Raw genomic sequence first — 71,455 nt, 5'->3', positions numbered from 1 at the left:
AAGCTGACAGTGCCAGGATCCTGTTGCATTGACAGGGATTGCTGGAGGAAGCTCACAGTGCCAGAGTCCTGTTGCTTTGACAGGGATTGCTGGAGGAAGCTCACAGTGCCAGAGTCCTGTCGCTTTGACAGAGATTGCTGGAGGAAGCACACAGTGCCAGAGTCCTGTTGCTTTGACAGGGATTGCTGGAGGAAGCTGACAGTGCCAGGGTCCTGTTGCATTGACAGGGATTGTTGGACGAAGCTCACAGTGTCAGAGTCCTGATGCATTGACAGGGATTGCTGGAGGAAGCTCACAGTGCCAGAGTCCTGTTGCTTTGACAGGGATTGCTGGAGGAAGCTCACAGTGCCAGAGTCCTGTTGCTTTGACAGGGATTGCTGGAGGAAGCTCACAGTGCCAGAGTCCGGATGCTTTGACAGGGATTGTTGGACGAAGCTCACAGTGCCAGAATCCTTTGGCATTGACTGGCACTGCAGGGGGAAGCTCACAGTGCCAGAGTCCTGTCGCTTTGACAGAGATTGCTGGAGGAAGCACACAGGGCCAGAGTCCTGTTGCTTTGAGAGGGATTGCTGGAGGAAGCTGACAGTGCAAGGGTCCTGGAGCATTGGCAGGGATTGCTGGAGGAAGCTCACAGTGCCAGAGTCCTGTTGCTTTGACAGGGAATGCTGGAGGAAGCTCACAGTGCCAGAGTCCTGTCGCTTTGACAGAGATTGCTGGAGGAAGCACACAGGGCCAGAGTCCTGATGCATTGACAGGGATTGCTGGAGGAAGCTCACAGTGCCAGAGTCCTGTTGCTTTGACAGGGATTGCTGGAGGAAGCTCACAGTGCCAGAGTCCTGTTGCTTTGACAGGGATTGCTGGAGGAAGCTCACAGTGCCAGAGTCCGGATGCTTTGACAGGGATTGTTGGACGAAGCTCACAGTGCCAGAATCCTTTGGCATTGACTGGCACTGCAGGGGGAAGCTCACAGTGCCAGAGTCCTGTCGCTTTGACAGATATTGCTGGAGGAAGCACACAGTGCCAGAGTCCTGTTGCTTTGACAGGGATTGTTGGACGAAGCTCACAGTGTCAGAGTCCTGATGCATTGACAGGGATTGCTGAGGGAAGCTGGCAATGCCAGGGGTCATGTTGCGTTGATGGCAGCTACTAGAGGAAGCACACACTTACGGGTTTCTATTGCACTGATAGGCCCTACTGAGGAAGCTGACAGTGCCAGGGTCCTGGTGCATTGACAGGGATTGCTGGAGGAAGCTCACAGTGCCAGAGTCCTGTTGCTTTGACAGGGATTGCTGGAGGAAGCTCACAGTGCCAGGGTCCTGTTGCATTGACAGGGATTGTTGGACGAAGCTCACAGTGTCAGAGTCCTGATGCATTGACAGGGATTGCTGGAGGAAGCTCACAGTGCCAGAGTCCTGTTGCTTTGACAGGGATTGCTGGAGGATGCTCACAGTGCCAGAGTCCGGATGCTTTGACAGGGATTGTTGGACGAAGCTCACAGTGCCAGAATCCTTTGGCATTGACTTGTGGAAATATGGATTTTTCTGGTCAGTTATGTCCCCTATCTTGGACCCCAACGGTTCTATGTGCATGTCACAAGTACATGTATGTTCCCTCCAGTTCCAGTTATGAAGACGCAAATACATGTGCGTCCACCGTCAACATGTCCTCTGTCAGATCCGCCATGAATAGGCTGGATATTCCATTCCTAAATACAAAAGGCCACCGGCTTTATATGGTTCACTTATGCCATGTTACAATCCAGGCAAGTAGGCCCTGATTCTGTCATTAAAACTTTTCTTGCCTTCTGCCTCTGAAAGCTCCAGTCTGAGCCTGCATCTGTGACCATGAACTTTGTCTCATTCTCTGCGCGGCTCACGAAGCCTGACATCAGCCTATTCTCTGCCAAGAACTGTATTTCACCTTCGAATTATCTGCTTCCCCCTCAGCCGATGCATTCCTGCCTAGTAGTTTAAGTAAACATTCTTCCAGCTACCGAGCAAAAAGCCCGACTTCTCTGTCTTAATACAAGTAATTCATAGCCCTGTTACTATGGAAGATTCCTGCCCTCGCATTTAGTGTAGACACTTAGACGCTTGTACACGCACGCACAGTCAGTATAGAATAGATTCTGTTCGAGAGTCCTTCTTTATGGATAACATAGTTCTTTAAACATAGGATGTTAGATATGATTTGGGATTAGGTTGACTTGACCCCTCAGACTTCTTGTCTCCACATGTAGAGCTAAATGTCAAGTCCCCTTCACCCCCTAGTTACACATCAATTACACGTCATGCTGCTGCGCGCGCATCTATGCCAAGTATTATCTTATGGATCCACCTATAGGTGACATCATATCCAATTACGTTCCTTTTTACTCCTTATTACACCCATTTTCGGTTACGCAGACAACTCGTCATTTTCCTTATCAATTGTTACGCCTATTGTACTCGCTTCATTGAAATGTATGTACTATAAAAGTCATTTCATATCAATAATGTATGTACTTCACTTCCTGAACCTCCGTGGTGATGGAACTTGGAGCATCCGATTATAATCGAGTATTGGAATAAAGCCCATTCCGAACCTCTAATACCACGGATTATGCCTCTCATTTTTACTGAGCTATTTTATTATGTTTCTGTATCAAATTCAGTCCCGGTAAAGGAAAATTATTTACCACATGATGGCGCCCGAACAGGGACACTTTCTCATCTCACGCGCCGACGGTGCGTTGCAGGCCCGGTCTCCTGCCACAGCTGGACGGACAATAACGCGTACCAGCAGGATTTCCTGTATCTCCCTCCGGTCAAGCGGGGGTGACTGAGACTGCGATCAACACCCAGACGAGGCGGTGAGAAGTGCGAAGTATCCCGACCAGAGCCTAGCTGAGAGAGCAAGATCCGAGGTACACAGAGACCCACCAGTCCGAAGTCAAGCCCAGTGTCCGACGAGTCGAGTTGAGTCCAGTCCGGTTCAAGTTCAAGTTACTGAGGCCTTCCGTTTCCGAAGCTACCCGGTGAGTACCATTGCTGGGGAGGCATTTCTGACGTGCACATAGGTTGTGCCGGTCAAGACGGGTTTGGGTACACAAATCCGGTCTGCACTGTTTTAGCAGTGTATCTGTACTGTTTAGCAGTATATCAAGTATTCCGAAGTGTCTAGTTATTGTCGAGAATTAAGCTTGGTGATTAGTTATGCAGACGACCATCATTGTTGTTTCAGTTAAAGGTTTAATGTTTAATGTTTAATATGTTTAAATACGTTCTGTATATTGTGGTATGAATGACTGTTCATTATCGTGTTTATTGTATTAAGTCTGTTCAAAATCAAGTATCAGGTCAGTTGGTCAAAATCAAGTATAAGGTCAGTTCTCAATATGCCGTTCTTTTCGAAATTAAGACAGATCACTACAAGAAAAGGGGTTCTCGAAGAAGCCGTTCCTATTCCTCCTAGGGACACTCCAGGGTACTTCATGTATCATAAACATGGCTTAGATGCCATATTATTTCTTGATTTATGGGTAGACTATACCAAGGGATTACCAGAAAGTCAGAGGTGGCCCACAGCGGGAACCTGGGATGCAGAGTGCATCATGAAAGTAGAAGAAGAGTTATGGAAAAGGAAGGTCAGACAGTCACAGAAAGACGCCGTTGAATTATGGCGTAAAGAATCGCATAGACGAACAGAAAAAGCACGTAGACAGGAAGAGAAGAGTAAAGAGAATTCCAATAAAGTTCGAGAAAATCTATTAATTGAGGAAGGTATCCGAGTGAAATCAGAACAAGTAGACAGACAAAGAAATGCCCTTATGAATGGTATGTATCCCCTTCTGGCCGAAGGATTACCTAAGGCTACCCCAGAAATACCGAAAGACTTGCCACCCCCATTGTTCCCAATAAAGGTACATCCTAAGGGGCATCCCAGAACAGCAGAAGACGTTTTTCTTTCCTCATATTTAGATGACGCGGCTCCCGAGTATGCTAATTCCGCCCCACATAGGCCGCATACCAGGGAGGTCTCACGCCAAGATCCAGCACCCGTATCCCTACAGCAACAAATCGAGTCACAAGTTCCGGCAAGCACATCTGTTTCTGTATCTGTTCCTACAGCTACTTCTATAGCTGTGTCCACACCTATAGTTGCTGTGTCACGTTCGACGAATCCTTTCACACCCGACACCCCAGATGGGGCTACGGGAGGTGCTACCAATATTTTTTCTACGCCACCCAGAATAAATAAACTTACTTTTCAAGAGTCAGCACATTCACGTACACCCAAACTCATAAGTGCCCGTACGCTGAAGGAACTTCTTATAGATTGCAGATATGATCCGGTGCCCGGTAAAGAGGACGAAATGACCCTGGCGTCATTGCGTATCAGACGAGCCGCAGTGTATTTAGGGAAGTTACCAGGAATGACTGCGCATCTAGACGAAATATATCATTTTGTCCAAACAGGGCGAGATCCAGAATGTATTTACAGAGCTATGGAATACCAGAAAGTAGAGATACAGGGGGAACTGTTACGTTTCCTCATAAACTGTGTGATCAGAAATCAAGACCGACCGGGGGTAGACCCGGAAGCAATGCAAATCCTTACCAGATGGAGCCAGAATATATCAGAAGGGAGACACGATAAGCAAAATTGTATAATAGCCATGTGCCGAAAGATCCGTAAAGAAATAGAACGCCTACACGAAGAGAGATTAGAGGTAGACGGTTTCGAACAAAGCGAGGAAGAAGGGTCAGGACCGCCCACAGGACAGTCAGAAACTATAGCCTATGTAGGTAAAAGAAGATCTTGTATTAGTACGAGATGTCTTATTGACCCGATACGCCCGATATGTCCAGACAATAACAGGGGTTTCCCAACACCCATAGTCCATATAAGGTCTAACGAACATTCGTTCCAAACAGCCGACAAACTACTCCGAGAACGAAGGGGTTATCATTTTCTCGATTCTATGGATGAACAAGATTTAGCCAGGGCAGCTGTCCATTGGGTGGACAGTCCCGGAAAATATAGTGATGATACAGTAGTACGCACATTCTTGAATCTTACCCCAGATGAACAGAGGTTAGCTGGGATTTATATGATTCAACAACTCATTATACTATATCGGAGTCAACATTCAGATCCTGGCCCCTTACCTGACATACTGACTGAATTACTTATGAATAAATGGAGGGGTGCAGGTACTAAATTAATTAAAGAAATTCTAGAATCAAGAAAGCAGTATATTCTTTTTGTATGTTCAGAACATGTCTCATTGCCCGTCAAGGAGAGAACCACGTATCACATGGATAGACAGAATCCCTTACGAGAAGTGCACCCAATAAAGGGCGAGGACAACGAGTTCAAACGCGTATTTGTATATACGCCCATATCGAAAATAGAATTGTTACAAATGAAGAAAGTGGTACCCAGTCATGACAAAGATCCAGCGGGTTTTCACCGAGAAATTAAAGACATGTTACTCATGGGAGAGTATACCTATCCCGACATTATGACAATATTAAAGGTGTTGATGCCTGCTGGCATTTATGAGAAACTCAAGGAAAAAGAGTGGGAGGTAGGAGACCAAAAGATAGAATGGTCAGTGCTAGAAACGGAAGAAAAAGCCCGAACTGCAGGAGCAGGACTTGGGGATAAAACTAAAGCATTACCAGGTTTACTAGTACAGGTACTGCCACGTTTATTAACTACGAAAAAGGAAGATTGGGGAACGATTTCAGCCTGTAAGCAGAAGCAAGACGAAGACACTAGTGATTACTATGCCCGATTTGAAAAATGTTTTGGTATAAATAGTGGCATAAAAGCAAGTAGCGAATCATACCCACATCTGTTTGTAACAAAGTTAGTGGAAAACGCCCTGCCCCCAGTAAAGAATAGAGTGTTAAAATTCGAGAGTACCTGGCAAGGTAACACTCCATCACAAATGTTACAAATGTTCCATAGGTAAAACACAAGAAAGATCACGGCCACTCAGACAAGATCAGAATGAACCAGGAGCTATGCAGCATGCCCAGGCCATGCCAGCCGCACAACAGCCAATACAGTTTGTGCCAGCTGCACCACCGTTGCCTGCTGCTGCCACACAGACAACAACACGACAAATGTATCAGACCGCACAGTATGAATATCCTGAGTATCAGCGTTACGCATGAACTAGCCTAGAGAGGGAAGTTGACTTACCCCTTATCGAGATTCCTGTAGATCAAGAAGGACCTTATGTACATAGTGAATTATTAGGTCAAAATAGAAAATTTTTACTCGATACAGGGGCAAGTCGAACAACTATAAAACGTAGTGAAGTTCCAGGGGCACCCCTCTCAGGCTCTCAGAATATTTCCCTTGGTTTTTCAGGAAAACCTATTGTTAATGAAGTGTCACAACCTCTGCCACTTACGATAGGACCTCTGACCCGAACTACAGATTTATTGCTTACTAAATCATGTCCAGAAAATCTGTTAGGGATTAAAACCTTGAAAGCTCTAGGAGCCATAATATGTTGTTCTCCGGAAGGTGTAAGGTTGTTTTTACGTGATTTTAAAGGTCACTATGTGTCTAGAGACATGGATCCCCGACTGCAGACTTTACCTACACGTCTATGGGCACAAGGCCCTACTGATGTTGGTTGCATGAATATTACACCATATCGAGTCACATTAAAGGCAGGAGTGGTGCTACCACGAATGCGACAATACAAGTTACCACCAGATGCTGTAGTGGCTTTACTACAAATCATTGACGAGCTCATTGCCCAAGGAGTAGTTGTGGAAACAGACTCCAATGTATGTAATTCACCGATAATTCCGATTCTTAAACGAACAGATCCAAAGGCCCCGCCAGTATATCGATTGGTTATTGATCTGCGCGAATTAAACAAGTGCATTGTGCCACAATTTCCTGTGGTCCCAGATATCTCATCATTACTGACAGCTATTGATTCCGAAGCAACATTCTTTACTGTAATCGATCTCAAGAATGCCTTTTTCAGCGTCCCAATAGATCCGGAAAGCCAATATTTATTCAGATTTAGTTTAAATGGACGTAGCTTTAAATTCTCACGCGCACCTCAAGGATTTACAGAAAGCCCCAGCATCTATAGCCAAGCACTGAAACGAGAACTTGACAGTATACACATGCCAGTTAACACTGCTCTGCTTCAATACGTCGATGATCTGCTGATCACCGCGAGAAGCGAACCGGAATGTGAAAAAGCATCACTGACAGTTTTACAATTTCTAGCCGAAAAGGGGCACAAGGTGTCCCCTTCTAAGCTGCAATTCTGTGTCCAGCGAGTTGTTTATCTTGGACACTCGCTGTCCAAGGAGGGAAGGCAGCTTACACCCGACCGCATTCAGTTAATAGCTAACATGCCAATACCCAAGACACAAAAGGAAGTACGAGTTTCATAGGCCTCACTTCATATTGTAGGCAGTGGATCCCTCAGTACGCATTTCTAGCAAAACCACTCATTCAGTTAACCACACAGGAGGCAGCCACATCGACTGTTCTCCCGTGGACTCAGGAACATACACAAGCTTTTGAAAGCCTAAAGAAAGCTTTATGTCAAGCACCTGTTTTAGCAACGCCATGTTACAGAAAACAGTTTACACTCTTTGTTACAGAACGCGAAGGTACTGCCTTGTCAGTACTCACACAGGATCAAGCAGGAGCACACAAACCATGTGCTTATTTTTCTAGTACATTAGATCCCGTAGCTCAGGCTTTGCCTGCATGCCTGAAATCAGTAGCAGCGACAGCTTTAGCAATCAGACAAAGCGATGCCATAGTGTTAGGACACCCATTGACAGTTCAAGTACCACACGCAGTGGAGGTTCTTGTAAATAGAACACAAACACAACACTTGACTATAGCACGACTTACAGGGTATGAACTTACATTGTTTCAGCCACATATAGAAATCAGACGCTGTAACACATTGAATCCTGCCACACTTTTGCCAGTAACCGGAACAGACCCACTAGCCCATGACTGTATTGAAGTTATTACTGTAACGACAAAACCCAGACAAGACCTGACAGATGTTCCATTGTCCGATCCAGACCTGACGTTGTATGTAGATGGTTCATGTATGAGAACAAGTGCAGGAGAATTAGTGGCTGCTTACGCAGTCACCACAGATACTGAAGTCATTGAAACTAATCGTATAAATACTTTGTCAGCTCAAGCCGCAGAGCTCATCGCTCTGACACAAGCCTGTATTCAAGCCACGAATAAAAAAGTCAACATATACACTGATTCACGTTATGCATTCGGAGTTGTACATGACTTCGGCGTGCTGTGGCGAGAGAGAGGTTATTTAACTTCCCACGGTGCCCACATTCAGCACGGACCCCTCATTCATGCCTTATTAGATGCAATACATCTACCTACTGCAATATCAATTATGAAATGTAAGGCTCATACGAAGGTTACTGATATCATTTCCCAAGGCAATGATCTAGCCGACAGAACAGCTAAACAGACTGCTCAAAGTCAAACCCCCGACATGACAAAGACAATAGTCCCGATACCGACACATTGTATGACAGTTAAAGATCCTACCCTTGACGTGATTGACATACAGACACATGCTACACCAGACGAAATAAAGAAATGGACTGAATTAGGAGGGATTCAAACGGACCAAGGATGGATGATGAAGGAAAAGTCTGTATGGTTCCTTCCTGATTCAATGGTCCAAGTTATAATTAATACAATACATAGTCCAGCACATCTAGGAGAAAAAGCTATGCTAGACAGCATTCAACACATTTGGTTTAATAAACATTTACGAGCAGCAGCCAAACAAAAGGTCCGTACCTGTATGATCTGTTGCCAGTTTAACCCAGGAAAAAGCGTTCCCGTAGAACAGGGTGGATTTCATCCTCCTAATAATCCTTTTGAAGTACTCCAGATGGACTATATCCAGATGGAACGATGTCGAGGATTCAAATATGTTCTCGTAGTTGTCTGCGCTCTGTCCCGTTGGACAGAGGCGTACCCGGTTTCAGATTACACTGCCCCGACTACTGCCAAACAGTTGGTTCGAGAATTTTTCCCACGATACGGTTTACCACGTGTTGTTCACTCAGATAACGGCCAGCCGTTCTCATCCGAATTAATGAAACACGTTTCACTTCTGTTAGGTTATCAGTGGAAATTCCACTGTGTCCGACACCCCGAAGCAGCAGGTCTCGTAGAAAGACATAACCAGATACTGAAAATCAGAATGTCCAAAATATGCAGAGAAAAAGGTGTCGACTGGGTAGTAGCGTTACCCGTTGCACTCTTTTACATGAGAATGGTAGCACACTCACGAACAGGGCTATCCCCGTATGAGGTGATCTTCGGTAGGCCACCAAATATGTGGGGGACGCCCGTACCACGCAAAATAACTGATATTGACTGCAATATGCTGACAGATTACTTGGCTTCCTTGATGTCTGCACTACAATCTTGTCGTTCACAGGTAGCTGCAGCCTTTCCCGACAACACCGAGGTGAAACCCCATGACGTGGTTCCGGGGGACCTGGTCTTTGTGAGGAATTTCGACCGAAAGACTCAGCTGGAGCCCAGGTGGAAAGCACCCAAGTTGGTCCTGCTGACCACAAGGACAGCCGTGAAGATCGAGGGCCGCAAGGGCTGGATTCATTCAAGTCATATCAAGAAATTTCATGGACTATCCTCGGATATAGACATTATGCCCTGCACTCCCTCACAGACTGATTCAAAACTTCCTTTGGTTGAAAGGACTGAAACCGAACTTTACAAACTAAAGCTTAGGCCCAACAAGTCGAGCAATTTGATTGTTTAAGTCCTCTCCAAGGTGAAGCGGTTGAATTGTCTCTGACATGTATCCCTTGGACCTGAGTAGAGAAAATACCCGGAAAATGTTGAAACGACAGGCGTATTGTAAATCACTGCGTAGCCACTGCATAGTGACATTATTAATTTTGTTTTTATTGAGTCTTTTAATAATTATTACAAGTATGTTGTTGCACATATATTACCCTATTTCTAGACATGTTTATAATGTTGCTGCTGAACATTCTTTTAGTGACTTACCTCCGCATGAATTGTCTTATAGACTTGCGCTGCGCAATAACACTTTCATTAGTATGTTACATCATTCCCATCAGACTAGTAATGCCACCAATTGTTGGGTGTGTGGCCGACTCCCTCCCTATCAGAATTATGAAGGAGTCCTGCCTTTCTTTCCACATCCATTTACACGTAATGGCTCCTGTGGAGCATGGTTCAGTTTAATCAATTCCATAGACTCAGACACAGCAGTTTACCAAGATCATTGGGTATGGGGAAACCTGAACCTAGTTTTACTCAAGGTCTGCTACCCTGACAAGGAGGGTCGCCCCAAAAGAACAGGAACTGATCTAGAAAATGAAGTATATGGATTAGGTAATTTTACACCTAATCTCATGATTCTAAATGTCGTATCCGAAGTTGAACTAGTCTTACCCACCATGTCAGTATTCCCAGCAAAGGGTGAATTGTGTATAAGAAAGGTTGGTTCCATACATATGGGCCATAGTAAATGCACTACTACAGTAGAATTCAGTGATCAAGGCAAATCTTCATTCAGAGCTTATCGCCACTCCTACTTTATATGTGGTCAGACTGCATATATGCGTCTACCTCTAGATTGGGATGGTACCTGTTATATTGCATTCCTTTTGCCACCTGTTTTCCTAGCTCCTCCTGATTATTATAGAAATATTCATTTAGTACACAATAGAGAGCGGAGAGATCTCCCAATTGTCGATTATACTGAGACGGCATGGGACAAGTATGTAGATTTCAATAAAGGCATCTTTCCCTATATAGGTACAGTTACCAATAGTAAGCTGATACGTAGATTAACTAGAACCCTTGAAGCAGTAGTGAATGAAACTATTTCCGCCTTAGGCAATTTAACAGAAGAGCAGTCTGCTATGCGGATTGTTGTGCTTCAAAATCGTCTTGTCCTTGACGTCATCCTGGCTGATAGAGGCGGAGCTTGTAGGGTCATCGGATCAAGCTGCTGCGTATTCATACCAGAGAATTCGCCATCTGTATATAAAGCTATAACTCGCCTTCACAAGATTGTAAGCCAGATACACCAGAATCCAGGCACCTGGACTTGGTCCAGTTGGTTTTGGAGTGTGATATCAGCCTGGGGATGGAGAGTTCTATCCTTCCTAGGTATTGGCCTTCTCATACTATTCAGTTGCTGTCTATGTCTACAATGTGGACCAGCGATTTGTGGTCTGTGTGCCACATCGTGTATTCCACCACCAAGATTTCATTCAAGATCCCGGAAGAAGAAAGAAGAACAAATGATGCTATATGAACAGATCAATGGATTAATGAAGATTGATATCTCTTAACGGGCAAGTAGGGGACAAGGAGGGAATGTGGAAATATGGATTTTTCTGGTCAGTTATGTCCCCTATCTTGGACCCCAACGGTTCTATGTGCATGTCACAAGTACATGTATGTTCCCTCCAGTTCCAGTTATGAAGACGCAAATACATGTGCGTCCACCGTCAACATGTCCTCTGTCAGATCCGCCATGAATAGGCTGGATATTCCATTCCTAAATACAAAAGGCCACCGGCTTTATATGGTTCACTTATGCCATGTTACAATCCAGGCAAGTAGGCCCTGATTCTGTCATCAAAACTCTTCTTGCCTTCTGCCTCTGAAAGCTCCAGTCTGAGCCTGCATCTGTGACCATGAACTTTGTCTCATTCTCTGCGCGGCTCACGAAGCCTGACATCAGCCTATTCTCTGCCAAGAACTGTATTTCACCTTCGAATTATCTGCTTCCCCCTCAGCCGATGCATTCCTGCCTAGTAGTTTAAGTAAACATTCTTCCAGCTACCGAGCAAAAAGCCCGACTTCTCTGTCTTAATACAAGTAATTCATAGCCCTGTTACTATGGAAGATTCCTGCCCTCGCATTTAGTGTAGACACTTAGACGCTTGTACACGCACGCACAGTCAGTATAGAATAGATTCTGTTCGAGAGTCCTTCTTTATGGATAACATAGTTCTTTAAACATAGGATGTTAGATATGATTTGGGATTAGGTTGACTTGACCCCTCAGACTTCTTGTCTCCACATGTAGAGCTAAATGTCAAGTCCCCTTCACCCCCTAGTTACACATCAATTACACGTCATGCTGCTGCGCGCGCATCTATGCCAAGTATTATCTTATGGATCCACCTATAGGTGACATCATATCCAATTACGTTCCTTTTTACTCCTTATTACACCCATTTTCGGTTACGCAGACAACTCGTCATTTTCCTTATCAATTGTTACGCCTATTGTACTCGCTTCATTGAAATGTATGTACTATAAAAGTCATTTCATATCAATAATGTATGTACTTCACTTCCTGAACCTCCGTGGTGATGGAACTTGGAGCATCCGATTATAATCGAGTATTGGAATAAAGCCCATTCCGAACCTCTAATACCACGGATTATGCCTCTCATTTTTACTGAGCTATTTTATTATGTTTCTGTATCAAATTCAGTCCCGGTAAAGGAAAATTATTTACCACAGACTGGCACTGCAGGGGGAAGCTCACAGTGCCAGAGTCCTGTCGCTTTGACAGAGATTGCTGGAGGAAGCACACAGTGCCAGAGTCCTGTTGCTTTGACAGGGATTGCTGGAGGAAGCTGACAGTGCCAGGATCCTGTTGCATTGACAGGGATTGCTGGAGGAAGCTCACAGTGCCAGAGTCCTGTTGCTTTGACAGGGATTGCTGGAGGAAGCTCACAGTGCCAGAGTCCTGTCGCTTTGACAGAGATTGCTGGAGGAAGCACACAGTGCCAGAGTCCTGTTGCTTTGACAGGGATTGCTGGAGGAAGCTGACAGTGCCAGGGTCCTGTTGCATTGACAGGGATTGTTGGACGAAGCTCACAGTGTCAGAGTCCTGATGCATTGACAGGGATTGCTGGAGGAAGCTCACAGTGCCAGAGTCCTGTTGCTTTGACAGGGATTGCTGGAGGAAGCTCACAGTGCCAGAGTCCTGTTGTTTTGACAGGGATTGCTGGAGGAAGCTCACAGTGCCAGAGTCCGGATGCTTTGACAGGGATTGTTGGACGAAGCTCACAGTGCCAGAATCCTTTGGCATTGACTGGCACTGCAGGGGGAAGCTCACAGTGCCAGAGTCCTGTCGCTTTGACAGAGATTGCTGGAGGAAGCACACAGGGCCAGAGTCCTGTTGCTTTGAGAGGGATTGCTGGAGGAAGCTGACAGTGCAAGGGTCCTGGTGCATTGGCAGGGATTGCTGGAGGAAGCTCACAGTGCCAGAGTCCTGTTGCTTTGACAGGGAATGCTGGAGGAAGCTCACAGTGCCAGAGTCCTGTCGCTTTGACAGAGATTGCTGGAGGAAGCACACAGGGCCAGAGTCCTGATGCATTGACAGGGATTGCTGGAGGAAGCTCACAGTGCCAGAGTCCTGTTGCTTTGACAGGGATTGCTGGAGGAAGCTCACAGTGCCAGAGTACTGTTGCTTTGACAGGGATTGCTGGAGGAAGCTCACAGTGCCAGAGTCCGGATGCTTTGACAGGGATTGTTGGACGAAGCTCACAGTGCCAGAATCCTTTGGCATTGACTGGCACTGCAGGGGGAAGCTCACAGTGCCAGAGTCCTGTCGCTTTGACAGAGATTGCTGGAGGAAGCATACACGGCCAGAGTCCTGTTGCTTTGACAGGGATTGCTGGAGGAAGATGACAGTGCCAGGATTCTGTTGCATTGACAGGGATTGTTGGACGAAGCTCACAGTGCCAGAGTCCTCTGGCATTGACTGGCACTGCAGGGGAAGCTCACAGTGCCAGAGTCCTGTCCCTTTGACAGAGATTGCTGGAGGAAGCACACAGTGCCAGAGTCCTGTTGCTTTGACAGGGATTGCTGGAGGAAGCTGACAGTGCCAGGGTCCTGTTGCTTTGACAGGGATTGCTGGAGGAAGCTCACAGTGCCAGAGTCCTGTCGCTTTGACAGAGATTGCTGGAGGAAGCTCACAGTGCCAGAGTCCTGTTGGTTTGACAGAGATTGCTGGAGGAAGCACACAGTGCCAGAGTCCTGTTGCTTTGACAGGGATTGCTGGAGGAAGCTGACAGTGCCAGGGTCCTGTTGCATTGACAGGGATTGTTGGACGAAGCTCACAGTGTCAGAGTCCTGATGCATTGACAGGGATTGCTGGAGGAAGCTCACAGTGCCAGAGTCCTGTTGCTTTGACAGGGATTGCTGGAGGAAGCTCACAGTGCCAGAGTCCTGTTGCTTTGACAGGGATTGCTGGAGGAAGCTCACAGTGCCAGAGTCCTGTCGCTTTGACAGAGTTTGCTGGAGGAAGCTCACAGTGCCAGAGTCCAGTTGCTTTGACAGGGATTGTTGGACGAAGCTCACAGTACCAGAGTCCTTTGGCATTGACTGGCACTGCAGGGGGAAGCTCACAGTGCCATCGTCCTGTTGCTTTGACAGGGATTGCTGGAGGAAGATCACAGTGCCAGAGTCCTGTTGCTTTGACAGGGATTGCTGGAGGAAGCTCACAGCGCCAGAGTCTGGATGCTTTGACAGGGATTGTTGGATGAAGCTCACAGTGCCAGAATCCTTTGGCATTGACTGGCACTGCAGGGGGAAGCTCACAGTGCCAGAGTCCTGTCGCTTTGACAGAGATTGCTGGAGGAAGCACACAGGGCCAGAGTCCTGTTGCTTTGACAGGGATTGCTGGAGGAAGCTGACAGTGCCAGGATCCTGTTGCATTGACAGGGATTGCTGGACGAAGCTCACAGTGCCAGAGTCCTCTGGCATTGACTGGCACCGCAGGGGAAGCTCACAGTGCCAGAGTCCTGTCCCTTTGACAGAGATTGCTGGAGGAAGCACACAGTGCCAGAGTCCCGTTGCTTTGACAGGGATTGCTGGAGGAAGCTGACAGTGCCAGGGTCCTGGTGCATTGACAGGGATTGCTGGAGGAAGCTCACAGTGCCAGAGTCCTGTTGCTTTGACAGGGATTGCTGGAGGAAGCTCACAGTGCCAGAGTCATGTCGCTCTGACAGAGATTGCTGGAGTAAGCACACAGTGCCAGAGTCCTGTTGCTTTGACAGGGATTGCTGGAGGAAGCTGACAGTGCCAGGGTCCTGTTGCATTGACAGGGATTATTGGACGAAGCTCACAGTGTCAGAGTCCTGATGCATTGACAGGGATTGCTGAGGGAAGCTGGCAATGCCAGGGGTCATGTTGCGTTGATGGCAGCTACTAGAGGAAGCTCACACTTACGGGTTTTTATTGCATTGATAGGCCCTACTGAGGAAGCTGACAGTGCCAGGGTCCTGGTGCATTGACAGGGATTGCTGGAGGAAGCTCACAGTGCCAGAGTCCTGTTGCTTTGACTGGGATTGCTGGAGGAAGCTCACAGTGCCAGAGTCCTGTTGCTTTGACAGGGATTGTTGGACGAAGCTCACAGTACCAGAGTCCTTTGGCATTGACTGGCACTGCAGGGGGAAGCTCACAGTGCCAGGGTCCTGTTGCTTTGACAGGGATTGCTGGATGAATCTGACAGTGCCAGGGTCCTGGTGAATTGACAGGGATTGCTGGAGGAAGCTCACAGTGCCAGAGTCCTGTAGCTTTCTGACAGGGATTGCTGGAGGAAGCTCACAGTGCCAGAGTCCTGTCGCTTTGACAGATATTTCTGGAGGAAGCACACAGTGCCAGAGTCCTGTTGCTTTGACAGGGATTGCTGGAGGAAGCTGACAGTGCCAGGGTCCTGTTGCATTGACAGGGATTGTTGGACGAAGCTCACAGTGTCAGAGTCCTGATGCATTGACAGGGATTGCTGAGGGAAGCTGACAGTGCCAGGATCCTGGTGCATTGACAGGGATTGCTGGAGGAAGCTCACAGTGCCAGAGTCCTGTTGCTTTGACAGGGATTGCTGGAGGAAGCTCACAGTGCCAGAGTCCGGATGCTTTGACAGGGATTGTTGGACGAAGCTCACAGTGCCAGAATCCTTTGGCATTGACAGGCACTGCAGGGGGAAGCTCACACTGCCAGAGTCCTGTCGCTTTGACAGAGATTGCTGGAGGAAGCACACAGTGCCAGAGTCCTGTTGCTTTGACAGGGATTGCTGGAGGAAGCTGACAGTGCCAGGATCCTGTTGCATTGACAGGGATTGTTGGACGAAGCTCACAGTGCCAGAGTCCGTTGGCATTGACTGGCACTGCAGGGGAAGCTCACAGTGCCAGAGTCCTGTCCCTTTGACAAAGATTGCTGGAGGAAGCACACTGTGCCAGGGTCCTGGTGCATTGACAGGGATTGCTGGAGGAAGCTCACAGTGCCAGAGTCATGTTGCTTTGACAGGGATTGCTGGAGGAAGATCACAGTGCCAGAGTCCTGTCGCTTTGACAGAGATTGCTGGAGGAAGCACTCAGTGCCAGAGTCCTGTTGCTTTGACAGGGATTGCTGGAGGAAGCTGACAGTGCCAGGGTCCTGTTGCATTGACAGGGATTGTTGGACGAAGCTCACAGTGTCAGAGTCCTGATGCATTGACAGGGATTGCTGAGGGAAGCTGGCAATGCCAGGGGTCATGTTGCGTTGATGGCAGCTACTAGAGGAAGCTCACACTTACGTGTTTCTATTGCATTGATAGGCCCTACTGAGGAAATTGACAGTGGCAGGGTCCTGGTGCATTGACAGGGATTGCTGGAGGAAGCTCACAGTGCCAGAGTCCTGTTGCTTTGACAGGGATTGCTGGAGGAAGCTCACAGTGCCAGAGTCCAGTTGCTTTGACAGGGATTGTTGGACGAAGCTCACAGTACCAGAGTCCTTTGGCATTGACTGGCACTGCAGGGGGAAGCTCACAGTGCCAGAGTCCTGTTGCTTTGACAGGGATTGCTGGAGGAAGCTCACAGTGCCAGAGTCCGGATGCTTTGACAGGGATTGTTGGACGAAGCTCACAGTGCCAGAATCCTTTGGCATTGACTGGCACTACAGGGGAAAGCTCACAGTGCCAGAGTCCTGTCGCTTTGACAGAGATTGCTGGAGGAAGCACACAGGGCCAGAGTCCTGTTGCTTTGACAGGGATTGCTGGAGGAAGCTGACAGTGCCAGGATCCTGTTGCATTGACAGGGATTGTTGGACGAAGCTCACAGTGTCAGAGTCCTGTTGCTTTGACAGGGATTGCTGGAGGAAGCTCACAGTGCCAGAGTCCTGTTGCTTTGACAGGGATTGCTGGAGGAAGCTCACAGTGCCAGAGTCCTGTTGCTTTGACAGGGATTGTTGGACGAAGCTCACAGTACCAGAGTCCTGTCGCTTTGACAGATATTGCTGGAGGAAGCACACAGTGCCAGAGTCCTGTTGCTTTGACAGGGATTGCTGGAGGAAGCTGACAGTGCCAGGGTCCTGTTGCATTGACAGGGATTGTTGGATGAAGCTCACAGTGTCAGAGTCCTGATGCATTGACGGGGATTGCTGAGGGAAGCTGACAGTGCCAGGATCCTGGTGCATTGACAGGGATTGCTGGAGGAAGCTCACAGTGCCAGAGTCCTGTTGCTTTGACAGGGATTGCTGGAGGAAGCTCAAAGTGCCAGAGTCCGGATGCTTTGACAGGGATTGTTGGACGAAGCTCACAGTGCCAGAATCCTTTGGCATTGACTGGCACTGCAGGGGGAAGCTCACAGTGCCAGAGTCCTGTCGCTTTGACAGAGATTGCTGGAGGAAGCACACAGTGCCAGAGTCCTGTTGCTTTGACAGGGATTGCTGGAGGAAGCTGACAGTGCCAGGATCCTGTTGCATTGACAGGGATTGTTGGACGAAGCTCACAGTGCCAGAATCCTTTGGCATTGACTGGCACTGCAGGGGGAAGCTCACAGTGCCAGAGTCCTGTTGCTTTGACAGGGATTGCTGGAGAAATCTGACAGTGCCAGGGTCCTGGTGCATTGACAGGGATTGCTGGAGGAAGCTCACAGTGCCAGAGTCCTGTTGCTTTCTGACAGGGATTGCTGGAGGAAGCTCACAGTGCCAGAGTCCTGTCGCTTTGACAGATATTGCTGGAGGAAGCACACAGTGCCAGAGTCCTGTTGCTTTGACAGGGATTGCTGGAGGAAGCTGACAGTGCCAGGGTCCTGTTGCATTGACAGGGATTGTTGGATGAAGCTCACAGTGTCAGAGTCCTGATGCATTGACGGGGATTGCTGAGGGAAGCTGACAGTGCCAGGATCCTGGTGCATTGACAGGGATTGCTGGAGGAAGCTCACAGTGCCAGAGTCCTGTTGCTTTGACAGGGATTGCTGGAGGAAGCTCAAAGTGCCAGAGTCCGGATGCTTTGACAGGGATTGTTGGACGAAGCTCACAGTGCCAGAATCCTTTGGCATTGACTGGCACTGCAGGGGGAAGCTCACAGTGCCAGAGTCCTGTCGCTTTGACAGAGATTGCTGGAGGAAGCACACAGTGCCAGAGTCCTGTTGCTTTGACAGGGATTGCTGGAGGAAGCTGACAGTGCCAGGATCCTGTTGCATTGACAGGGATTGTTGGACGAAGCTCACAGTGCCAGAATCCTTTGGCATTGACTGGCACTGCAGGGGGAAGCTCACAGTGCCAGAGTCCTGTTGCTTTGACAGGGATTACTGGAGGAAGCTCACAGTGCCAGAGTCCTGTTGCTTTGACAGGGATTGTTGGATGAAGCTCACAGTACCAGAGTCCTTTGGCATTGACTGGCACTACAGGGGGAAGCTCACAGTGCCAGAGTCCTGTTGCTTTGACAGGGATTGCTGGAGGAATCTGACAGTGCCAGGGTCCTGGTGCATTGACAGGGATTGCTGGAGGAAGCTCACAGTGCCAGAGTCCTGTTGCTTTCTGACAGGGATTGCTGGAGGAAGCTCACAGTGCCAGAGTCCTGTCGCTTTGACAGATATTGCTGGAGGAAGCACACAGTGCCAGAGTCCTGTTGCTTTGACAGGGATTGTTGGACGAAGCTCACAGTGTCAGAGTCCTGATGCATTGACAGGGATTGCTGAGGGAAGCTGGCAATGCCAGGGGTCATGTTGCGTTGATGGCAGCTACTAGAGGAAGCTCACACTTACGGGTTTCTATTGCACTTATAGGCCCTACTGAGGAAGCTGACAGTGCCAGGGTCCTGGTGCATTGACAGGGATTGCTGGAGGAAGCTCACAGTGCCAGAGTCCTGTTGCTTTGACAGGGATTGCTGGAGGAAGCTCACAGTGCCAGGGTCCTGTTGCATTGACAGGGATTGTTGGACGAAGCTCACAGTGTCAGAGTCCTGATGCATTGACAGGGATTGCTGGAGGAAGCTCACAGTGCCAGAGTCCTGTTGCTTTGACAGGGATTGCTGGAGGAAGCTCACAGTGCCAGAGTCCAGATGCTTTGACAGGGATTGTTGGAAGAAGCTCACAGTGCCAGAATCCTTTGGCATTGACTGGCACTGCAGGGGGAAGCTCACAGTGCCAGAGTCCTGTCGCATTGACAGAGATTGCTGGAGGAAGCACACACGGCCAGAGTCCTGTTGCTTTGACAGGGATTGCTGGAGGAAGCTGACAGTGCCAGGATCCTGTTGCATTGACAGGGATTGCTGGAGGAAGCTCACAGTGCCAGAGTCCTGTTGCTTTGACAGGGATTGCTGGAGGAAGCTCACAGTGCCAGAGTCCTGTCGCTTTGACAGAGATTGCTGGAGGAAGCACACAGTGCCAGAGTCCTGTTGCTTTGACAGGGATTGCTGGAGGAAGCTGACAGTGCCAGGGTCCTGTTGCATTGACAGGGATTGTTGGACGAAGCTCACAGTGTCAGAGTCCTGATGCATTGACAGGGATTTCTGGAGGAAGCTCACAGTGCCAGAGTCCTGTTGCTTTGACAGGGATTGCTGGAGGAAGCTCACAGTGCCAGAGTCCTGTTGCTTTGACAGGGATTGCTGGAGGAAGCTCACAGTGCCAGAGTCCGGATGCTTTGACAGGGATTGTTGGACGAAGCTCACAGTGCCAGAATCCTTTGGCATTGACTGGCACTGCAGGGGGAAGCTCACAGTGCCAGAGTCCTGTCGCTTTGACAGAGATTGCTGGAGGAAGCACACAGGGCCAGAGTCCTGTTGCTTTGAGAGGGATTGCTGGAGGAAGCTGACAGTGCAAGGGTCCTGGTGCATTGGCAGGGATTGCTGGAGGAAGCTCACAGTGCCAGAGTCCCTTTGCTTTGACAGGGAATGCTGGAGGAAGCTCACAGTGCCAGAGTCCTGTCGCTTTGACAGAGATTGCTGGAGGAAGCACACAGGGCCAGAGTCCTGATGCATTGACAGGGATTGCTGGAGGAAGCTCACAGTGCCAGAGTCCTGTTGCTTTGACAGGGATTGCTGGAGGAAGCTCACAGTGCCAGAGTCCTGTTGCTTTGACAGGGATTGCTGGAGGAAGCTCACAGTGCCAGAGTCCGGATGCTTTGACAGGGATTGTTGGACGAAGCTCACAGTGCCAGAATCCTTTGGCATTGACTGGCACTGCAGGGGGAAGCTCACAGTGCCAGAGTCCTGTCGCTTTGACAGAGATTGCTGGAGGAAGCATACACGGCCAGAGTCCTGTTGCTTTGACAGGGATTGCTGGAGGAAGATGACAGTGCCAGGATTCTGTTGCATTGACAGGGATTGTTGGACGAAGCTCACAGTGCCAGAGTCCTCTGGCATTGACTGGCACTGCAGGGGAAGCTCACAGTGCCAGAGTCCTGTCCCTTTGACAGAGATTGCTGGAGGAAGCACACAGTGCCAGAGTCCTGTTGCTTTGACAGGGATTGCTGGAGGAAGCTGACAGTGCCAGGGTCCTGTTGCTTTGACAGGGATTGCTGGAGGAAGCTCACAGTGCCAGAGTCCTGTCGCTTTGACAGAGATTGCTGGAGGAAGCTCACAGTGCCAGAGTCCTGTTGGTTTGACAGAGATTGCTGGAGGAAGCACACAGTGCCAGAGTCCTGTTGCTTTGACAGGGATTGCTGGAGGAAGCTGACAGTGCCAGGGTCCTGTTGCATTGACAGGGATTGTTGGACGAAGCTCACAGTGTCAGAGTCCTGATGCATTGACAGGGATTGCTGGAGGAAGCTCACAGTGCCAGAGTCCTGTTGCTTTGACAGGGATTGCTGGAGGAAGCTCACAGTGCCAGAGTCCAGTTGCTTTGACAGGGATTGTTGGACGAAGCTCACAGTACCAGAGTCCTTTGGCATTGACTGGCACTGCAGGGGGAAGCTCACAGTGCCAGAGTCCTGTTGCTTTGACAGGGATTGCTGGAGGAAGCTCACAGTGCCAGAGTCCGGATGCTTTGACAGGGATTGTTGGACGAAGCTCACAGTGCCAGAATCCTTTGGCATTGACTGGCACTACAGGGGAAAGCTCACAGTGCCAGAGTCCTGTCGCTTTGACAGAGATTGCTGGAGGAAGCACACAGGGCCAGAGTCCTGTTGCTTTGACAGGGATTGCTGGAGGAAGCTGACAGTGCCAGGATCCTGTTGCATTGACAGGGATTGTTGGACGAAGCTCACAGTGTCAGAGTCCTGTTGCTTTGACAGGGATTGCTGGAGGAAGCTCACAGTGCCAGAGTCCTGTTGCTTTGACAGGGATTGCTGGAGGAAGCTCACAGTGCCAGAGTCCTGTTGCTTTGACAGGGATTGTTGGACGAAGCTCACAGTACCAGAGTCCTGTCGCTTTGACAGATATTGCTGGAGGAAGCACACAGTGCCAGAGTCCTGTTGCTTTGACAGGGATTGCTGGAGGAAGCTGACAGTGCCAGGGTCCTGTTGCATTGACAGGGATTGTTGGATGAAGCTCACAGTGTCAGAGTCCTGATGCATTGACGGGGATTGCTGAGGGAAGCTGACAGTGCCAGGATCCTGGTGCATTGACAGGGATTGCTGGAGGAAGCTCACAGTGCCAGAGTCCTGTTGCTTTGACAGGGATTGCTGGAGGAAGCTCAAAGTGCCAGAGTCCGGATGCTTTGACAGGGATTGTTGGACGAAGCTCACAGTGCCAGAATCCTTTGGCATTGACTGGCACTGCAGGGGGAAGCTCACAGTGCCAGAGTCCTGTCGCTTTGACAGAGATTGCTGGAGGAAGCACACAGTGCCAGAGTCCTGTTGCTTTGACAGGGATTGCTGGAGGAAGCTGACAGTGCCAGGATCCTGTTGCATTGACAGGGATTGTTGGACGAAGCTCACAGTGCCAGAATCCTTTGGCATTGACTGGCACTGCAGGGGGAAGCTCACAGTGCCAGAGTCCTGTTGCTTTGACAGGGATTGCTGGAGAAATCTGACAGTGCCAGGGTCCTGGTGCATTGACAGGGATTGCTGGAGGAAGCTCACAGTGCCAGAGTCCTGTTGCTTTCTGACAGGGATTGCTGGAGGAAGCTCACAGTGCCAGAGTCCTGTCGCTTTGACAGATATTGCTGGAGGAAGCACACAGTGCCAGAGTCCTGTTGCTTTGACAGGGATTGCTGGAGGAAGCTGACAGTGCCAGGGTCCTGTTGCATTGACAGGGATTGTTGGATGAAGCTCACAGTGTCAGAGTCCTGATGCATTGACGGGGATTGCTGAGGGAAGCTGACAGTGCCAGGATCCTGGTGCATTGACAGGGATTGCTGGAGGAAGCTCACAGTGCCAGAGTCCTGTTGCTTTGACAGGGATTGCTGGAGGAAGCTCAAAGTGCCAGAGTCCGGATGCTTTGACAGGGATTGTTGGACGAAGCTCACAGTGCCAGAATCCTTTGGCATTGACTGGCACTGCAGGGGGAAGCTCACAGTGCCAGAGTCCTGTCGCTTTGACAGAGATTGCTGGAGGAAGCACACAGTGCCAGAGTCCTGTTGCTTTGACAGGGATTGCTGGAGGAAGCTGACAGTGCCAGGATCCTGTTGCATTGACAGGGATTGTTGGACGAAGCTCACAGTGCCAGAATCCTTTGGCATTGACTGGCACTGCAGGGGGAAGCTCACAGTGCCAGAGTCCTGTTGCTTTGACAGGGATTACTGGAGGAAGCTCACAGTGCCAGAGTCCTGTTGCTTTGACAGGGATTGTTGGATGAAGCTCACAGTACCAGAGTCCTTTGGCATTGACTGGCACTACAGGGGGAAGCTCACAGTGCCAGAGTCCTGTTGCTTTGACAGGGATTGCTGGAGGAATCTGACAGTGCCAGGGTCCTGGTGCATTGACAGGGATTGCTGGAGGAAGCTCACAGTGCCAGAGTCCTGTTGCTTTCTGACAGGGATTGCTGGAGGAAGCTCACAGTGCCAGAGTCCTGTCGCTTTGACAGATATTGCTGGAGGAAGCACACAGTGCCAGAGTCCTGTTGCTTTGACAGGGATTGTTGGACGAAGCTCACAGTGTCAGAGTCCTGATGCATTGACAGGGATTGCTGAGGGAAGCTGGCAATGCCAGGGGTCATGTTGCGTTGATGGCAGCTACTAGAGGAAGCTCACACTTACGGGTTTCTATTGCACTGATAGGCCCTACTGAGGAAGCTGACAGTGCCAGGGTCCTGGTGCATTGACAGGGATTGCTGGAGGAAGCTCACAGTGCCAGAGTCCTGTTGCTTTGACAGGGATTGCTGGAGGAAGCTCACAGTGCCAGGGTCCTGTTGCATTGACAGGGATTGTTGGACGAAGCTCACAGTGTCAGAGTCCTGATGCATTGACAGGGATTGCTGGAGGAAGCTCACAGTGCCAGAGTCCTGTTGCTTTGACAGGGATTGCTGGAGGAAGCTCACAGTGCCAGAGTCCAGATGCTTTGATAGGGATTGTTGGAAGAAGCTCACAGTGCCAGAATCCTTTGGCATTGACTGGCACTGCAGGGGGAAGCTCACAGTGCCAGAGTCCTGTCGCATTGACAGAGATTGCTGGAGGAAGCACACACAGCCAGAGTCCTGTTGCTTTGACAGGGATTGCTGGAGGAAGCTGACAGTGCCAGGATCCTGTTGCATTGACAGGGATTGCTGGAGGAAGCTCACAGTGCCAGAGTCCTGTTGCTTTGACAGGGATTGCTGGAGGAAGCTCACAGTGCCAGAGTCCTGTCGCTTTGACAGAGATTGCTGGAGGAAGCACACAGTGCCAGAGTCCTGTTGCTTTGACAGGGATTGCTGGAGGAAGCTGACAGTGCCAGGGTCCTGTTGCATTGACAGGGATTGTTGGACGAAGCTCACAGTGTCAGAGTCCTGATGCATTGACAGGGATTTCTGGAGGAAGCTCACAGTGCCAGAGTCCTGTTGCTTTGACAGGGATTGCTGGAGGAAGCTCACAGTGCCAGAGTCCTGTTGCTTTGACAGGGATTGCTGGAGGAAGCTCACAGTGCCAGAGTCCGGATGCTTTGACAGGGATTGTTGGACGAAGCTCACAGTGCCAGAATCCTTTGGCATTGACTGGCACTGCAGGGGGAAGCTCACAGTGCCAGAGTCCTGTCGCTTTGACAGAGATTGCTGGAGGAAGCACACAGGGCCAGAGTCCTGTTGCTTTGAGAGGGATTGCTGGAGGAAGCTGACAGTGCAAGGGTCCTGGTGCATTGGCAGGGATTGCTGGAGGAAGCTCACAGTGCCAGAGTCCCTTTGCTTTGACAGGGAATGCTGGAGGAAGCTCACAGTGCCAGAGTCCTGTCGCTTTGACAGAGATTGCTGGAGGAAGCACACAGGGCCAGAGTCCTGATGCATTGACAGGGATTGCTGGAGGAAGCTCACAGTGCCAGAGTCCTGTTGCTTTGACAGGGATTGCTGGAGGAAGCTCACAGTGCCAGAGTCCTGTTGCTTTGACAGGGATTGCTGGAGGAAGCTCACAGTGCCAGAGTCCGGATGCTTTGACAGGGATTGTTGGACGAAGCTCACAGTGCCAGAATCCTTTGGCATTGACTGGCACTGCAGGGGGAAGCTCACAGTGCCAGAGTCCTGTCGCTTTGACAGAGATTGCTGGAGGAAGCATACACGGCCAGAGTCCTGTTGCTTTGACAGGGATTGCTGGAGGAAGATGACAGTGCCAGGATTCTGTTGCATTGACAGGGATTGTTGGACGAAGCTCACAGTGCCAGAGTCCTCTGGCATTGACTGGCACTGCAGGGGAAGCTCACAGTGCCAGAGTCCTGTCCCTTTGACAGAGATTGCTGGAGGAAGCACACAGTGCCAGAGTCCTGTTGCTTTGACAGGGATTGCTGGAGGAAGCTGACAGTGCCAGGGTCCTGTTGCTTTGACAGGGATTGCTGGAGGAAGCTCACAGTGCCAGAGTCCTGTCGCTTTGACAGAGATTGCTGGAGGAAGCTCACAGTGCCAGAGTCCTGTTGGTTTGACAGAGATTGCTGGAGGAAGCACACAGTGCCAGAGTCCTGTTGCTTTGACAGGGATTGCTGGAGGAAGCTGACAGTGCCAGGGTCCTGTTGCATTGACAGGGATTGTTGGACGAAGCTCACAGTGTCAGAGTCCTGATGCATTGACAGGGATTGCTGGAGGAAGCTCACAGTGCCAGAGTCCTGTTGCTTTGACAGGGATTGCTGGAGGAAGCTCACAGTGCCAGAGTCCTGTTGCTTTGACAGGGATTGCTGGAGGAAGCTCACAGTGCCAGAGTCCTGTCGCTTTGACAGAGTTTGCTGGAGGAAGCTCACAGTGCCAGAGTCCAGTTGCTTTGACAGGGATTGTTGGACGAAGCTCACAGTACCAGAGTCCTTTGGCATTGACTGGCACTGCAGGGGGAAGCTCACAGTGCCAGAGTCCTGTTGCTTTGACAGGGATTGCTGGAGGAAGATCACAGTGCCAGAGTCCTGTTGCTTTGACAGGGATTGCTGGAGGAAGCTCACAGCGCCAGAGTCTGGATGCTTTGACAGGGATTGTTGGATGAAGCTCACAGTGCCAGAATCCTTTGGCATTGACTGGCACTGCAGGGGGAAGCTCACAGTGCCAGAGTCCTGTCGCTTTGACAGAGATTGCTGGAGGAAGCACACAGGGCCAGAGTCCTGTTGCTTTGACAGGGATTGCTGGAGGAAGCTGACAGTGCCAGGATCCTGTTGCATTGACAGGGATTGCTGGACGAAGCTCACAGTGCCAGAGTCCTCTGGCATTGACTGGCACTGCAGGGGAAGCTCACAGTGCCAGAGTCCTGTCCCTTTGACAGAGATTGCTGGAGGAAGCACACAGTGCCAGAGTCCCGTTGCTTTGACAGGGATTGCTGGAGGAAGCTGACAGTGCCAGGGTCCTGGTGCATTGACAGGGATTGCTGGAGGAAGCTCACAGTGCCAGAGTCCTGTTGCTTTGACAGGGATTGCTGGAGGAAGCTCACAGTGCCAGAGTCATGTCGCTCTGACAGAGATTGCTGGAGTAAGCACACAGTGCCAGAGTCCTGTTGCTTTGACAGGGATTGCTGGAGGAAGCTGACAGTGCCAGGGTCCTGTTGCATTGACAGGGATTATTGGACGAAGCTCACAGTGTCAGAGTCCTGATGCATTGACAGGGATTGCTGAGGGAAGCTGGCAATGCCAGGGGTCATGTTGCGTTGATGGCAGCTACTAGAGGAAGCTCACACTTACGGGTTTTTATTGCATTGATAGGCCCTACTGAGGAAGCTGACAGTGCCAGGGTCCTGGTGCATTGACAGGGATTGCTGGAGGAAGCTCACAGTGCCAGAGTCCTGTTGCTTTGACTGGGATTGCTGGAGGAAGCTCACAGTGCCAGAGTCCTGTTGCTTTGACAGGGATTGTTGGACGAAGCTCACAGTACCAAAGTCCTTTGGCATTGACTGGCACTGCAGGGGGAAGCTCACAGTGCCAGGGTCCTGTTGCTTTGACAGGGATTGCTGGATGAATCTGACAGTGCCAGGGTCCTGGTGCATTGACAGGGATTGCTGGAGGAAGCTCACAGTGCCAGAGTCCTGTAGCTTTCTGACAGGGATTGCTGGAGGAAGCTCACAGTGCCAGAGTCCTGTCGCTTTGACAGATATTGCTGGAGGAAGCACACAGTGCCAGAGTCCTGTTGCTTTGACAGGGATTGCTGGAGGAAGCTGACAGTGCCAGGGTCCTGTTGCATTGACAGGGATTGTTGGACGAAGCTCACAGTGTCAGAGTCCTGATGCATTGACAGGGATTGCTGAGGGAAGCTGACAGTGCCAGGATCCTGGTGCATTGACAGGGATTGCTGGAGGAAGCTCACAGTGCCAGAGTCCTGTTGCTTTGACAGGGATTGCTGGAGGAAGCTCACAGTGCCAGAGTCCGGATGCTTTGACAGGGATTGTTGGACGAAGCTCACAGTGCCAGAATCCTTTGGCATTGACAGGCACTGCAGGGGGAAGCTCACACTGCCAGAGTCCTGTCGCTTTGACAGAGATTGCTGGAGGAAGCACACAGTGCCAGAGTCCTGTTGCTTTGACAGGGATTGCTGGAGGAAGCTGACAGTGCCAGGATCCTGTTGCATTGACAGGGATTGTTGGACGAAGCTCACAGTGCCAGAGCCCGTTGGCATTGACTGGCACTGCAGGGGAAGCTCACAGTGCCAGAGTCCTGTCCCTTTGACAAAGATTGCTGGAGGAAGCACACAGTGCCAGGGTCCTGGTGCATTGACAGGGATTGCTGGAGGAAGCTCACAGTGCCAGAGTCATGTTGCTTTGACAGGGATTGCTGGAGGAAGATCACAGTGCCAGAGTCCTGTCGCTTTGACAGAGATTGCTGGAGGAAGCACTCAGTGCCAGAGTCCTGTTGCTTTGACAGGGATTGCTGGAGGAAGCTGACAGTGCCAGGGTCCTGTTGCATTGACAGGGATTGTTGGACGAAGCTCACAGTGTCAGAGTCCTGATGCATTGACAGGGATTGCTGAGGGAAGCTGGCAATGCCAGGGGTCATGTTGCGTTGATGGCAGCTACTAGAGGAAGCTCACACTTACGTGTTTCTATTGCATTGATAGGCCCTACTGAGGAAATTGACAGTGGCAGGGTCCTGGTGCATTGACAGGGATTGCTGGAGGAAGCTCACAGTGCCAGAGTCCTGTTGCTTTGACAGGGATTGCTGGAGGAAGCTCACAGTGCCAGAGTCCAGTTGTTTTGACAGGGATTGTTGGACGAAGCTCACAGTACCAGAGTCCTTTGGCATTGACTGGCACTGCAGGGGGAAGCTCACAGTGCCAGAGTCCTGTTGCTTTGACAGGGATTGCTGGAGGAAGCTCACAGTGCCATAGTCCTGGTGCTTTGACAGGGATTGCTGGAGGAAGCTCACAGTGCCAGAGTCCGGATGCTTTGACAGGGATTGTTGGACGAAGCTCACAGTACCAGAGTCCTTTGGCATTGACTGGCACTGCAGGGGGAAGCTCACAGTGCCAGAGTCCTGTTGCTTTGACAGGGATTGCTGGCGGAATCTGACAGTGCCAGGGTCCTGGTGCATTGACAGGGATTGCTGGAGGAAGCTCATAGTGCCAGAGTCCTGTTGCTTTCTGACAGGGATTGCTGGAGGAAGCTCACAGTGCCAGAGTCCTGTCGCTTTGACAGATATTGCTGGAGGAAGCACACAGTGCCAGAGTCCTGTTGCTTTGACAGGGATTGCTGGAGGAAGCTGACAGTGCCAAGGTCCTGTTGCATTGACAGGGATTGTTGGACAAAGCTCACAGTGTCAGAGTCCTGATGCATTGACAGGGATTGCTGAGGGAAGCTGACAGTGCCAGGATCCTGGTGCATTGACAGGGATTGCTGGAGGAAGCTCAAAGTGCCAGAGTCCTGTTGCTTTGACAGGGATTGTTGGACGAAGCACACAGTGTCAGAGTCCTGATGCATTGACAGGGATTGATGAGGGAAGCTGACAGTGCCAGGATCCTGGTGCATTGACAGGGATTGCTGGAGGAAGCTCACAGTGCCAGAGTCCTGTTGCTTTGACAGGGATTGTTGGATGAAGCTCACAGTGTCAGAGTCCTGATGCATTGACAGGGATTGCTGAGGGAAGCTGGCAATGCCAGGGGTCATGTTGCGTTGATGGCAGCTACTAGAGGAAGCTTACACTTACGGGTTTCTATTGCATTGATAGGCCCTACTGAGGAAGCTGACAGTGCCAGGGTCCTGGTGCATTGACGGGGATTGCTGGAGGAAGCTCACAGTGCCAGAGTCCTGTTGCTTTGACAGGGATTGCTGGAGGAAGCTCACAGTGCCAGAGTCCTGTTGCTTTGACAGGGATTGTTGGACGAAGCTCACAGTACCAGAGTCCTTTGGCATTGACTGGCACTGCAGGGGGAAGCTCACAGTGCCAGAGTCCTGTCGCTTTGACAGAGATTGCTGGAGGAAGCACACAGTGCCAGAGTCCTGTTGCTTTGACAGGGATTGCTGGAGGAAGCTCACAGTGCCAGAGTCCTGTTGCTTTGACAGGTATTGTTGGAGGAAGCTCACAGTGCCAGAGTCCTGTTGCTTTGACAGGGATTGCTGGAGGAAGCTCACAGTGCCAGAGTCCGGATGCTTTGACAGGGATTGTTGGATGAAGCTCACAGTGCCAGAATCCTTTGGCATTGACTGGCACTGCAGGGGGAAGCTCACAGTGCCAGAGTCCTGTCGCTTTGACAGAGATTGCTGGAGGAAGCACACAGTGCCAGAGTCCTGTTGCTTTGACAGGGATTGCTGGAGGAAGCACACAGTGCCAGAGTCCTGTTGCTTTGACAGGGATTGCTGGAGGAAGCTCACAGTGCCAGAGTCCTGTCGCTTTGACAGGTATTGTTGGAGGAAGCTCACAGTGCCAGAGTCCTGTTGCTTTGACAGGGATTGCTGGAGGAAGCTGACAGTGCCAGGATCCAGATGCTTTGACAGGGATTGTTGGATGAAGCTCACAGTGCCAGAGTCCTTTGGCATTGACTGGCACTGCAGGGGAAGCTCACAGTGCCAAAGTCCTGTCCCTTTGACAGAGATTGCTGGAGGAAGCACACAGTGCTATGGTCCTGGTGCATTGACAGGGATTGCTGGAGGAAGCTCACAGTGCCAGAGTCCTGTTGCTTTGACAGGGATTGCTGGAGGAAGATCACAGTGCCAGAGTCCTGTCGCTTTGACAGAGATTGCTGGAGGAAGCACACAGTGCCAGAGTCCTGTTGCTTTGACAGGGATTGCTGGAGGAAGCTGACAGTGCCAGGGTCCTGTTGCATTGACAGGGATTGTTGGACGAAGCTCACAGTGTCAGAGTCCTGATGCATTGACAGGGATTGCTGAGGGAAGCTGGCAATGCCAGGGGTCATGTTGCGTTGATGGCAGCTACTAGAGGAAGCTCACACTTACGGGTTTCTATTGCATTGATAGGCCCTACTGAGGAAATTGACAGTGCCAGGGTCCTGGTGCATTGACAGGGATTGCTGGAGGAAGCTCACAGTGCCAGAGTCCTGTTGCTTTGACAGGGATTGCTGGAGGAAGCTCACAGTGCCAGAGTCCAGTTGCTTTGACAGGGATTGTTGGACGAAGCTCACAGTACCAGAGTCCTTTGGCATTGACTGGCACTGCAGGGGGAAGCTCACAGTGCCAGAGTCCTGTTGCTTTGACAGGGATTGCTGGAGGAAGCTCACAGTGCCAGAGTCCTGTTGCTTTGACAGGGATTGCTGGAGGAACCTCACAGTGCCAAAGTCCGGATGCTTTGACAGGGATTGTTGGATGAAGCTCACAGTGCCAGAATCCTTTGGCATTGACTGGCACTGCAGGGGGAAGCTCACAGTGCCAGAGTCCTGTCGCTTTGACAGAGATTGGTGGAGGAAGCACACAGGGTCAGAGTCCTGTTGCTTTGACAGGGATTGCTGGAGGAAGCTGACAGTGCCAGGATCCTGTTGCATTGACAGGGATTGTTGGACGAAGCTCACAGTGTCAGAGTCCTGATGCATTGACAGGGATTGCTGAGGGAAGCTGGCAATGCCAGGGGTCATGTTGCGTTGATGGCAGCTACTAGAGGAAGCTTACACTTACGGGTTTCTATTGCATTGATAGGCCCTACTGAGGAAGCTGACAGTGCCAGGGTCCTGGTGCATTGACAGGGATTGCTGGAGGAAGCTCACAGTGCCAGAGTCCTGTTGCTTTGACAGGGATTGCTGGAGGAAGCTCACAGTGCCAGTATCCTGTTGCTTTGACAGGGATTGTTGGACGAAGCTCACAGTACCAGAGTCCTTTGGCATTGACTGGCACTGCAGGGGGAAGCTCACAGTGCCAGAGTCCTGTTGCTTTGACAGGGATTGCTGGAGGAATCTGACAGTGCCAGGGTCCTGGTGCATTGACAGGGATTGCTGGAGGAAGCTCACAGTGCCAGAGTCCTGTTGCTTTCTGACAGGGATTGCTGGAGGAAGCTCACAGTGCCAGAGTCCTGTCGCTTTGACAGATATTGCTGGAGGAAGCACACAGTGCCAGAGTCCTGTTGCTTTGACAGGGATTGCTGGAGGAAGCTGACAGTGCCAGGGTCCTGTTGCATTGACAGGGATTGTTGGACGAAGCTCACAGTGTCAGAGTCCTGATGCATTGACAGGGATTGCTGAGGGAAGCTGACAGTGCCAGGATCCTGGTGCATTGACAGGGATTGCTGGAGGAAGCTCACAGTTCCAGAGTCCTGTTGCTTTGACAGGGATTGTTTGACGAAGCTCACAGTGTCAGAGTCCTGATGCATTGACAGGGATTGCTGAGGGAAGCTGACAGTGCCAGGATCCTGGTGCATTGACAGGGATTGCTGGAGGAAGCTCACAGTACCAGAGTCCTGTTACTTACGGGTTTCTATTGCACTGATAGGCCCTACTGAGGAAGCTGAGAGTGCCAGGGTCCTGGTGCATTGACAGGGATTGCTGGAGGAAGCTCACAGTGCCAGAGTCCTGATGCATTGACAGGGATTGCTGAGGGAAGCTGGCAATGCCAGGGGTCATGTTGCGTTGATGGCAGCTATTAGAGGAAGCTCACACTTACGGGTTTCTATTGCACTGATAGGCCCTACAGAGGAAGCTGACAGTGCCAGGGTCCTAGTGCATTGACAGGGATTGCTGCAGGAAGCTCACAGTGCCAGAGTCCTGTTGTTTTGACAGGGATTGCTGGAGGAAGCTCACAGTGCCAGAGTCCTGTTGCTTTGACAGGGATTGTTGGACAAAGCTCACAGTACCAGAGTCCTTTGGCATTGACTGGCACTGCAGGGGGAAGCTCACAGTGCCAGAGTCCTGTCGCTTTGACAGAGATTGCTGGTGGAAGCACACAGTGCCAGAGTCCTGTTGCTTTGACAGGGATTGCTGGAGGAAGCTCACAGTGCCAGAGTCCTGTTGCTTTGACAGGTATTGCTGGAGGAAGCACACAGTGCCAGAGTCCTGTTGCTTTGACAGGGATTGCTGGAGGAAGCTGACAGTGCCAGGATCCTGTTGCATTGACAGGGATTGTTGGACGAAGCTCACAGTGCCAGAGTCCTTTGGCATTGACTGGCACTGCAGGGGAAGCTCACAGTGCCAGAGTCCTGTCCCTTTGACAGAGATTGCTGGAGGAAGCACACAGTGCCAGGGTCCTGGTGCATTGACAGGGATTGCTGGAGGAAGCTCACAGTGCCAGAGTCTTGTCGCTTTGACAGAGATTGCTGGAGGAAGCACACAGTGCCAGAGTCCTGTTGCTTTGACAGGGATTGCTGGAGGAAGCTGACAGTGCCAGGGTCCTGTTGCATTGACAGGGACTGTTGGACGAAGCTCACAGTGTCAGAGTCCTGATGCATTGACAGGGATTGCTGAGGGAAGCTGGCAATGCCAGGGGTCATGTTGCGTTGATGGCAGCTACTAGAGGAAGCTCACACTCACGGGTTTCTATTGCATTGATAGGCCCTACTGAGGAAATTGACAGTGCCAGGGTCCTGGTGCATTGACAGGGATTGCTGGAGGAAGCTCACAGTGCCAGAGTCCTGTTGCTTTGACAGGGATTGCTGGAGGAAGCTCACAGTGCCAGAGTCCAGTTGCTTTGACAGGAATTGTTGGACGAAGCTCACAGTACCAGAGTCCTTTGGCATTGACTGGCACTGCAGGGGGAAGCTCACAGTGCCAGAGTCCTGTTGCTTTGACAGGGATTGCTGGAGGAAGCTCACAGTGCAAGAGTCCGGATGCTTTGACAGGGATTGTTGGACGAAGCTCACAGTGCCAGAATCCTTTGGCATTGACTGGCACTGCAGGGGGAAGCTGACAGTGCCAGAGTCCTGTTGCTTTGACAGGGATTTCTGGAGGAAGCTGACAGTGCCAGGATCCTGTTGCATTGACAGGGATTGTTGGATGAAGCTCACAGTGCCAGAGTCCTCTGGCATTGACTGGCACTGCAGGGGAAGCTCACAGTGCCAGAGTCCTGTCCCTTTGACAGAGATTGCTGGAGGAAGCACACAGTGCCAGAGTCCTGTTGCTTTGACAGGGATTGCTGGAGGAAGCTGACAGTGCCAGGGTCCTGGTGCATTGACAGGGATTGCTGGAGGAAGCCCACAGTGCCAGAGTCCTGTTGCTTTGACAGGGATTGCTGGAGGAAGCTCACAGTGCCAGAGTCCTGTCGCTTTGACAGAGATTGCTGGAGGAAGCACACAGTGCCAGAGTCCTGTTGCTTTGACAGGGATTGCTGGAGGAAGCTGACAGTGCCAGGGTCCTGTTGCATTGACAGGGATTGTTGGACGAAGCTCACAGTGTCAGAGTCCTGATGCATTGACAGAGATTGCTGAGGGAAGCTGGCAATGCCAGGGGTCATGTTGCGTTGATGGCAGCTACTAGAGGAAGCTCACACTTACGGGTTTCTATTGCATTGATAGGCCCTACTGAGGAAGCTGACAGTGCCAGGGTCCTGGTGCATTGACAGGGATTGCTGGAGGAAGCTCACAGTGCCAGAGTCCTGTTGCTTTGACAGGGATTGTTGGACGAAGCTCACAGTACCAGAGTCCTTTGGCATTGACTGGCACTGCAGGGGGAAGCTCACAGTGCCAGAGTCCTGTTGCTTTGACAGGGATTGCTGGAGGAATCTGACAGTGCCAGGGTCCTGGTGCATTGACAGGGATTGCTGGAGGAAGCTCACAGTGCCAGAGTCCTGTTGCTTTCTGAAAGGGATTGCTGGAGGAAGCTCACAGTGCCAGAGTCCTGTCGCTTTGACAGATATTGCTGGAGGAAGCACACAGTGCCAGAGTCCTGTTGCTTTGACAGGGATTGCTGGAGGAAGCTGACAGTGCCAGGGTCCTGTTGCATTGACAGGGATTGTTGGACGAAGCTCACAGTGTCAGAGTCCTGATGCATTGACGGGGATTGCTGAGGGAAGCTGACAGTGCCAGGATCCTGGTGCATTGACAGGGATTGCTGGAGGAAGCTCACAGTGCCAGAGTCCTGTTGCTTTGACAGGGATTGTTGGACGAAGCTCACAGTGTCAGAGTCCTGATGCATTGACAGGGATTGCTGAGGGAAGCTGACAGTGCCAGGATCCTGGTGCATTGACAGGGATTGCTGGAGGAAGCTCACAGTGCCAGAGTCCTGTTGCTTTGACAGGGATTGTTGGACGAAGCTCACAGAGTCAGAGTCCTGATGCATTGACAGGGATTGCTGAGGGAAGCTGGCAATGCCAGGGGTCATGTTGCGTTGATGGCAGCTACTAGAGGAAGCTCATACTTACGGGTTTCTATTGCACTGATAGGCCCTACTGAGGAAGCTGACAGTGCCAGGGTCCTGGTGCATTGACAGGGATTGCTGGAGGAAGCTCACAGTGCCAGAGTCCTGTTGCTTTGACAGGGATTGCTGGAGGAAGCTCACAGTGCCAGAGTCCAGTTGCTTTGACAGGAATTGTTGGACGAAGCTCACAGTACCAGAGTCCTTTGGCATTGACTGGCACTGCAGGGGGAAGCTCACAGTGCCAGAGTCCTGTTGCTTTGACAGGGATTGCTGGAGGAAGCTCACAGTGCAAGAGTCCGGATGCTTTGACAGGGATTGTTGGACGAAGCTCACAGTGCCAGAATCCTTTGGCATTGACTGGCACTGCAGGGGGAAGCTGACAGTGCCAGAGTCCTGTTGCTTTGACAGGGATTGCTGGAGGAAGCTGACAGTGCCAGGATCCTGTTGCATTGACAGGGATTGTTGGATGAAGCTCACAGTGCCAGAGTCCTCTGGCATTGACTGGCACTGCAGGGGAAGCTCACAGTGCCAGAGTCCTGTCCCTTTGACAGAGATTGCTGGAGGAAGCACACAGTGCCAGAGTCCTGTTGCTTTGACAGGGATTGCTGGAGGAAGCTGACAGTGCCAGGGTCCTGGTGCATTGACAGGGATTGCTGGAGGAAGCCCACAGTGCCAGAGTCCTGTTGCTTTGACAGGGATTGCTGGAGGAAGCTCACAGTGCCAGAGTCCTGTCGCTTTGACAGAGATTGCTGGAGGAAGCACACAGTGCCAGAGTCCTGTTGCTTTGACAGGGATTGCTGGAGGAAGCTGACAGTGCCAGGGTCCTGTTGCATTGACAGGGATTGTTGGACGAAGCTCACAGTGTCAGAGTCCTGATGCATTGACAGAGATTGCTGAGGGAAGCTGGCAATGCCAGGGGTCATGTTGCGTTGATGGCAGCTACTAGAGGAAGCTCACACTTACGGGTTTCTATTGCATTGATAGGCCCTACTGAGGAAGCTGACAGTGCCAGGGTCCTGGTGCATTGACAGGGATTGCTGGAGGAAGCTCACAGTGCCAGAGTCCTGTTGCTTTGACAGGGATTGTTGGACGAAGCTCACAGTACCAGAGTCCTTTGGCATTGACTGGCACTGCAGGGGGAAGCTCACAGTGCCAGAGTCCTGTTGCTTTGACAGGGATTGCTGGAGGAATCTGACAGTGCCAGGGTCCTGGTGCATTGACAGGGATTGCTGGAGGAAGCTCACAGTGCCAGAGTCCTGTTGCTTTCTGAAAGGGATTGCTGGAGGAAGCTCACAGTGCCAGAGTCCTGTCGCTTTGACAGATATTGCTGGAGGAAGCACACAGTGCCAGAGTCCTGTTGCTTTGACAGGGATTGCTGGAGGAAGCTGACAGTGCCAGGGTCCTGTTGCATTGACAGGGATTGTTGGACGAAGCTCACAGTGTCAGAGTCCTGATGCATTGACGGGGATTGCTGAGGGAAGCTGACAGTGCCAGGATCCTGGTGCATTGACAGGGATTGCTGGAGGAAGCTCACAGTGCCAGAGTCCTGTTGCTTTGACAGGGATTGTTGGACGAAGCTCACAGTGTCAGAGTCCTGATGCATTGACAGGGATTGCTGAGGGAAGCTGACAGTGCCAGGATCCTGGTGCATTGACAGGGATTGCTGGAGGAAGCTCACAGTGCCAGAGTCCTGTTGCTTTGACAGGGACTGTTGGACGAAGCTCACAGAGTCAGAGTCCTGATGCATTGACAGGGATTGCTGAGGGAAGCTGGCAATGCCAGGGGTCATGTTGCGTTGATGGCAGCTACTAGAGGAAGCTCATACTTACGGGTTTCTATTGCACTGATAGGCCCTACTGAGGAAGCTGACAGTGCCAGGGTCCTGGTGCATTGACAGGGATTGCTGGAGGAAGCTCACAGTGCCAGAGTCCTGTTGCTTTGACAGGGATTGCTGGACGAAGCTCACAGTGCCAGAGTCCTGTTGCTTTGACAGGAATTGTTGAACGAAGCTCACAGTACCAGAGTCCTTTGGCATTGACTGGCACTACAGGGGGAATCTCACAGTGCCAGAGTCCTGTCGCTTTGACAGAGATTGCTGGAGGAAGCACACAGTGCCAGAGTCCTGTTGCTTTGACAGGGATTGCTGGAGGAAGCTGACAGTGCCAGAGTCCTGTTGCTTTGACAGGGATTGCCGGAGGAAGCTCACAGTGCCAGAGTCCTGTTGCTTTGACAGGTATTGTTGGAGGAAGCTCACAGTGCCAGAGTCCTGTTGCTTTGACAGGGATTGCTGGAGGAAGCTCACAGTGCCAGAGTCCGGATGCTTTGACAGGGATTGTTGGACGAAGCTCACAGTGCCAGAATCCTTTGGCATTGACTGGCACTGCAGGGGGAAGCTCACAGTGCCAGAGTCCTGTCGCTTTGATAGAGATTGCTGGAGGAAGCACACAGTGCCAGAGACCTGTTGCTTTGACAGGGATTGCTGGAGGAAGCTGACAGTGCCAGGATCCTGTTGCATTGACAGGGATTGTTGGACGAAGCTCACAGTGCCAGAGTCCTTTGGCATTGACTGGCACTGCAGGGGAAGCTCACAGTGCCAGAGTCCTGTCCCTTTGACAGAGATTGCTGGAGGAAGCACACAGTGCCAGGGTCCTGGTGCATTGACAGGGATTGCTGGAGGAAGCTCACAGTGCCAGAGTCCTGTTGCTTTGACAGGGATTGCTGGAGGAAGCTCACAGTGCCAGAGTCCAGTTGCTTTGACAGGGATTGTTGGACGAAGCTCACAGTACCAGAGTCCTTTGGCATTGACTGGCACTGCAGGGGGAAGCTCACAGTGCCAGAGTCCTGTTGCATTGACAGGGATTGCTGGAGGAAGCTCACAGTGCCAGAGTCCTGTTGCTTTGACAGGGAATGCTGGAGGAAGCTCACAGTGCCAGAGTCCGGATGCTTTGACAGGGATTGTTGGACGAAGCTCACAGTGCCAGAATCCTTTGGCATTGACTGGCACTGCAGGGGGAAGCTCACAATGCCAGAGTCCTGTCGCTTTGACAGAGATTGCTGGAGGAAGCACACAGGGCCAGAGTCCTGTTGCTTTGACAGGGATTGCTGGAGGAAGCTGACAGTGCCAGGATCCTGTTGCATTGACAGGGATTGTTGGACGAAGCTCACAGTGCCAGAGTCCTTTGGCATTGACTGGCACTGCAGGGGAAGCTCACAGTGCCAGAGTCCTGTCCCTTTGACAGAGATTGCTGGAGGAAGCACACAGTGCCAGGGTCCTGGTGCATTGACAGGGATTGCTGGAGGAAGCTCACAGTGCCTGAGTCTTGTCGCTTTGACAGAGATTGCTGGAGGAAGCTGACAGTGCCAGGGTCCTGTTGCATTGACAGGGACTGTTGGACGAAGCTCACAGTGTCAGAGTCCTGATGCATTGACAGGGATTGCTGAGGGAGGCTGGAAATGCCAGGGGTCATGTTGCGTTGATGGCAGCTACTAGAGGAAGCTCACACTTACGGGTTTCTATTGCATTGATAGGCCCTACTGAGGAAATTGACAGTGCCAGGGTCCTGGTGCATTGACAGGGATTGCTGGAGGAAGCTCACTGTGCCAGAGTCCTGTTGCTTTGACAGGGATTGCTGGAGGAAGCTCACAGTGCCAGAGTCCAGTTGCTTTGACAGGGATTGTTGGACGAAGCTCACAGTACCAGAGTCCTTTGGCATTGACTGGCACTGCAGGGGGAAGCTCACAGTGCCAGAGTCCTGTTGCTTTGACAGGGATTGCTGGAGGAAGCTCACAGTGCCAGAGTCCTGTTGCTTTGACAGGGATTGCTGGAGGAAGCTCACAGTGCCAGAGTCCGGATGCTTTGACAGGGATTGTTGGACGAAGCTCACAGTGCCAGAATCCTTTGGCATTGACTGGCACTGCAGGGGGAAGCTGACAGTGCCAGAGTCCTGTCGCTTTGACAGAGATTGCTGGAGGAAGCACACAGGGCCAGAGTCCTGTTGCTTTGACAGGGATTGCTGGAGGAAGCTGACAGTGCCAGGATCCTGTTGCATTGAAAGGGATTGTTGGACGAAGCTCACAGTGCCAGAGTCCTCTGGCATTGACTGGCACTGCAGGGGAAGCTCACAGTGCCAGAGTCCTGTCCCTTTGACAGAGATTGCTGGAGGAAGCACACAGTGCCAGAGTCCTGTTGCTTTGACAGGGATTGCTGGAGGAAGCTGACAGTGCCAGGGTCCTGGTGCATTGACAGGGATTGCTGGAGGAAGCTCACAGTGCCAGAGTCCTGTCGCTTTGACAGAGATTGCTGGAGGAAGCACACAGTGCCAGAGTCCTGTTGCTTTGACAGGGGTTGCTGGAGGAAGCTGACAGTGTCAGAGTCCTGATGCATTGACAGGGATTGCTGAGGGAAGCTGGCAATGCCAGGGGTCATGTTGCGTTGATGGCAGCTACTAGAGGAAGCTCACACTTACGGGTTTCTATTGCATTGATAGGCCCTACTGAGGAAGCTGACAGTGCCAGGGTCCTGGTGCATTGACAGGGATTGCTGGAGGGAGCTCACAGTGCCAGAGTCCTGTTGCTTTGACAGGGATTGCTGGAGGAAGCTGACAGTGCCAGGGTCCTGTTGCATTGACAGGGATTGTTGGACGAAGCTCACAGTGTCAGAGTCCTGATGCATTGACAGAGATTGCTGAGGGAAGCTGGCAATGCCAGGGGTCATGTTGCGTTGATGGCAGCTACTAGAGGAGGCTCACACTTACGGGTTTCTATTGCATTGATAGGCCCTACTGAGGAAGCTGACAGTGCCAGGGTCCTGGTGCATTGACAGGGATTGCTGGAGGAAGCTCACAGTGCCAGAGTCCTGTTGCTTTGACAGGGATTGCTGGAGGAAGCTCACAGTGCCAGAGTCCTCTTGCTTTGACAGGGATTGTTGGACGAAGCTCACAGTACCAGAGTCCTTTGGCATTGACTGGCACTGCAGGGGGAAGCTCACAGTGCCAGAGTCCTGTTGCTTTGACAGGGATTGCTGGAGGAATCTGACAGTGCCAGGGTCCTGGTGCATTGACAGGGATTGCTGGAGGAAGCTCACAGTGCCAGAGTCCTGTTGCTTTCTGACAGGTATTGCTGGAGGAAGCTCACAGTGCCAGAGTCCTGTCGCTTTGACAGATATTGCTGGAGGAAGCACACAGTGCCAGAGTCCTGTTGCTTTGACAGGGATTGCTGGAGGAAGCTGACAGTGCCAGGGTCCTGTTGCATTGACAGGGATTGTTGGAGGAAGCTCACAGTGTCAGAGTCCTGATGCATTGACAGGGATTGCTGAGGGAAGCTGACAGTGCCAGGATCCTGGTGCATTGACAGGGATTGCTGGAGGAAGCTCACAGTGCCAGAGTCCTGTTGCTTTGACAGGGATTGTTGGACGAAGCTCACAGTGTCAGAGTCCTGATGCATTGACAGGGATTGCTGAGGGAAGCTGACAGTGCCAGGATCCTGGTGCATTGACAGGGATATCTGGAGGAAGCTCACAGTTCCAGAGTCCTGTTGCTTTGACAGGGATTGTTGGACGAAGCTCACAGAGTCAGAGTCCTGATGCATTGACAGGGATTGCTGAGGGAAGCTGGCAATGCCAGGGGTCATGTTGCGTTGATGGCAGCTACTAGAGGAAGCTCATACTTACGGGTTTCTATTGCACTGATAGGCCCTACTGAATAAGCTGACAGTGCCAGGGTCCTGGTGCTTTGACAGGGATTGTTGGACGAAGCTCACAGTGCCAGAATCCTTTGGCATTGACTGGCACTGCAGGGGGAAGCTCACAGTGCCAGAGTCCTGTTGCTTTGACAGGGATTGCTGGAGGAAGCTCACAGTGCCAGAGTCCTTTTGCTTTGACAGGGATTGCTGGAGGAAGCTCACAGTGCCAGAGTCCGGATGCTTTGACAGGGATTGTTGGACGAAGCTCACAGTGCCAGAATCCTTTGGCATTGACTGGCACTGCAGGGGGAAGCTGACAGTGCCAGAGTCCTGTCGCTTTGACAGAGATTGCTGGAGGAAGCACACAGGGCCAGAGTCCTGTTGCTTTGACAGGGATTGCTGGAGGAAGCTGACAGTGCCAGGATCCTGTTGCATTGAAAGGGATTGTTGGACGAAGCTCACAGTACCAGAGTCCTCTGGCATTGACTGGCACTGCAGGGGAAGCTCACAGTGCCAGAGTCCTGTCCCTTTGACAGAGATTGCTGGAGGAAGCACACAGTGCCAGAGTCCTGTTGCTTTGACAGGGATTGCTGGAGGAAGCTGACAGTGCCAGGGTCCTGGTGCATTGACAGGGATTGCTGGAGGAAGCTCACAGTGCCAGAGTCCTGTTGCTTTGACAGGGATTGCTGGAGGAAGCTCACAGTGCCAGAGTCCTGTCGCTTTGACAGAGATTGCTGGAGGAAGCACACAGTGCCAGAGTCCTGTTGCTTTGACAGGGATTGCTGGAGGAAGCTGACAGTGCCAGGGTCCTGTTGCATTGACAGGGATTGTTGGACGAAGCTCACAGTGTCAGAGTCCTGATGCATTGACAGGGATTGCTGAGGGAAGCTGGCAATGCCAGGGGTCATGTTGCGTTGATGGCAGCTACTAGAGGAAGCTCACACTTACGGGTTTCTATTGCACTGATAGGCCCTACTGAGGAAGCTGACAGTGCCAGGGTCCTGGTGCATTGACAGGGGTTGCTGGAGGAAGCTCACAGTGCCAGAGTCCTGTTGCTTTGACAGGGATTGCTGGAGGAAGCTCACAGTGCCAGAGTCCTGTTGCTTTGATAGGGATTGTTGGACGAAGCTCACAGTACCAGAGTCCTTTGGCATTGACTGGCACTGCAGGGGGAAGCTCACAGTGCCAGAGTCCTGTTGCTTTGACAGGGATTGCTGGAGGAATCTGACAGTGCCAGGGTCCTGGTGCATTGACAGGGATTGCTGGAGGAAGCTCACAGTGCCAGAGTCCTGTTGCATTCTGACAGGGATTGCTGGAGGAAGCTCACAGTGCCAGAGTCCTGTCGCTTTGACAGATATTGCTGGAGGAAGCACACAGTGCCAGAGTCCTGTTGCTTTGACAGGGATTGCTGGAGGAAGCTGACAGTGCCAGGGTCCTGTTGCATTGACAGGGATTGTTGGACGAAGCTCACAGTGTCAGAGTCCTGATGCATTGACAGGGATTGCTGAGGGAAGCTGACAGTGCCAGGATCCTGGTGCATTGACAGGGATTGCTGGAGGAAGCTCACAGTGCCAGAGTCCTGATGCTTTGACAGGGATTGTTGGACGAAGCTCACAGAGTCAGAGTCCTGATGCATTGACAGGGATTGCTGAGGGAAGCTGGCAATGCCAGGGGTCATGTTGCGTTGATGGCAGCTACTAGAGGAAGCTCACACTTACGGGTTTCTATTGCACTGATAGGCCCTACTGAGGAAGCTGACAGTGCCAGGGTCCTGGTGCATTGACAGGGATTGCTGGAGGAAGCTCACAGTGCCAGAGTCCTGTTGCTTTGACAGGGATTGCTGGAGGAAGCTCACAGTGCCAGAGTCCTGTTGCTTTGACAGGGATTGTTGGACGAAGCTCACAGTACCAGAGTCCTTTGTCATTGACTGGCACTGCAGGGGGAAGCTCACAGTGCCAGAGTCCTGTTGCTTTGACAGGGATTGCTGGAGGAAGCTCACAGTGCCAGAGTACTGTTGCTTTGACAGGGATTGCTGGAGGAAGCTCACAGTGCCAGAGTCCGGATGCTTTGACAGGGATTGTTGGATGAAGCTCACAGTGCCAGAATCCTTTGGCATTGACTGGCACTGCAGGGGGAAGCTGACAGTGCCAGAGTCCTGTTGCTTTGACAGAGATTGCTGGAGAAAGCACAAAGGGCCAGAGTCCTGTTGCTTTGACAGGGATTGCTGGAGGAAGCTGACAGTGCCAGCATCCTGTTGCATTGACAGGGATTGTTGGATGAAGCTCACAGTGCCAGAGTCCTCTGGCATTGACTGGCACTGCAGGGGAAGCTCACAGTGCCAGAGTCCTGTCCCTTTGACAGAGATTGCTGGAGGAAGCACACAGTGCCAGAGTCCTGTTGCTTTGACAGGGATTGCTGGAGGAAGCTGACAGTGCCAGGGTCCTGGTGCATTGACAGGGATTGCTGGAGGAAGCTCACAGTGCCAGAGTCCTGTTGCTTTGACAGGGATTGCTGGAGGAAGCTCACAGTGCCAGAGTCCTGTCGCTTTGACAGAGATTGCTGGAGGAAGCACACAGTGCCAGAGTCCTGTTGCTTTGACAGGGATTGCTGGAGGAAGCTGACAGTGCCAGGGTCCTGTTGCATTGACAGGGTTTGTTGGACGAAGCTCACAGTGTCAGAGTCCTGATGCATTGACAGGGATTGCTGAGGGAAGCTGGCAATGCCAGGGGTCATGTTGCGTTGATGGCAGCTACTAGGGGAAGCTCACACTTACGGGTTTCTATTGCATTGATAGGCCCTACTGAGGAAGCTGACAGTGCCAGGGTCCTGGTGCATTGACAGGGATTGCTGGAGGAAGCTCACAGTGCCAGAGTCCTGTTGCTTTGACAGGGATTGCTGGAGGAAGCTCACAGTGCCAGAGTCCTGTTGCTTTGACAGGGATTGTTGGACGAAGCTCACAGTACCAGAGTCCTTTGGCATTGACTGGCACTGCAGGGGGAAGCTCACAGTGCCAGAGTCCTGTTGCTTTGACAGGGATTGCTGGAGGAATCTGACAGTGCCAGGGTCCTGGTGCATTGACAGGGATTGCTGGAGGAAGCTCACAGTGCCAGAGTCCTGTTGCTTTCTGACAGGGATTGCTGGAGGAAGCTCACAGTGCCAGAGTCCTGTCGCTTTGACAGATATTGCTGGAGGAAGCACACAGTGCCAGAGTCCTGTTGCTTTGACAGGGATTGCTGGAGGAAGCTGACAGTGCCAGGGTCCTGTTGCATTGACAGGGATTGTTGGACGAAGCTCACAGTGTCAGAGTCCTGATGCATTGACAGGGATTGCTGAGGGAAGCTGACAGTGCCAGGATCCTGGTGCATTGACAGGGATTGCTGGAGGAAGCTCACAGTGCCAGAGTCCTGTTGCTTTGACAGGGATTGTTGGACGAAGCTCACAGTGTCAGAGTCCTGATGCATTGACAGGGATTGCTGAGGGAAGCTGACAGTGCCAGGATCCTGGTGCATTGACAGGGATTGCTGGAGGAAGCTCACAGTGCCAGAGTCCTGTTGCTTTGACAGGGATTGTTGGACGAAGCTCACAGAGTCAGAGTCCTGATGCATTGACAGGGATTGCTGAGGGAAGCTGGCAATGCCAGGGGTCATGTTGCGTTGATGGCAGCTACTAGAGGAAGCTCACACTTACGGGTTTCTATTGCACTGATAGGCCCTACTGAGGAAGCTGACAGTGCCAGGGTCCTGGTGCATTGACAGGGATTGCTGGAGGAAGCTCACAGTGCCAGAGTCCTGTTGCTTTGACAGGGATTGCTGGAGGAAGCTCACAGTGCCAGAGTCCTGTTGCTTTGACAGGGATTGTTGGACGAAGCTCACAGTACCAGAGTCCTTTGGCATTGACTGGCACTGCAGGGGGAAGCTCACAGTGCCAGAGTCCTGTCGCTTTGACAGAGATTGCTGGAGGAAGCACACAGTGCCAGAGTCCTGTTGCTTTGACAGGGATTGCTGGAGGAAGCTGAGAGTGCCAGAGTCCTGTTGCTTTGACAGGGATTGCTGGAGGAAGCTCACAGTGCCAGAGTCCTGTTGCTTTGACAGGGATTGTTGGACGAAGCTCACAGTACCAGAGTCCTTTGGCATTGACTGGCACTACAGGGGGAAGCTCACAGTGCCAGAGTCCTGTCGCTTTGACAGAGATTGCTGGAGGAAGCACACAGTGCCAGAGTCCTGTTGCTTTGACAGGGATTGCTGGAGGAAGCTGACAGTGCCAGAGTCCTGTTGCTTTGACAGGGATTGCTGGAGGAAGCTCACAGTGCCAGAGTCCTGTTGCTTTGACAGGTATTGTTGGAGGAAGCTCACAGTGCCAGAGTCCTGTTGCTTTGACAGGGATTGTTGGACGAAGCTCACAGTGCCAGAATCCTTTGGCATTGACTGGCACTGCAGGGGGAAGCTCACAGTGCCAGAGTCCTGTTGCTTTGACAGGGATTGCTGGAGGAAGCTCACAGTGCCAGAGTCCTGTTGCTTTGACAGGGATTGCTGGAGGAAGCTCACAGTGCCAGAGTCCGGATGCTTTGACAGGGATTGTTGGACGAAGCTCACAGTGCCAGAATCCTTTGGCATTGACTGGCACTGCAGGGGGAAGCTGACAGTGCCAGAGTCCTGTCGCTTTGACAGAGATTGCTGGAGGAAGCACACAGGGCCAGAGTCCTGTTGCTTTGACAGGGATTGCTGGAGGAAGCTGACAGTGCCTGGATCCTGTTGCATTGAAAGGGATTGTTGGACGAAGCTCACAGTACCAGAGTCCTCTGGCATTGACTGGCACTGCAGGGGAAGCTCACAGTGCCAGAGTCCTGTCCCTTTGACAGAGATTGCTGGAGGAAGCACACAGTGCCAGAGTCCTGTTGCTTTGACAGGGATTGCTGGAGGAAGCTGACAGTGCCAGGGTCCTGGTGCATTGACAGGGATTGCTGGAGGAAGCTCACAGTGCCAGAGTCCTGTTGCTTTGACAGGGATTGCTGGAGGAAGCTCACAGTGCCAGAGTCCTGTCGCTTTGACAGAGATTGCTGGAGGAAGCACACAGTGCCAGAGTCCTGTTGCTTTGAGAGGGATTGCTGGAGGAAGCTGACAGTGCCAGGGTCCTGTTGCATTGACAGGGATTGTTGGACGAAGCTCACAGTGTCAGAGTCCTGATGCATTGACAGGGATTGCTGAGGGAAGCTGGCAATGCCAGGGGTCATGTTGCGTTGATGGCAGCTACTAGAGGAAGCTCACACTTACGGGTTTCTATTGCACTGATAGGCCCTACTGAGGAAGCTGACAGTGCCAGGGTCCTGGTGCATTGACAGGGGTTGCTGGAGGAAGCTCACAGTGCCAGAGTCCTGTTGCTTTGACAGGGATTGCTGGAGGAAGCTCACAGTGCCAGAGTCCTGTTGCATTGACAGGGATTGTTGGACGAAGCTCACAGTGTCAGAGTCCTGATGCATTGACAGGGATTGCTGAGGGAAGCTGACAGTGCCAGGATCCTGGTGCATTGACAGGGATTGCTGGAGGAAGCTCACAGTGCCAGAGTCCTGATGCTTTGACAGGGATTGTTGGACGAAGCTCACAGAGTCAGAGTCCTGATGCATTGACAGGGATTGCTGAGGGAAGCTGACAGTGCCAGGATCCTGGTGCATTGACAGGGATTGCTGGAGGAAGCTCACAGTGCCAGAGTCCTGATGCTTTGACAGGGATTGTTGGACGCAGCTCACAGTACCAGAGTCCTTTGTCATTGACTGGCACTGCAGGGGGAAGCTCACAGTGCCAGAGTCCTGTTGCTTTGACAGGGATTGCTGGAGGAAGCTCACAGTGCCAGAGTACTGTTGCTTTGACAGGGATTGCTGGAGGAAGCTCACAGTGCCAGAGTCCGGATGCTTTGACAGGGATTGTTGGATGAAGCTCACAGTGCCAGAATCCTTTGGCATTGACTGGCACTGCAGGGGGAAGCTGACAGTGCCAGAGTCCTGTTGCTTTGACAGAGATTGCTGGAGGAAGCACAAAGGGCCAGAGTCCTGTTGCTTTGACAGGGATTGCTGGAGGAAGCTGACAGTGCCAGCATCCTGTTGCATTGACAGGGATTGTTGGACGAAGCTCACAGTGCCAGAGTCCTCTGGCATTGACTGGCACTGCAGGGGAAGCTCACAGTGCCAGAGTCCTGTCCCTTTGACAGAGATTGCTGGAGGAAGCACACAGTGCCAGAGTCCTGGTGCATTGACAGGGATTGCTGGAGGAAGCTCACAGTGCCAGAGTCCTGTTGCTTTGACAGGGATTGCTGGAGGAAGCTCACAGTGCCAGAGTCCTGTCGCTTTGACAGAGATTGCTGGAGGAAGCACACAGTGCCAGAGTCCTGTTGCTTTGACAGGGATTGCTGGAGGAAGCTGACAGTGCCAGGGTCCTGTTGCATTGACAGGGTTTGTTGGACGAAGCTCACAGTGTCAGAGTCCTGATGCATTGACAGGGATTGCTGAGGGAAGCTGGCAATGCCAGGGGTCATGTTGCGTTGATGGCAGCTACTAGAGGAAGCTCACACTTACGGGTTTCTATTGCATTGATAGGCCCTACTGAGGAAGCTGACAGTGCCAGGGTCCTGGTGCATTGACAGGGATTGCTGGAGGAAGCTCACAGTGCCAGAGTCCTGTTGCTTTGACAGGGATTGCTGGAGGAAGCTCACAGTGCCAGAGTCCTGTTGCTTTGACAGGGATTGTTGGACGAAGCTCACAGTACCAGAGTCCTTTGGCATTGACTGGCACTGCAGGGGGAAGCTCACAGTGCCAGAGTCCTGTTGCTTTGACAGGGATTGCTGGAGGAATCTGACAGTGCCAGGGTCCTGGTGCATTGACAGGGATTGCTGGAGGAAGCTCACAGTGCCAGAGTCCTGTTGCTTTCTGACAGGGATTGCTGGAGGAAGCTCACAGTGCCAGAGTCCTGTCGCTTTGACAGATATTGCTGGAGGAAGCACACAGTGCCAGAGTCCTGTTGCTTTGACAGGGATTGCTGGAGGAAGCTGACAGTGCCAGGGTCCTGTTGCATTGACAGGGATTGTTGGACGAAGCTCACAGTGTCAGAGTCCTGATGCATTGACAGGGATTGCTGAGGGAAGCTGACAGTGCCAGGATCCTGGTGCATTGACAGGGATTGCTGGAGGAAGCTCACAGTGCCAGAGTCCTGTTGCTTTGACAGGGATTGTTGGACGAAGCTCACAGTGTCAGAGTCCTGATGCATTGACAGGGATTGCTGGAGGAAGCTCACAGTGCCAGAGTCCTGTTGCTTTGACAGGGATTGTTGGACGAAGCTCACAGAGTCAGAGTCCTGATGCATTGACAGGGATTGCTGAGGGAAGCTGGCAATGCCAGGGGTCATGTTGCGTTGATGGCAGCTACTAGAGGAAGCTCACACTTACGGGTTTCTATTGCACTGATAGGCCCTACTGAGGAAGCTGACAGTGCCAGGGTCCTGGTGCATTGACAGGGATTGCTGGAGGAAGCTCACAGTGCCAGAGTCCTGTTGCTTTGACAGGGATTGCTGGAGGAAGCTCACAGTGCCAGAGTCCTGTTGCTTTGACAGGGATTGTTGGACGAAGCTCACAGTACCAGAGTCCTTTGGCATTGACTGGCACTGCAGGGGGAAGCTCACAGTGCCAGAGTCCTGTCGCTTTGACAGAGATTGCTGGAGGAAGCACACAGTGCCAGAGTCCTGTTGCTTTGACAGGGATTGCTGGAGGAAGCTGACAGTGCCAGAGTCCTGTTGCTTTGACAGGGATTGCTGGAGGAAGCTCACAGTGCCAGAGTCCTGTTGCTTTGACAGGGATTGTTGGACGAAGCTCACAGTACCAGAGTCCTTTGGCATTGACTGGCACTACAGGGGGAAGCTCACAGTGCCAGAGTCCTGTCGCTTTGACAGAGATTGCTGGAGGAAGCACACAGTGCCAGAGTCCTGTTGCTTTGACAGGGATTGCTGGAGGAAGCTGACAGTGCCAGAGTCCTGTTGCTTTAACAGGGATTGCTGGAGGAAGCTCACAGTGCCAGAGTCCTGTTGCTTTGACAGGTATTGTTGGAGGAAGCTCACAGTGCCAGAGTCCTGTTGCTTTGACAGGGATTGTTGGACGAAGCTCACAGTGCCAGAATCCTTTGGCATTGACTGGCACTGCAGGGGGAAGCTCACAGTGCCAGAGTCCTGTTGCTTTGACAGGGATTGCTGGAGGAAGCTCACAGTGCCAGAGTCCTGTTGCTTTGACAGGGATTGCTGGAGGAAGCTCACAGTGCCAGAGTCCGGATGCTTTGACAGGGATTGTTGGACGAAGCTCACAGTGCCAGAATCCTTTGGCATTGACTGGCACTGCAGGGGGAAGCTGACAGTGCCAGAGTCCTGTCGCTTTGACAGAGATTGCTGGAGGAAGCACACAGGGCCAGAGTCCTGTTGCTTTGACAGGGATTGCTGGAGGAAGCTGACAGTGCCAGGATCCTGTTGCATTGAAAGGGATTGTTGGACGAAGCTCACAGTACCAGAGTCCTCTGGCATTGACTGGCACTGCAGGGGAAGCTCACAGTGCCAGAGTCCTGTCCCTTTGACAGAGATTGCTGGAGGAAGCACACAGTGCCAGAGTCCTGTTGCTTTGACAGGGATTGCTGGAGGAAGCTGACAGTGCCAGGGTCCTGGTGCATTGACAGGGATTGCTGGAGGAAGCTCACAGTGCCAGAGTCCTGTTGCTTTGACAGGGATTGCTGGAGGAAGCTCACAGTGCCAGAGTCCTGTCGCTTTGACAGAGATTGCTGGAGGAAGCACACAGTGCCAGAGTCCTGTTGCTTTGAGAGGGATTGCTGGAGGAAGCTGACAGTGCCAGGGTCCTGTTGCATTGACAGGGATTGTTGGACGAAGCTCACAGTGTCAGAGTCCTGATGCATTGACAGGGATTGCTGAGGGAAGCTGGCAATGCCAGGGGTCATGTTGCGTTGATGGCAGCTACTAGAGGAAGCTCACAGTTACGGGTTTCTATTGCACTGATAGGCCCTACTGAGGAAGCTGACAGTGCCAGGGTCCTGGTGCATTGACAGGGGTTGCTGGAGGAAGCTCACAGTGCCAGAGTCCTGTTGCTTTGACAGGGATTGCTGGAGGAAGCTCACAGTGCCAGAGTCCTGTTGCATTGACAGGGATTGTTGGACGAAGCTCACAGTGTCAGAGTCCTGATGCATTGACAGGGATTGCTGAGGGAAGCTGACAGTGCCAGGATCCTGGTGCATTGACAGGGATTGCTGGAGGAAGCTCACAGTGCCAGAGTCCTGTTGCTTTGACAGGGATTGTTGGACGAAGCTCACAGAGTCAGAGTCCTGATGCATTGACAGGGATTGCTGAGGGAAGCTGGCAATGCCAGGGGTCATGTTGCGTTGATGGCAGCTACTAGAGGAAGCTCACACTTACGGGTTTCTATTGCACTGATAGGCCCTACTGAGGAAGCTGACAGTGCCAGGGTCCTGGTGCATTGACAGGGATTGCTGGAGGAAGCTCACAGTGCCAGAGTCCTGTTGCTTTGACAGGGATTGCTGGAGGAAGCTCACAGTGCCAGAGTCCTGTTGCTTTGACAGGGATTGTTGGACGAAGCTCACAGTACCAGAGTCCTTTGGCATTGACTGGCACTGCAGGGGGAAGCTCACAGTGCCAGAGTCCTGTCGCTTTGACAGAGATTGCTGGAGGAAGCACACAGTGCCAGAGTCCTGTTGCTTTGACAGGGATTGCTGGAGGAAGCTGACAGTGCCAGAGTCCTGTTGCTTTGACAGGGATTGCTGGAGGAAGCTCACAGTGCCAGAGTCCTGTTGCTTTGACAGGGATTGTTGGACGAAGCTCACAGTACCAGAGTCCTTTGGCATTGACTGGCACTACAGGGGGAAGCTCACAGTGCCAGAGTCCTGTCGCTTTGACAGAGATTGCTGGAGGAAGCACACAGTGCCAGAGTCCTGTTGCTTTGACAGGGATTGCTGGAGGAAGCTGACAGTGCCAGAGTCCTGTTGCTTTAACAGGGATTGCTGGAGGAAGCTCACAGTGCCAGAGTCCTGTTGCTTTGACAGGTATTGTTGGAGGAAGCTCACAGTGCCAGAGTCCTGTTGCTTTGACAGGGATTGTTGGACGAAGCTCACAGTGCCAGAATCCTTTGGCATTGACTGGCACTGCAGGGGGAAGCTCACAGTGCCAGAGTCCTGTTGCTTTGACAGGGATTGCTGGAGGAAGCTCACAGTGCCAGAGTCCTGTTGCTTTGACAGGGATTGCTGGAGGAAGCTCACAGTGCCAGAGTCCGGATGCTTTGACAGGGATTGTTGGACGAAGCTCACAGTGCCAGAATCCTTTGGCATTGACTGGCACTGCAGGGGGAAGCTGACAGTGCCAGAGTCCTGTCGCTTTGACAGAGATTGCTGGAGGAAGCACACAGGGCCAGAGTCCTGTTGCTTTGACAGGGATTGCTGGAGGAAGCTGACAGTGCCAGGATCCTGTTGCATTGAAAGGGATTGTTGGACGAAGCTCACAGTACCAGAGTCCTCTGGCATTGACTGGCACTGCAGGGGAAGCTCACAGTGCCAGAGTCCTGTCCCTTTGACAGAGATTGCTGGAGGAAGCACACAGTGCCAGAGTCCTGTTGCTTTGACAGGGATTGCTGGAGGAAGCTGACAGTGCCAGGGTCCTGGTGCATTGACAGGGATTGCTGGAGGAAGCTCACAGTGCCAGAGTCCTGTTGCTTTGACAGGGATTGCTGGAGGAAGCTCACAGTGCCAGAGTCCTGTCGCTTTGACAGAGATTGCTGGAGGAAGCACACAGTGCCAGAGTCCTGTTGCTTTGAGAGGGATTGCTGGAGGAAGCTGACAGTGCCAGGGTCCTGTTGCATTGACAGGGATTGTTGGACGAAGCTCACAGTGTCAGAGTCCTGATGCATTGACAGGGATTGCTGAGGGAAGCTGGCAATGCCAGGGGTCATGTTGCGTTGATGGCAGCTACTAGAGGAAGCTCACAGTTACGGGTTTCTATTGCACTGATAGGCCCTACTGAGGAAGCTGACAGTGCCAGGGTCCTGGTGCATTGACAGGGGTTGCTGGAGGAAGCTCACAGTGCCAGAGTCCTGTTGCTTTGACAGGGATTGCTGGAGGAAGCTCACAGTGCCAGAGTCCTGTTGCATTGACAGGGATTGTTGGACGAAGCTCACAGTGTCAGAGTCCTGATGCATTGACAGGGATTGCTGAGGGAAGCTGACAGTGCCAGGATCCTGGTGCATTGACAGGGATTGCTGGAGGAAGCTCACAGTGCCAGAGTCCTGATGCTTTGACAGGGATTGTTGGACGAAGCTCACAGAGTCAGAGTCCTGATGCATTGACAGGGATTGCTGAGGGAAGCTGGCAATGCCAGGGGTCATGTTGCGTTGATGGCAGCTACTAGAGGAAGCTCACACTTACGGGTTTCTATTGCACTGATAGGCCCTACTGAGGAAGCTGACAGTGCCAGGGTCCTGGTGCATTGACAGGGATTGCTGGAGGAAGCTCACAGTGCCAGAGTCCTGTTGCTTTGACAGGGATTGCTGGAGGAAGCTCACAGTGCCAGAGTCCTGTTGCTTTGACAGGGATTGTTGGACGAAGCTCACAGTACCAGAGTCCTTTGTCATTGACTGGCACTGCAGGGGGAAGCTCACAGTGCCAGAGTCCTGTTGCTTTGACAGGGATTGCTGGAGGAAGCTCACAGTGCCAGAGTACTGTTGCTTTGACAGGGATTGCTGGAGGAAGCTCACAGTGCCAGAGTCCGGATGCTTTGACAGGGATTGTTGGATGAAGCTCACAGTGCCAGAATCCTTTGGCATTGACTGGCACTGCAGGGGGAAGCTGACAGTGCCAGAGTCCTGTTGCTTTGACAGAGATTGCTGGAGGAAGCACAAAGGGCCAGAGTCCTGTTGCTTTGACAGGGATTGCTGGAGGAAGCTGACAGTGCCAGCATCCTGTTGCATTGACAGGGATTGTTGGACGAAGCTCACAGTGCCAGAGTCCTCTGGCATTGACTGGCACTGCAGGGGAAGCTCACAGTGCCAGAGTCCTGTCCCTTTGACAGAGATTGCTGGAGGAAGCACACAGTGCCAGAGTCCTGTTGCTTTGACAGGGATTGCTGGAGGAAGCTGACAGTGCCAGAGTCCTGGTGCATTGACAGGGATTGCTGGAGGAAGCTCACAGTGCCAGAGTCCTGTTGCTTTGACAGGGATTGCTGGAGGAAGCTCACAGTGCCAGAGTCCTGTCGCTTTGACAGAGATTGCTGGAGGAAGCACACAGTGCCAGAGTCCTGTTGCTTTGACAGGGATTGCTGGAGGAAGCTGACAGTGCCAGGGTCCTGTTGCATTGACAGGGTTTGTTGGACGAAGCTCACAGTGTCAGAGTCCTGATGCATTGACAGGGATTGCTGAGGGAAGCTGGCAATGCCAGGGGTCATGTTGCGTTGATGGCAGCTACTAGAGGAAGCTCACACTTACGGGTTTCTATTGCATTGATAGGCCCTACTGAGGAAGCTGACAGTGCCAGGGTCCTGGTGCATTGACAGGGATTGCTGGAGGAAGCTCACAGTGCCAGAGTCCTGTTGCTTTGACAGGGATTGCTGGAGGAAGCTCACAGTGCCAGAGTCCTGTTGCTTTGACAGGGATTGTTGGACGAAGCTCACAGTACCAGAGTCCTTTGGCATTGACTGGCACTGCAGGGGGAAGCTCACAGTGCCAGAGTCCTGTTGCTTTGACAGGGATTGCTGGAGGAATCTGACAGTGCCAGGGTCCTGGTGCATTGACAGGGATTGCTGGAGGAAGCTCACAGTGCCAGAGTCCTGTTGCTTTCTGACAGGGATTGCTGGAGGAAGCTCACAGTGCCAGAGTCCTGTCGCTTTGACAGATATTGCTGGAGGAAGCACACAGTGCCAGAGTCCTGTTGCTTTGACAGGGATTGCTGGAGGAAGCTGACAGTGCCAGGGTCCTGTTGCATTGACAGGGATTGTTGGACGAAGCTCACAGTGTCAGAGTCCTGATGCATTGACAGGGATTGCTGAGGGAAGCTGACAGTGCCAGGATCCTGGTGCATTGACAGGGATTGCTGGAGGAAGCTCACAGTGCCAGAGTCCTGTTGCTTTGACAGGGATTGTTGGACGAAGCTCACAGTGTCAGAGTCCTGATGCATTGACAGGGATTGCTGGAGGAAGCTCACAGTGCCAGAGTCCTGTTGCTTTGACAGGGATTGTTGGACGAAGCTCACAGAGTCAGAGTCCTGATGCATTGACAGGGATTGCTGAGGGAAGCTGGCAATGCCAGGGGTCATGTTGCGTTGATGGCAGCTACTAGAGGAAGCTCACACTTACGGGTTTCTATTGCACTGATAGGCCCTACTGAGGAAGCTGACAGTGCCAGGGTCCTGGTGCATTGACAGGGATTGCTGGAGGAAGCTCACAGTGCCAGAGTCCTGTTGCTTTGACAGGGATTGCTGGAGGAAGCTCACAGTGCCAGAGTCCTGTTGCTTTGACAGGGATTGTTGGACGAAGCTCACAGTACCAGAGTCCTTTGGCATTGACTGGCACTGCAGGGGGAAGCTCACAGTGCCAGAGTCCTGTCGCTTTGACAGAGATTGCTGGAGGAAGCACACAGTGCCAGAGTCCTGTTGCTTTGACAGGGATTGCTGGAGGAAGCTGACAGTGCCAGAGTCCTGTTGCTTTGACAGGGATTGCTGGAGGAAGCTCACAGTGCCAGAGTCCTGTTGCTTTGACAGGGATTGTTGGACGAAGCTCACAGTACCAGAGTCCTTTGGCATTGACTGGCACTACAGGGGGAAGCTCACAGTGCCAGAGTCCTGTCGCTTTGACAGAGATTGCTGGAGGAAGCACACAGTGCCAGAGTCCTGTTGCTTTGACAGGGATTGCTGGAGGAAGCTGACAGTGCCAGAGTCCTGTTGCTTTAACAGGGATTGCTGGAGGAAGCTCACAGTGCCAGAGTCCTGTTGCTTTGACAGGTATTGTTGGAGGAAGCTCACAGTGCCAGAGTCCTGTTGCTTTGACAGGGATTGTTGGACGAAGCTCACAGTGCCAGAATCCTTTGGCATTGACTGGCACTGCAGGGGGAAGCTCACAGTGCCAGAGTCCTGTTGCTTTGACAGGGATTGCTGGAGGAAGCTCACAGTGCCAGAGTCCTGTTGCTTTGACAGGGATTGCTGGAGGAAGCTCACAGTGCCAGAGTCCGGATGCTTTGACAGGGATTGTTGGACGAAGCTCACAGTGCCAGAATCCTTTGGCATTGACTGGCACTGCAGGGGGAAGCTGACAGTGCCAGAGTCCTGTCGCTTTGACAGAGATTGCTGGAGGAAGCACACAGGGCCAGAGTCCTGTTGCTTTGACAGGGATTGCTGGAGGAAGCTGACAGTGCCAGGATCCTGTTGCATTGAAAGGGATTGTTGGACGAAGCTCACAGTACCAGAGTCCTCTGGCATTGACTGGCACTGCAGGGGAAGCTCACAGTGCCAGAGTCCTGTCCCTTTGACAGAGATTGCTGGAGGAAGCACACAGTGCCAGAGTCCTGTTGCTTTGACAGGGATTGCTGGAGGAAGCTGACAGTGCCAGGGTCCTGGTGCATTGACAGGGATTGCTGGAGGAAGCTCACAGTGCCAGAGTCCTGTTGCTTTGACAGGGATTGCTGGAGGAAGCTCACAGTGCCAGAGTCCTGTCGCTTTGACAGAGATTGCTGGAGGAAGCACACAGTGCCAGAGTCCTGTTGCTTTGAGAGGGATTGCTGGAGGAAGCTGACAGTGCCAGGGTCCTGTTGCATTGACAGGGATTGTTGGACGAAGCTCACAGTGTCAGAGTCCTGATGCATTGACAGGGATTGCTGAGGGAAGCTGGCAATGCCAGGGGTCATGTTGCGTTGATGGCAGCTACTAGAGGAAGCTCACAGTTACGGGTTTCTATTGCACTGATAGGCCCTACTGAGGAAGCTGACAGTGCCAGGGTCCTGGTGCATTGACAGGGGTTGCTGGAGGAAGCTCACAGTGCCAGAGTCCTGTTGCTTTGACAGGGATTGCTGGAGGAAGCTCACAGTGCCAGAGTCCTGTTGCATTGACAGGGATTGTTGGACGAAGCTCACAGTGTCAGAGTCCTGATGCATTGACAGGGATTGCTGAGGGAAGCTGACAGTGCCAGGATCCTGGTGCATTGACAGGGATTGCTGGAGGAAGCTCACAGTGCCAGAGTCCTGATGCTTTGACAGGGATTGTTGGACGAAGCTCACAGAGTCAGAGTCCTGATGCATTGACAGGGATTGCTGAGGGAAGCTGGCAATGCCAGGGGTCATGTTGCGTTGATGGCAGCTACTAGAGGAAGCTCACACTTACGGGTTTCTATTGCACTGATAGGCCCTACTGAGGAAGCTGACAGTGCCAGGGTCCTGGTGCATTGACAGGGATTGCTGGAGGAAGCTCACAGTGCCAGAGTCCTGTTGCTTTGACAGGGATTGCTGGAGGAAGCTCACAGTGCCAGAGTCCTGTTGCTTTGACAGGGATTGTTGGACGAAGCTCACAGTACCAGAGTCCTTTGTCATTGACTGGCACTGCAGGGGGAAGCTCACAGTGCCAGAGTCCTGTTGCTTTGACAGGGATTGCTGGAGGAAGCTCACAGTGCCAGAGTACTGTTGCTTTGACAGGGATTGCTGGAGGAAGCTCACAGTGCCAGAGTCCGGATGCTTTGACAGGGATTGTTGGATGAAGCTCACAGTGCCAGAATCCTTTGGCATTGACTGGCACTGCAGGGGGAAGCTGACAGTGCCAGAGTCCTGTTGCTTTGACAGAGATTGCTGGAGGAAGCACAAAGGGCCAGAGTCCTGTTGCTTTGACAGGGATTGCTGGAGGAAGCTGACAGTGCCAGCATCCTGTTGCATTGACAGGGATTGTTGGACGAAGCTCACAGTGCCAGAGTCCTCTGGCATTGACTGGCACTGCAGGGGAAGCTCACAGTGCCAGAGTCCTGTCCCTTTGACAGAGATTGCTGGAGGAAGCACACAGTGCCAGAGTCCTGTTGCTTTGACAGGGATTGCTGGAGGAAGCTGACAGTGCCAGAGTCCTGGTGCATTGACAGGGATTGCTGGAGGAAGCTCACAGTGCCAGAGTCCTGTTGCTTTGACAGGGATTGCTGGAGGAAGCTCACAGTGCCAGAGTCCTGTCGCTTTGACAGAGATTGCTGGAGGAAGCACACAGTGCCAGAGTCCTGTTGCTTTGACAGGGATTGCTGGAGGAAGCTGACAGTGCCAGGGTCCTGTTGCATTGACAGGGTTTGTTGGACGAAGCTCACAGTGTCAGAGTCCTGATGCATTGACAGGGATTGCTGAGGGAAGCTGGCAATGCCAGGGGTCATGTTGCGTTGATGGCAGCTACTAGAGGAAGCTCACACTTACGGGTTTCTATTGCATTGATAGGCCCTACTGAGGAAGCTGACAGTGCCAGGGTCCTGGTGCATTGACAGGGATTGCTGGAGGAAGCTCACAGTGCCAAAGTCCTGTTGCTTTGACAGGGATTGCTGGAGGAAGCTCACAGTGCCAGAGTCCTGTTGCTTTGACAGGGATTGTTGGACGAAGCTCACAGTACCAGAGTCCTTTGGCATTGACTGGCACTGCAGGGGGAAGCTCACAGTGCCAGAGTCCTGTTGCTTTGACAGGGATTGCTGGAGGAATCTGACAGTGCCAGGGTCCTGGTGCATTGACAGGGATTGCTGGAGGAAGCTCACAGTGCCAGAGTCCTGTTGCTTTCTGACAGGGATTGCTGGAGGAAGCTCACAGTGCCAGAGTCCTGTCGCTTTGACAGATATTGCTGGAGGAAGCACACAGTGCCAGAGTCCTGTTGCTTTGACAGGGATTGCTGGAGGAAGCTGACAGTGCCAGGGTCCTGTTGCATTGACAGGGATTGTTGGACGAAGCTCACAGTGTCAGAGTCCTGATGCATTGACAGGGATTGCTGAGGGAAGCTGACAGTGCCAGGATCCTGGTGCATTGACAGGGATTGCTGGAGGAAGCTCACAGTGCCAGAGTCCTGTTGCTTTGACAGGGATTGTTGGACGAAGCTCACAGTGTCAGAGTCCTGATGCATTGACAGGGATTGCTGAGGGAAGCTGACAGTGCCAGGATCCTGGTGCATTGACAGGGATTGCTGGAGGAAGCTGACAGTGCCAGAGTCCTGTTGCTTTGACAGGGATTGTTGGACGAAGCTCACAGAGTCAGAGTCCTGATGCATTGACAGGGATTGCTGAGGGAAGCTGGCAATGCCAGGGGTCATGTTGCGTTGATAGCAGCTACTAGAGGAAGCTCACACTTACGGGTTTCTATTGCACTGATAGGCCCTACTGAGGAAGCTGACAGTGCCAGGGTCCTGGTGCATTGACAGGGATTGCTGGAGGAAGCTCACAGTGCCAGAGTCCTGTTGCTTTGACAGGGATTGCTGGAGGAAGCTCACAGTGCCAGAGTCCTGTTGCTTTGACAGGGATTGTTGGACGAAGCTCACAGTACCAGAGTCCTTTGGCATTGACTGGCACTGCAGGGGGAAGCTCACAGTGCCAGAGTCCTGTCGCTTTGACAGAGATTGCTGGAGGAAGCACACAGTGCCAGAGTCCTGTTGCTTTGACAGGGATTGCTGGAGGAAGCTGACAGTGCCAGAGTCCTGTTGCTTTGACAGGGATTGCTGGAGGAAGCTCACAGTGCCAGAGTCCTGTTGCTTTGACAGGTATTGTTGGAGGAAGCTCACAGTGCCAGAGTCCTGTTGCTTTGACAGGGATTGCTGGAGGAAGCTCACAGTGCCAGAGTCCGGATGCTTTGACAGGGATTGTTGGACCAAGCTCACAGTGCCAGAATCCTTTGGCATTGACTGGCACTGCAGGGGGAAGCTCACAGTGCCAGAGTCCTGTCGCTTTGACAGAGATTGCTGGAGGAAGCACACAGTGCCAGAAACCTGTTGCTTTGACAGGGATTGCTGGAGGAAGCTGACAGTGCCAGGATCCTGTTGCATTGATAGGGATTGTTGGACGAAGCTCACAGTGCCAGAGTCCTTTGGCATTGACTGGCACTGCAGGGGAAGCTCACAGTGCCAGAGTCCTGTCCCTTTGACAGAGATTGCTGGAGGAAGCACACAGTGCCAGGGTCCTGGTGCATTGACAGGGATTGCTGGAGGAAGCTCACAGTGCCAGAGTCCTGTTGCTTTGACAGGGATAACTGGAGGAAGCTCACAGTGCCAGAGTCCAGTTGCTTTGACAGGGATTGTTGGACGAAGCTCACAGTACCAGAGTCCTTTGGCATTGACTGGCACTGCAGGGGGAAGCTCACAGTGCCAGAGTCCTGTTGCTTTGACAGGGATTGCTGGAGGAAGCTCACAGTGCCAGAGTCCTTTTGCTTTGACAGGGATTGCTGGAGGAAGCTCACAGTGCCAGAGTCCTGTTGCTTTGACAGGGATTGCTGGAGGAAGCTCACAGTGCCAGAGTCCGGATGCTTTGACAGGGATTGTTGGACGAAGCTCACAGTGCGGGAATCCTTTGGCATTTACTGGCACTGCAGGGGGAAGCTCACAATGCCAGAGTCCTGTCGCTTTGACAGAGATTGCTGGAGGAAGCACACAGGGCCAGAGTCCTGTTGCTTTGACAGGGATTGCTGGAGGAAGCTGACAGTGCCAGGATCCTGTTGCATTGACAGGGATTGTTGGACGAAGCTCACAGTGCCAGAGTCCTCTGGCATTGATTGGCACTGCAGGGGAAGCTCACAGTGCCAGAGTCCTGTCCCTTTGACAGAGATTGCTGGAGGAAGCACACAGTGCCAGAGTCCTGTTGCTTTGACAGGGATTGCTGGAGGAAGCTGACAGTGCCAGGGTCCTGGTGCATTGACAGGGATTGCTGGAGGAAGCTCAACGTGCCAGACTCCTGTCGCTTTGACAGAGATTGCTGGAGGAAGCACACAGTGCCAGAGTCCTGTCGCTTTGACAGAGATTGCTGGAGGAAGCACACAGTGCCAGAGTCCTGTTGCTTTGACAGGGATTGCTGGAGGAAGCTGACAGTGCCAGGGTCCTGTTGCATTGACAGGGATTGTTGGACGAAGCTCACAGTGTCAGAGTCCTGATGCATTGACAGGGATTGCTGAGGGAAGCTGGCAATGCCAGGGGTCATGTTGCGTTGATGGCAGCTACTAGAGGAAGCTCACACTTACGGGTTTCTATTGCATTGATAGGCCCTACTGAGGAAGCTGACAGTGCCAGGGTCCTGGTGCATTGACAGGGATTGCTGGAGGAAGCTCACATTGCCAGAGTCCTGTTGCTTTGACAGGGATTGCTGGAGGAAGCTCACAGTGCCAGAGTCCTGTTGCTTTGACAGGGATTGTTGGACGAAGCTCACAGTACCAGAGTCCTTTGGCATTGACTGGCACTGCAGGGGGAAGCTCACAGTGCCAGAGTCCTGTTGCTTTGACAGGGATTGCTGGAGGAATCTGACAGTGCCAGGGTCCTGGTGCATTGACAGGGATTGCTGGAGGAAGCTCACAGTGCCAGAGTCCTGTTGCATTCTGACAGGGATTGCTGGAGGAAGCTCACAGTGCCAGAGTCCTGTCGCTTTGACAGATATTGCTGGAGGAAGCACACAGTGCCAGAGTCCTGTTGCTTTGACAGGGATTGCTGAGGGAAGCTGACAGTGCCAGGATCCTGGTGCATTGACAGGGATTGCTGGAGGAAGCTCACAGTGCCAGAGTCCTGTTGCTTTGACAGGGATTGTTGGACGAAGCTCACAGAGTCAGAGTCCTGATGCATTGACAGGGATTGCTGAGGGAAGCTGGCAATGCCAGGGGTCATGTTGCGTTGATGGCAGCTACTAGAGGAAGCTCACACTTACGGGTTTCTATTGCACTGATAGGCCCTACTGAGGAAGCTGACAGTGCCAGGGTCCTGGTGCATTGACAGGGATTGCTGGAGGAAGCTCACAGTGCCAGAGTCCTGTTGCTTTGACAGGGATTGCTGGAGGAAGATCACAGTGCCAGAGTCCTGTCGCTTTGACAGAGATTGCTGGAGGAAGCACACAGTGCCAGAGTCCTGTTGCTTTGACAGGGATTGCTGGAGGAAGCTGACAGTGCCAGGGTCCTGTTGCATTGACAGGGATTGTTGGACGAAGCTCACAGTGTCAGAGTCCTGATGCATTGACAGGGATTGCTGAGGGAAGCTGGCAATGCCAGGGGTCATGTTGCGTTGATGGCAGCTACTAGAGGAAGCTCACACTTACGGGTTTCTATTGCATTGATAGGCCCTACTGAGGAAATTGACAGTGCCAGGGTCCTGGTGCATTGACAGGGATTGCTGGAGGAAGCTCACAGTGCCAGAGTCCTGTTACTTTGACAGGGATTGCTGGAGGAAGCTCACAGTGCCAGAGTCCAGTTGCTTTGACAGGGATTGTTGGACGAAGCTCACAGTACCAGAGTCCTTTGGCATTGACTGGCACTGCAGGGGGAAGCTCACGGTGCCAGAGTCCTGTTGCTTTGACAGGGCTTGCTGGAGGAAGCTCACAGTGCCAGAGTCCTGTTGCTTTGACAGGGATTGCTCGAGAAACCTCACAGTGCCAGAGTCCGGATGCTTTGACAGGGATTGTTGGACGAAGCTCACAGTGCCAGAATCCTTTGGCATTGACTGGCACTGCAGGGGGAAGCTCACAGTGCCAGAGTCCTGTCGCTTTGACAGAGATAGGTGGAGGAAGCACACAGGGTCAGAGTCCTGTTGCTTTGACAGGGATTGCTGGAGGAAGCTGACAGTGCCAGGATCCTGTTGCATTGACAGGAATTGTTGGACGAAGCTCACAGTGTCAGAGTCCTGATGTATTGACAGGGATTGCTGAGGGAAGCTGGCAATGCCAGGGGTCATGTTGCGTTGATGGCAGCTACTAGAGGAAGCTTACACTTACGGGTTTCTATTGCCTTGATAGGCCCTACTGAGGAAGCTGACAGTGCCAGGGTCCTGGTGCATTGACAGGGATTGCTGGAGGAAGCTCACAGTGCCAGAGTCCTGTTGCTTTGACAGGGATTGCTGGAGGAAGCTCACAGTGCCAGTGTCCTGTTGCTTTGACAGGGATTGTTGGACGAAGCTCACAGTACCAGAGTCCTTTGGCATTGACTGGCACTGCAGGGGGAAGCTCACAGTGCCAGAGTCCTGTTGCTTTGACAGGGATTGCTGGAGGAATCTGACAGTGCCAGGGTCCTGGTGCATTGACAGGGATTGCTGGAGGAAGCTCACAGTGCCAGAGTCCTGTTGCTTTCTGACAGGGATTGCTGGAGGAAGCTCACAGTGCCAGAGTCCTGTCGCTTTGACAGATATTGCTGGAGGAAGCACACAGTGCCAGAGTCCTGTTGCTTTGAGAGGGATTGCTGGAGGAAGCTGACAGTGCCAGGGTCCTGTTGCATTGACAGGGATTGTTGGACGAAGCTCACAGTGTCAGAGTCCTGATGCATTGACAGGGATTGCTGAGGGAAGCTGACAGTGCCAGGATCCTGGTGCATTGACAGGGATTGCTGGAGGAAGCTCACAGTTCCAGAGTCCTGTTGCTTTGACAGGGATTGTTGGACGAAGCTCACAGTGTCAGAGTCCTGATGCATTGACAGGGATTGCTGAGGGAAGCTGACAGTGCCAGGATCCTGGTGCATTGACAGGGATTGCTGGAGGAAGCTCACAGTACCAGAGTCCTGTTGCTTTGACGGGGATTGCTGGAGGAAGCTGACAGTGTCAGAGTCCTGATGCATTGACAGGGATTGCTGAGGGAAGCTGGCAATGCCAGGGGTCATGTTGCGTTGATAGCAGCTACTAGAGGAAGCTCACACTTACGGGTTTCTATTGCACTGATAGGCCCTACTGAGGAAGCTGAGAGTGCCAGGGTCCTGGTGCATTGACAGGGATTGCTGGAGGAAGCTCACAGTGCCAGAGTCCTGTTGCTTTGACAGGGATTGCTGGAGGAAGCTCACAGTGCCAGAGTCCTGTTGCTTTGACAGGGATTGTTGGACGAAGCTCACAGTACCAGAGTCCTTTGGCATTGACTGGCACTGCAGGGGGAAGCTCACAGTGCCAGAGTCCTGTCGCTTTGACAGAGATTGCTGGAGGAAGCACACAGTGCCAGAGTGCTGTTGCTTTGACAGGGATTGCTGGAGGAAGCTGACAGTGCCAGAGTCCTGTTGCTTTGACAGGGATTGCTGGAGGAAGCTCACAGTGCCAGAGTCCTGTTGCTTTGACAGGTATTGTTGGAGGAAGCTCACAGTGCCAGAGTCCTGTTGCTTTGACAGGGATTGCTGGAGGAAGCTCACAGTGCCAGAGTCCGGATGCTTTGACAGGGATTGTTGGACCAAGCTCACAGTGCCAGAATCCTTTGGCATTGACTGGCACTGCAGGGGGAAGCTCACAGTGCCAGAGTCCTGTCGCTTTGACAGAGATTGCTGGAGGAAGCACACAGTGCCAGAAACCTGTTGCTTTGACAGGGATTGCTGGAGGAAGCTGACAGTGCTAGGATCCTGTTGCATTGATAGGGATTGTTGGACGAAGCTCACAGTGCCAGAGTCCTTTGGCATTGACTGGCACTGCAGGGGAAGCTCACAGTGCCAGAGTCCTGTCCCTTTGACAGAGATTGCTGGAGGAAGCACACAGTGCCAGGGTCCTGGTGCATTGACAGGGATTGCTGGAGGAAGCTCACAGTGCCAGAGTCCTGTTGCTTTGACAGGGATTACTGGAGGAAGCTCACAGTGCCAGAGTCCAGTTGCTTTGACAGGGATTGTTGGACGAAGCTCACAGTACCAGAGTCCTTTGGCATTGACTGGCACTGCAGGGGGAAGCTCACAGTGCCAGAGTCCTGTTGCTTTGACAGGGATTGCTGGAGGAAGCTCACAGTGCCAGAGTCCTGTTGCTTTGACAGGGATTGCTGGAGGAAGCTCACAGTGCCAGAGTCCTGTTGCTTTGACAGGGATTGCTGGAGGAAGCTCACAGTGCCAGAGTCCGGATGCTTTGACAGGGATTGTTGGACGAAGCTCACAGTGCCAGAATCCTTTGGCATTGACTGGCACTGCAGGGGGAAGCTCACAATGCCAGAGTCCTGTCGTTTTGACAGAGATTGCTGGAGGAAGCACACAGGGCCAGAGTCCTGTTGCTTTGACAGGGATTGCTGGAGGAAGCTGACAGTGCCAGGATCCTGTTGCATTGACAGGGATTGTTGGACGAAGCTCACAGTGCCAGAGTCCTCTGGCATTGATTGGCACTGCAGGTGAAGCTCACAGTGCCAGAGTCCTGTCCCTTTGACAGAGATTGCTGGAGGAAGCACACAGTGCCAGAGTCCTGTTGCTTTGACAGGGATTGCTGGAGGAAGCTGACAGTGCCAGGGTCCTGGTGCATTGACAGGGATTGCTGGAGGAAGCTCAACGTGCCAGACTCCTGTCGCTTTGACAGAGATTGCTGGAGGAAGCACACAGTGCCAGAGTCCTGTCGCTTTGACAGAGATTGCTGGAGGAAGCACACAGTGCCAGAGTCCTGTTGCTTTGACAGGGATTGCTGGAGGAAGCTGAGAGTGCCAGGTTCCTGTTGCATTGACAGGGATTGTTGGACGAAGCTCACAGTGTCAGAGTCCTGATGCATTGACAGGGATTGCTGAGGGAAGCTGGCAATGCCAGGGGTCATGTTGCATTGATGGCAGCTACTAGAGGAAGCTCACACTTACGGGTTTCTATTGCATTGATAGGCCCTACTGAGGAAGCTGACAGTGCCAGGGTCCTGGTGCATTGACAGGGATTGCTGGAGGAAGCTCACAGTGCCAGAGTCCTGTTGCTTTGACAGGGATTGCTGGAGGAAGCTCACAGTGCCAGAGTCCTGTTGCTTTGACAGGGATTGTTGGACGAAGCTCACAGTACCAGAGTCCTTTGGCATTGACTGGCACTGCAGGGGGAAGCTCACAGTGCCAGAGTCCTGTTGCTTTGACAGGGATTGCTGGAGGAATCTGACAGTGCCAGGGTCCTGGTGCATTGACAGGGATTGCTGGAGGAAGCTCACAGTGCCAGAGTCCTGTTGCATTCTGACAGGGATTGCTGGAGGAAGCTCACAGTGCCAGAGTCCTGTCGCTTTGACAGATATTGCTGGAGGAAGCACACAGTGCCAGAGTCCTGTTGCTTTGACAGGGATTGCTGGAGGAAGCTGACAGTGCCAGGGTCCTGTTGCATTGACAGGGATTGTTGGACGAAGCTCACAGTGTCAGAGTCCTGATGCATTGACAGGGATTACTGAGGGAAGCTGACAGTGCCAGGATCCTGGTGCATTGACAGGGATTGCTGGAGGAAACTCACAGTGCCAGAGTCCTGTTGCTTTGACAGGGATTGTTGGACGAAGCTCACAGAGTCAGAGTCCTGATGCATTGACAGGGATTGCTGAGGGAAGCTGGCAATGCCAGGGGTCATGTTGCGTTGATGGCAGCTACTAGAGGAAGCTCACACTTACGGGTTTCTATTGCACTGATAGGCCCTACTGAGGAAGCTGACAGTGCCAGGGTCCTGGTGCATTGACAGGGATTGCTGGAGGAAGCTCACAGTGCCAGAGTCCTGTTGCTTTGACAGGGATTGCTGGAGGAAGATCACAGTGCCAGAGTCCTGTCGCTTTGACAGAGATTGCTGGAGGAAGCACACAGTGCCAGAGTCCTGTTGCTTTGACAGGGATTGCTGGAGGAAGCTGACAGTGCCAGGGTCCTGTTGCATTGACAGGGATTGTTGGACGAAGCTCACAGTGTCAGAGTCCTGATGCATTGACAGGGATTGCTGAGGGAAGCTGGCAATGCCAGGGGTCATGTTGCGTTGATGGCAGCTACTAGAGGAAGCTCACACTTACGGGTTTCTATTGCATTGATAGGCCCTACTGAGGAAATTGACAGTGCCAGGGTCCTGGTGCATTGACAGGGATTGCTGGAGGAAGCTCACAGTGCCAGAGTCCTGTTGCTTTGACAGGGATTGCTGGAGGAAGCTCACAGTGCCAGAGTCCAGTTGCTTTGACAGGGATTGTTGGACGAAGCTCACAGTACCAGAGTCCTTTGGCATTGACTGGCACTGCAGGGGGAAGCTCACAGTGCCAGAGTCCTGTTGCTTTGACAGGGATTGCTGGAGGAAGCTCACAGTGCCAGAGTCCTGTTGCTTTGACAGGGATTGCTCGAGAAACCTCACAGTGCCAGAGTCCGGATGCTTTGACAGGGATTGTTGGATGAAGCTCACAGTGCCAGAATCCTTTGGCATTGACTGGCACTGCAGGGGGAAGCTCACAGTGCCAGAGTCCTGTCGCTTTGACAGAGATTGGTGGAGGAAGCACACAGGGTCAGAGTCCTGTTGCTTTGACAGGGATTGCTGGAGGAAGCTGACAGTGCCAGGATCCTGTTGCATTGACAGGGATTGTTGGACGAAGCTCACAGTGTCAGAGTCCTGATGCATTGACAGGGATTGCTGAGGGAAGCTGGCAATGCCAGGGGTCATGTTGCGTTGATGGCAGCTACTAGAGGAAGCTTACACTTACGGGTTTCTATTGCCTTGATAGGCCCTACTGAGGAAGCTGACAGTGCCAGGGTCCTGGTGCATTGACAGGGATTGCTGGAGGAAGCTCACAGTGCCAGAGTCCTGTTGCTTTGACAGGGATTGCTGGAGGAAGCTCACAGTGCCAGTGTCCTGTTGCTTTGACAGGGATTGTTGGACGAAGCTCACAGTACCAGAGTCCTTTGGCATTGACTGGCACTGCAGGGGGAAGCTCACAGTGCCAGAGTCCTGTTGCTTTGACAGGGATTGCTGGAGGAATCTGACAGTGCCAGGGTCCTGGTGCATTGACAGGGATTGCTGGAGGAAGCTCACAGTGCCAGAGTCCTGTAGCTTTCTGACAGGGATTGCTGGAGGAAGCTCACAGTGCCAGAGTCCTGTCGCTTTGACAGATATTGCTGGAGGAAGCACACAGTGCCAGAGTCCTGTTGCTTTGAGAGGGATTGCTGGAGGAAGCTGACAGTGCCAGGGTCCTGTTGCATTGACAGGGATTGTTGGACGAAGCTCACAGTGTCAGAGTCCTGATGCATTGACAGGGATTGCTGAGGGAAGCTGACAGTGCCAGGATCCTGGTGCATTGACAGGGATTGCTGGAGGAAGCTCACAGTTCCAGAGTCCTGTTGCTTTGACAGGGATTGTTGGACGAAGCTCACAGTGTCAGAGTCCTGATGCATTGACAGGGATTGCTGAGGGAAGCTGAGAGTGCAAGGATCCTGGTGCATTGACAGGGATTGCTGGAGGAAGCTCACAGTACCAGAGTCCTGTTGCTTTGACGGGGATTGCTGGAGGAAGCTGACAGTGTCAGAGTCCTGATGCATTGACAGGGATTGCTGAGGGAAGCTGGCAATGCCAGGGGTCATGTTGCGTTGATGGCAGCTACTAGAGGAAGCTCACACTTACGGGTTTCTATTGCACTGATAGGCCCTACTGAGGAAGCTGAGAGTGCCAGGGTCCTGGTGCATTGACAGGGATTGCTGGAGGAAGCTCACAGTGCCAGAGTCCTGATGCATTGACAGGGATTGCTGAGGGAAGCTGGCAATGCCAGGGGTCATGTTGCGTTGATGGCAGCTATTAGAGGAAGCTCACACTTACGGGTTTCTATTGCACTGATAGGCCCTACAGAGGAAGCTGACAGTGCCAGGGTCCTGGTGCATTGACAGGGATTGCTGCAGGAAGCTCACAGTGCCAGAGTCCTGTTGTTTTGACAGGGATTGCTGGAGGAAGCTCACAGTGCCAGAGTCCTGTTGCTTTGACAGGGATCGTTGGACAAAGCTCACAGTACCAGAGTCCTTTGGCATTGACTGGCACTGCAGGGGGAAGCTCACAGTGCCAGAGTCCTGTCGCTTTGACAGAGATTGCTGGTGGAAGCACACAGTGCCAGAGTCCTGTTGCTTTGACAGGGATTGCTGGAGGAAGCTCACAGTGCCAGAGTCCTGTTGCTTTGACAGGTATTGTTGGAGGAAGCTCACAGTGCCAGAGTCATGTTGCTTTGACAGGGATTGCTGGAGGAAGCTCAGAGTGCCAGAGTCCGGATGCTTTGACAGGGATTGTTGGACGAAGCTCACAGTGCCAGAATCCTTTGGCATTGACTGGCACTGCAGGGTGAAGCTCACAGTGTCAGAGTCCTGATGCATTGACAGGTATTGCTGAGGGAAGCTCACAGTGCCAGAGTCCTGTCGCTTTGACAGAGATTGCTGGAGGAAGCACACAGTGCCAGAGTCCTGTTGCTTTGACAGGGATTGCTGGAGGAAGCTGACAGTGCCAGGATCCTGTTGCATTGACAGGGATTGTTGGATGAAGCTCACAGTGCCAGTGTCCTTTGGCATTGACTGGCACTGCAGGGGAAGCTCACAGTGCCAGAGTCCTGTCCCTTTGACAGAGATTGCTGGAGGAAGCACACAGTGCCAGGGTCCTGGTGCATTGACAGGGATTGCTGGAGGAAGCTCACAGTGCCAGAGTCTTGTCGCTTTGACAGAGATTGCTGGAGGAAGCACACAGTGCCAGAGTCCTGTTGCTTTGACAGGGATTGCTGGAGGAAGCTGACAGTGCCAGGGTCCTGTTGCATTGACAGGGACTGTTGGACGAAGCTCACAGTGTCAGAGTCCTGATGCATTGACAGGGATTGCTGAGGGAAGCTGGCAATGCCAGGGGTCATGTTGCGTTGATGGCAGCTACTAGAGGAAGCTCACACTTACGGGTTTCTATTGCATTGATAGGCCCTACTGAGGAAATTGACAGTGCCAGGGTCCTGGTGCATTGACAGGGATTGCTGGAGGAAGCTCACAGTGCCAGAGTCCTGTTGCTTTGACAGGGATTGCTGGAGGAAGCTCACAGTGCCAGAGTACAGTTGCTTTGACAGGAATTGTTGGATGAAGCTCACAGTACCAGAGTCCTTTGGCATTGACTGGCACTGCAGGGGGAAGCTCACAGTGCCAGAGTCCTGTTGCTTTGACAGGGATTGCTGGAGGAAGCTCACAGTGCCAGAGTCCTGTTGCTTTGACAGGGATTGCTGGAGGAAGCTCAAAGTGCAAGAGTCCGGATGCTTTGACAGGGATTGTTGGATGAAGCTCACAGTGCCAGAATCCTTTGGCATTGACTGGCACTGCAGGGGGAAGCTGACAGTGCCAGAGTCCTGTTGCTTTGACAGGGATTGCTGGAGGAAGCTGACAGTGCCAGGATCCTGTTGCATTGACAGGGATTGTTGGATGAAGCTCACAGTGCCAGAGTCCTCTGGCATTGACTGGCACTGCAGGGGAAGCTCACAGTGCCAGAGTCCTGTCCCTTTGACAGAGATTGCTGGAGGAAGCACACAGTGCCAGAGTCCTGTTGCTTTGACAGGGATTGCTGGAGGAAGCTGACAGTGCCAGGGTCCTGGTGCATTGACAGGGATTGCTGGAGGAAGCTCACAGTGCCAGAGTCCTGTTGCTTTGACAGGGATTGCTGGAGGAAGCTCACAGTGCCAGAGTCCTGTCGCTTTGACAGAGATTGCTGGAGGAAGCACACCATGCCAGAGTCCTGTTGCTTTGACAGGGATTGCTGGAGGAAGCTGACAGTGCCAGGGTCCTGTTGCATTGACAGGGATTGTTGGACGAAGATCACAGTGTCAGAGTCCTGATGCATTGACAGAGATTGCTGAGGGAAGCTGGCAATGCCAGGGGTCATGTTGCGTTGATGGCAGCTACTAGAGGAAGCTCACACTTACGGGTTTCTATTGCATTGATAGGCCCTACTGAGGAAGCTGACAGTGCCAGGGTCCTGGTGCATTGACAGGGATTGCTGGAGGAAGCTCACAGTGCCAGAGTCCTGTTGCTTTGACAGGGATTGCTGGAGGAAGCTCACAGTGCCAGAGTCCTGTTGCTTTGACAGGGATTGTTGGACGAAGCTCACAGTACCAGAGTCCTTTGGCATTGACTGGCACTGCAGGGGGAAGCTCAGAGTGCCAGAGTCCTGTTGCTTTGACAGGGATTGCTGGAGGAATCTGACAGTGCCAGGGTCCTGGTGCATTGACAGGGATTGCTGGAGGAAGCTCACAGTGCCAGAGTCCTGTTGCTTTCTGACAGGGATTGCTGGAGGAAGCTCACAGTGCCAGAGTCCTGTCGCTTTGACAGATATTGCTGGAGGAAGCACACAGTGCCAGAGTCCTGTTGCTTTGACAGGGATTGCTGGAGGAAGATGACAGTGCCAGGGTCCTGTTGCATTGACAGGGATTGTTGGACGAAGCTCACAGTGTCAGAGTCCTGATGCATTGACAGGGATTGCTGAGGGAAGCTCACAATGCCAGAGTCCTGTTGCTTTGACAGGGATTGTTGGACGAAGCTCACAGTGTCAGAGTCCTGATGCATTGACAGGGATTGCTGAGGGAAGCTGACAGTGCCAGGATCCTGGTGCATTGACAGGGATTGCTGGAGGAAGCTCACAGTGCCAGAGTCCTGTTGCTTTGACAGGGATTGTTGGACGAAGCTCCCAGAGTCAGAGTCCTGATGCATTGACAGGGATTGCTGAGGGAAGCTGGCAATGCCAGGGGTCATGTTGCGTTGATGGCAGCTACTAGAGGAAGCTCATACTTACGGGTTTCTATTGCACTGATAGGCCCTACTGAGGAAGCTGACAGTGCCAGGGTCCTGGTGCATTGACAGGGATTGCTGGAGGAAGCTCACAGTGCCAGAGTCCTGTTGCTTTGACAGGGATTGCTGGGCGAAGCTCACAGTGCCAGAGTCCTGTTGCTTTGACAGGGATTGTTGGACGAAGCTCACAGTACCAGAGTCCTTTGGCATTGACTGGCACTACAGGGGGAAGCTCACAGTGCCAGAGTCCTGTCGCTTTGACAGAGATTGCTGGAGGAAGCTGACAGTGCCAGAGTCCTGTTGCTTTGACAGGGATTGCTGGGCGAAGCTCACAGTGCCAGAGTCCTGTTGCTTTGACAGGGATTGTTGGACGAAGCTCACAGTACCAGAGTCCTTTGGCATTGACTGGCACTACAGGGGGAAGCTCACAGTGCCAGAGTCCTGTTGCTTTGACAGGGATTGCTGGAGGAAGCTGACAGTGCCAGAGTCCTGTTGCTTTGACAGGGATTGCCGGAGGAAGCTCACAGTGCCAGAGTCCTGTTGCTTTGACAGGTATTGTTGGAGGAAGCTCACAGTGCCAGAGTCCTGTTGCTTTGACAGGGATTGCTGGAGGAAGCTCACAGTGCCAGAGTCCGGATGCTTTGACAGGGATTGTTGGACGAAGCTCACAGTGCCAGAATCCTTTGGCATTGACTGGCACTGCAGGGGGAAGCTCACAGTGCCAGAGTCCTGTCGCTTTGATAGAGATTGCTGGAGGAAGCACACAGTGCCAGAGACCTGTTGCTTTGACAGGGATTGCTGGAGGAAGCTGACAGTGCCAGGATCCTGTTGCATTGACAGGGATTGTTGGACGAAGCTCACAGTGCCAGAGTCCTTTGGCATTGACTGGCACTGCAGGGGAAGCTCACAGTTCCAGAGTCCTGTCCCTTTGACAGAGATTGCTGGAGGAAGCACACAGTGCCAGGGTCCTGGTGCATTGACAGGGATTGCTGGAGGAAGCTCACAGTGCCAGAGTCCTGTTGCTTTGACAGGGATTGCTGGAGGAAGCTCACAGTGCCAGAGTCCAGTTGCTTTGACAGGGATTGTTGGACGAAGCTCACAGTACCAGAGTCCTTTGGCATTGACTGGCACTGCAGGGGGAAGCTCACAGTGCCAGAGTCCTGTTGCTTTGACAGGGAATGCTGGAGGAAGCTCACAGTGCCAGAGTCCGGATGCTTTGACAGGGATTGTTGGACGAAGCTCACAGTGCCAGAATGCTTTGGCATTGACTGGCACTGCAGGGGGAAGCTCACAATGCCAGAGTCCTGTCGCTTTGACAGAGATTGCTGGAGGAAGCACACAGGGCCAGAGTCCTGTTGCTTTGACAGGGATTGCTGGAGGAAGCTGACAGTGCCAGGATCCTGTTGCATTGACAGGGATTGTTGGACGAAGCTCACAGTGCCAGAGTCCTTTGGCATTGACTGGCACTGCAGGGGAAGCTCACAGTGCCAGAGTCCTGTCCCTTTGACAGAGATTGCTGGAGGAAGCACACAGTGCCAGGGTCCTGGTGCAT

Source organism: Triturus cristatus, chromosome 1_1, assembly GCF_964204655.1.
Source record: "Triturus cristatus chromosome 1_1, aTriCri1.1, whole genome shotgun sequence".
Taxonomy (NCBI): domain Eukaryota; kingdom Metazoa; phylum Chordata; class Amphibia; order Caudata; family Salamandridae; genus Triturus; species Triturus cristatus.
This window is presented reverse-complemented; position numbering follows the sequence as displayed.